Genomic DNA, 72,089 nt, shown 5'->3' on the forward strand with positions numbered 1-72,089 from the left:
GTTGAATGTCTACAGGGTGGATGTCCGTACCTGTGCTAGTCACTGGGTCCATTTTTAAGAAAAGATTGATCTAACCTAATTTAGATATCTATTTCAGGTGTCTAATTCTCTCAGTTTATAAAAAAAAAAGTAGAAAATTAGCTGATATGTAAATATCTACTGAAGTGAAATAAATAAATACATTCAGAATAACAGAGAGTACACTGTATCACTGTCTAAAACCTTCTAGGAATTTTAATTAAGGGTGAGAAATTTTCTAAAAGATTAGCTTCCAGCAGGAGTTGTCACCTTCATACCGAAATTGCCAAAGTACTGTGTTATGCAGATGATGCTTGATGGCCCATTCTGACCTCACCATTTATGGACTTACGACTCCATAATTTAAACAAAATTAATTCATTGCAGCACAAATGCCAAGTGTTACAGAGGCAAAGATTAGAAGCTGATGCCCAAGTGATGGCTGCTGGTTGCGGACTGTAGTAATCAACATGGCTTTACTATGTACTACATCTTTTATATAGTTAGGCAGATGACTTGTTTTTCTAGTGCCTTAATTTTAGCACACCTCTCCAAGTTAACATTTTTAAAGGAGTAACACTAGGCATAATAATAGCAATAATAATAACAATAATAATAATAATAACCACCCAAATTATCTTTCCCCATGCATTGGTGCCATTAAGAATAGATGGACCTACAAAACTTCTATCATTATTGTTATTGTTAGCAATATCAGCACAATTTTGTAGTAATTCTTACATTAGAAATGGGAGTGTATGTTTGTTTTCTTATTGTTGCAGGAATGGGACCTGGAAAATTAGGGTTCCCTTTCTGATAAGAAAATTGTGCAACACTGACAAGCCATTTAGCACTTACCATTACGGTATTTCTATGTTTCTGCAAGACAGCTGTAAAAATGCATTTATCATTGTATAGAAACTGCTGTACGCTGCACACATGGGAGCTGCTGTAAAATATCTGATCCGCTTCAGAAAATGTCTGCTAAAATTTTGCAGCAGTGACATTGATTTTAGAACTAAGTAACTGAATCTTCATCATTGATTATTTATCACCCTTCTTTATAATTAGAAGATGGTTCTTTTGCCTTCTTTGCAAGCTTTTTAACACATATGAACAGTTTAAAAAGTATTCATAGAAACACCCCCACATCATATGATATAAGATAGTTCAGGTTGGAAGGGACCTCAGGATGTCTTTAGTCAAACCTCCTCCTCAAAGTGGGTTCAGCTACAAGGTTAGATCAGGTTGCTCAGGCTTTAATTTATTTATTAGTTTATTTATTAGGTTTTCTGGCTTGAGGAAGAAGGGGTGGTTTGCAAATGCTTGAGAAATATGGGCTTCATTCACATCTCTTTTTGAACTTTTTCCACAGTCTGTCTGTCAGCTGCTGAGGTGTACTGAAAATCATCCTTTGCCTGTAGGCATAGTAATAACTTGAACAGTTAATTATTTAAAATATTTTCTGTTTATTAGAGCAGATTTATTTTTAGTATTAATAACAAGTAATAAGTAATGTTGGGAAAACAAGTGGGTGTATTTATTTCTTGTGGTATTTCTAGAAGGTCCTACAGGCAGGCCAGGAACCTAGGTCAGTAATTTTTAGTTCCAGTTTGCAAACATCCAGTTGAAATAAAATAAAATGGAATCCACTAACAAGCATCCTATGTTGGATTCTTTCTTTATCTGAGCTTATAAATCGGAAGAGTGAAAAAGAAATAATTTACTTTCACATTTTGGTTGTATTTATGAAGTAAAAATACTCAAGGTCAAACTAGAAACTAAAAGCAATTAGTGCTGAAAATAAAATTCTGTTTTCAATAACATCTTGATGGATTTCAGTGGAAAACATTGCTTAGGACATACAGAGCAAAGGATGTCATACATGTAATGTATAAAGTGTTACTTGTAATCCTTATTGTTAAAATGTTTTTTACACACCATACGGTTACCATGAGAGAAAGGGATCATATTAAGTGCATCATGTCTTAACATTACCAGAAACAGATATTCACAACTGCACAAAGGAACTAGTGTTAGTATTTTTTTATTTATTATAATTTTCATTTAAAGGTACATTATTTCATTCAAAACCTCTCCTATTCTTGTTAACCAAACATAAAGTTGTATGCATTTATGTTATTATGCATAAAGGTATAAGTATTTATGGCATTTAATATAGAAAGAACCTTCCATTTGCATATTTATTTGAGTATTTCATGAATTAAATATTGTGCAATACAAAATTCCTCATTTTACTGTATTCTTGTAGTTCATCATGAAGAAGCCAAGTCTTAAGAGTGTATTGTGTGTCATGAAGCTGGTCTTGGGAAGGGGAAGTTTAATCTTGACCTTTTTGTATTTCTTCAAATCATGGGTAAATCAAACTCTTTGTTCTTAATAGCTGTTAAACCAGAATTTCCATTTCTGCTAAATTTACATTAAAAGTGTAAGTCTGGTTTATATAATTTTTTTAGGTTAAAACCTACAAGAAAAACAATGTTCTGATTTATCTACATGTAAATGCTGGTTTTATTAATCACAAAGTATTGAAATTGGGATTGCCTTGTGTAACTTTATAGAATATAAAAGAAACGTCTAAAAAAACATTTTGCATATTCTGTATCAAGGATGATTTTTTGTTGAGAAAGGTAAAAACTTGTTAGATATCTTTTCTCAAATTCCTGTAAATATCATGAGGAGGCACTTGTGCAGAATACTTGTGGGATGGTGCAGTGTAGGTGTTATCAAGACAGAACCACTGGGTTTTCTCCTCTTTCAGTCTCAGTTTTCATTTTAAAAGGTGACTCCTATGAACATACCCCAAGGTAGGTCAAATATCAAATAGGGAATATAGTGAATAAACTTGGTTTGATGAATGTATGAAGGCAACTTTATAAAGGCTGGCACTATTCAGCATATGTTATTATTTGGTGTTATTGTTTTATTCAAGCAAAAAAGATCTTCAGATGTATGGCACTGGTTTACTATTCATTGTACAAAACTAATAATTCCTTGGGTTTTAGGTAATTAAGAGTAAAGTGGGAGACCGCAAAGTGTCAGTTTGTACAAAATAAAGAGGATATAAGTGCAGGTAAAGAAAAATAGCAGACAAAGGAAAGAAAAAGATGGCATAAATTAAAATGAATAAATTTAAAAATATGTATTTGAATTTTGCAAGAGCCAAATATTTGCCTTTATTACAGATTAGAAAAAAATTTAATTTTAATTCAAGATTAAATTTTCTATGAGGGGCAGTTGTTACCACTTCTTGAGGACTGAGGCTACAGTACAAATGTCCATCCTCCATGCAAAAGATAGAGTAGAACAATTGTTCGAACCTCCTTCAGCTTTTTCCTATTCCAAGATTTGTCAGTAACAAGTATTTAGTAGTGTAACTGAACTAACTGTATTTTAGTACTGTAGCTCAACAGATGAAGTTGTTCACTTAACCCTACACTTATATGTAAGATGTGTCCCATAGATGCCACTTTTTTGAAGAGCCACCCACATACAAAAGATGTTCTCTGACAGTTTCTAAAGAGTACATTTATGGCAAATCAGAGAAGGAGCAGGAGGAAAAAAAGTATACAGAGAAGAGAAAAAAGTCAAAGTGAAAGCATAAAGATCAAACACATGTAGAATGTTTTACAAGGCGAGATGGATTTGAGGCAGTTGCCAAGAGTTGGAGTGAAAATACAGGTAACCAGCAACAAAAATAAGAAACAAACAATGGAAGATTCAAATTAGTATCTACTCCAGCTGTTTAGATTTCACTTTCTCATTCCACATTTTGAATGAAGAACAGCAGGACATTTTTCAAAAGTTACATCAATTTACAACAGCTGAATATTCAGGCCCACAAGTCTACTGGGGAGTTACAAAAAAAAATTGGAGGAGCAACTCCCTTAAATTTCTTATATTGTTGACTTTTATGTATAAGTTGTAAAAAGAGGGCAAAATATGATTTTTCACAGAAACATAGAATGGTTTGGGTTGGAAGAGACCTTAAAGATTGTCTAGTTCCAACCCTGCTGCCACGGCCAGGGACACCTTCCTCTAGACCACGTTGCTCAAAGCCCCACTCAACATGGCCTTGAACACCTCCAGGGATGGGGCATCCACAGCTTCTCTGGGCAACCTGTCCCAGTGTCTCAGCACCCTCGCAGTGAAGAATTTCTTCCTAATATCCAATCTGAATCTACCCTCTTTCAGTTTAAAGCCATTGCTCCTTGTCCTACCACTACCTGCCCTTGTAAAATTCCTTCTCCAGCTTTCTCCAGCCCCCTTTAGGTACTGGAAGGCTGCTATAAGGTCTCCCTGGAGAATTCTTTTCTCCAGACTGAATAACCCCAAGTCTCTCAACCTGTCTTCATACCAGAGATGTTCCAGCCCTCTGATCATCTTTGTGGCCCTCCTCTGGACTCACCCAAGCAGGTCTGTGGCCTTCTTGTGCTGGGGAGCCTCAGAGCTGAACACAGTGCTCTAGGTGGGGTCTCATAAGAGTGGAGGAGTAGGAGAATCATCTCCCTTGACCTGCTCGCCATGCTTCTTTTGATATAGTCCACGATATGGCTGGCTTTCTGGGCTGCAAGCACACATTGCTAGGTCATGTTGAACTTCTCAATGACCAATACCCCCAAGTCTTCCTGCTCATGGATGTTCTCAAACCATTCTCCACCCAGCCTGTATTTGTGCTTGGGATTGCCTTGACCCATGTGCAGGACCTTGCACTTGGCCTTGTTGAATTTCATGAGGTTTGCATGGACCCACCTCTCAAGCATATCAAGGTCCCTCTGAATGGCATCTCTTCCTTCCATTGTGTTGCCCATACCACACAGCTTGGTGTCATCAGCAAACTTGCTGCGGGTGCACTCAATCCCAGTGCCCATGTTGCCAACAAAGATGTTGAAGAACACCGGTCCCAATAGCGACCCCTGAGGAATGCCATTCATTACTGGTCTCTACCTGGACATTAAGCCATTGACTGCAACTCTGAGTGTGACTGTGCAGCCAGTTCCTTATCCTCCATCTGTGAAATCCATGTTTCTCCTGTTTAGAGACAAGGATGTCATGCAGGACAATGCCAAATGCTTTCCACAAATCCAGGCAGGTGACGTCAGTTGCTCTTCCCTCATCTGTTAACACTGTAACCCTGTCATAGAAGGCCACCAAATTTGTCAGGCATGATTTGCCCTTAGTGAAGACCTGTTGGCTGTCAGCAGTCATCTCCTTATTTTCCACATGCCTTGGCATGTTTCCAGGAGTATCTGCTCCATGATCTTGCTGGGCACAGAGATAAGACTGACTGGCCAGTAGTTTTCTGGATCTTCCTTATTTCCCTTTTTAAAAATAGGGGTTATGTTTCCCCTTTTCCAGTCAGTGGGAACTTCACCAGACTGCCACAACATCTCAAATATAATGGATAGTGGCTTCACCAATTCATGTGCCACTTCCCTCAGGACCCAAGGGACCTTCAAGTGTTTACTTGAAGGCATTGCCAAGAGAACTGGGTTATTTTCTGCACCAATATCAGAGATCATTGTTCAGCCCTGGTATATTCACCTGTTTTGTATCAATCACTGAGGAATCAGCACTAGCAGTTCCTGTGTTTTGCAGGTGTCCAAGTGTAAGATCTCAGTCCCTTCCATCACCAGTGGAAAATTTCCTCCTGATTTAAGTCAGGCTCATTTTGTACTCATCACTGTTTTTTCAAACAGGCAAAACATAATTTAGTCCTGCAGAGTTAAAATAGTCCAGAAGATTAAACTTTGCAATATGACAATCGGTTTTAAGTGCTATTCACATACACACAATCCTTCTGGTACAGTAAAAATAGCATTTCCTAATTTGTATTTGCATGGGAAATTGCAAGACAAGTGGGAAGAACAATTACAGATCCTTGTTAATTAAAGTTCTAAAAATGAATTATGCAAATAAACCTCAAAAGGCTTTTTATGCTCTTTCCAAGATTTCTTTACAGTTTTTAATGAACATTTTTTAATTACTATCTTTGCATTAAAGGCAGAACTTTAAAATAATTCAGCATATGTATTGTCACACTAACAATAACTCATTTTGCTCCAGCATAGAAAAATAATATATGTTTTGGGAATAGTCGCTCAAGATATTCTTGATTATATGTTTTACACTCTACGTACTAGATAGACAGGTAGAATAAATAAATAAAATCAAACTTAGGAAGTCAAGTTTCATGGTCAGCTAGGAAACATCAACAATAAAGATCAAAAGCATGACAGTTTTAGCCAAACTTTTCGGAAAATACAAAGAAACAAAACCTTTCATGAACTCTTGTAAATCTCAGCAAATATGTTCAATTGAGAAGTAAATTATATTAAATAAAAATATGTTCATATATAGATCGAAGTGTTTTTTCTCTGTATGTTCTGAATATAATACTTTCCCTTTTTGTTTGATGTAATTGACATAATTTATTTTGGTTGAATTTAGAAATTCTTGAAAACTCAAAACCAAAGCAGAAGTTGTGCTACATGGTCCTGAACATTTATGTTCATTGCTTTGCTCAAAAAATTCTGAAAAAAAAATAATTATAATGATTCCAACATATTTTGGTTTGCTTTTTCTATGACATTTCCAAAGAGCTGAAAGCATATTTTCTATGACTGAACATGTCAGAGGTTCAACAGGGTATGTAACACTGTGATGGATTAATAACTTACTTCATAAAGTATTTACCTAAGATCATTGAATTAAAGGTTACTGGTAGCTTTAATTAATTAAGTAGCTCTATCAGCTCGCAGATAAGATGGGCAAGGTGCATCAGGTTGCTCAGTGCTCCTACTATAGCATGTAGACTGAATATGTATTAGAGTTGGAACATATAATGGAATATGGCATCTTCAATGAGACCTGATATTATCAAAGCCTCACCATAATGGTCTTCAGGGCAGTCTGTACAAAGCTGTACAGGAGCTTGGATCCTAGATGGTAGTAGTAATAGAGGGAAGTCCAGAGAGAATCCAGTAGCTTTAGAGTGAGAAGAGTGAGAGTGGAGTTTATAAAAGCTGGAAACTTATTGTTGGGCACCTGTATGTACTCGTAAACTTGTGGGAAGGTACCATGTGTGTGTCTTTATACTTGAGTTCTCCAAAACAAGACAAATAGACCTAAGGAAAAGGGCAATATTTTCACTAAAATGGTTCACAGTGAATAATTATGGAACACAATTAATTTTTCTTCTTTTACTTATGCCTTGGACACTGATAACACATATCAAAAGCATTTATCCACACTGTAGTTAAGCCACGGTACTTGTCCCCAGCATTGCTGACTGCCAGAACTGGGGCCAAGACAGCCCACAAGTGAATGATATGCACTTGGTGCTCATTTGAAAAGCATTCTCCCCAGAAACCAATGACATTGAAGATTAAAGAATGAATAGAGTTATTAAAAGTTTGCAAGGAAAATTTATCTTCTCCTTTGCAGTCTTTACTGTTATTAGGTATAACTTCAATCATTTAATGATAGCAGCAATGACCAAAACCAAGTCAGCTAGGACTTCCTCTGACTCACTGAGTGTCCTGGTCTTGGCTGGGACTGAGTTAATTTTCTTCTTACCAGCTGGTGCAGTGCTGTGTTTTGGATTTAGTGTGAGAACAGTTGATAGCACACTGATGGCTTTGGCTGTTGCTGGGCAATGTTTACACTAAGTCAGGGACTTTTGAGTTTCTCAGGCCCTGCCAGTGAGAGGGCTGGAGAGGCACAAGAAACTGGGAGGAGACACAGCCAGGAGAGCTGACCTGAACCAGCCAAAGGGATGTTCCATACCACTGAATGTCATGCTCAGTATGTAAGCTGGGGGAAGAAGGAAGAAGGGGGAGACATTCAGCATTATTGAGTTTGTCTTCCCAAGTCACCGCAACATGTGGTGGAGCCCTGCTTTCCTAGAGATGGCTGAACACCTGCCTGCCCATGGGAAGTGGTGAATTAATTCCTTGTTTTGCTTTGCTTGCGTGTGCAGCTTTTGCTTTACCTATTAAACTGTCTTTACCACAACCCAAAGTATTCTCACTTTTACTCTTATGGTCCTCTCCCCTATCCCAGTATGGGGGGAGTGAGTGAGCGGCTGCGTGGGTGCTTGGTTGCTGGCTGGGGTTAAACCACAACACCAAGCTGTGTCAGAACCATAGCATCACCTCTCCTCTGCAAACCAGGCCAGTAAACTGGGACTAAGGGTATTACAAGAAACAATTTGTTGCAGTTACTAATTCTTACAAGGCACTACAAACATATGAAATGTTCCCCATATGCTAGTAAGTATAATACTGTAGTAGCTGTGGTGTTGTAGTCAGCATGAATCAAGCATAAAGGAAAAGAGTGCCTTGTTCATTTTTTCTGAAGTACATCAACAGGTTTAACAACAGGTCATATAACCCTACAAAACTTGCATTTCAAATTATACCTGTGGTGAGTTGACCTGGCTGTATGCCCACCAAAGGCGCTCTGTCACTGCCCTCCTCAGCTGGGCAGGGGAGAAAATGCAGTGAGAGGCTCGTGGGTGGGGATAAGGGCAGGGAGAGATCGCTCAGCAATTACAGTCACAGGTAAAAGACCTGACTGGGGAAATTCATTTATTACCAATCAAATCAGAGTACGAGAATGAAAATAAATTAATAATCAGAAATAAAACCAAATCTTAAACCACCTTCCCCCTACCCCTCCTTTCTTCCCGGCCCAACCTCACCCCTGGTTTTCTCTCCCTCCCGGCCGCGGCGCAGGGCGGGCCCGGGGCTGGGTCAGTCCCTCCCGCGCTGTCCCTGCCGCTCCTGCCCCTCCGGGGGAGGCTCCTCACACCCTGCCCTGCCCCAGCGCGGGGCCCTGCCAGGGCAGGGGGCCCTCCACGGGCTGCCCCAGCCTGGGGCCCTGCCGGGCTGCAGTTCCCCACGCCCGGCCCCGCCGGGGGTCCCCCCGCGGGGCGCAGCCCCTCAGGCCCGGCCGGCCCCGGCGCGGGTCCCCGCGGGGGCACCGGCCCTGCCCGCAGCCCGGCCCCGGCCCGGGCTCCTCTCCCCGCGGGGCCACGGGCCCTGCCCGGAGCTGCTCCAGCGCGGGCTGCCCGCGGGTCACAGCCTCCCTCGGGCACCCCCTGCCCCGGCGTGGGGCCCTGCCGGGCTGCGGGGGGGGAGCTGCCCCCCGGGGGCTCCGTGGGCTGGGGGCACAGCCTGCCCCGCCGGGGGCTGCGCCGCGGGCTGGGGGGAGCCTCTGCCGCGGCGCCTGGAGCCCCCCGGCCTCCTCCTGCCCTGCCCTGGGGGCTGCAGGGCTGCGGCTCTCACGTGTTCTCACTTCTCTGTCCTGGCTGCAGTTGCCGTTGCACAGGGTTGGGTTTTTTTTCTCCTTTCCTCTGTTATCCCACAGTTGCTGATGGGCTCAGCTTTGGCCAGTGGTGGGTGCGTATTGGAGCCGGCTGGTGCTGGCTCTGTTAGACATAGTGGATGGTTTTGGCAGCTTCTCACAGAAGCCACCCCTGTAGCCCCCCCACTACCAAAGCTTTGCCATGCAGACCCAATACAATACCTTACTATTGCTAAATATTGTAGAGTGACTTGCTGGAAAAAAAATTACTGTTTAAAGTTCAAAATCTTCCTAAGGAAAAGGCTTGGAAGGGAGGGTCCATCCCTGCAGTAGATGCATTCGGAGTAGGCCATACTTGTAACTGAGATGACAGCGAGAGCCACCCCAGTGCCCTGGAAGCAGCCTGAAGCCTTTTGTCTCCCTGCTACAGACGGCAGCAAGGAAGGCTCTTCCCGTCTGTGAGGAGCAAATCACAAGCTAGAACCTTGGAAATAGATTTAAAGTGCCTGAAACGGACTTAACCAGATTTTTCCTTTGTGATCAGAAAGTATTGTGTCATTTAAGGAACTAAACAAAAACGAACAGCCCTGAAACTTTGGAGGCCAGAAGGGCAGCACCATTTGCAAGGCAGCATCTCAGCAATATCACAGTGGCTTACTAATAGAAACACGATTTTGTACTGTTATTCTGTGTATGATGCTCATCACGTAAAGAAGAACATGGGAATGAGTAAATAACTTGTCTTCAGTTTCTGTCATAAAACTTAAATTATGGAATTAGAGAATTCTTCCTTCCTTCCTAAATGTGCAGTCTCCTAGACCGGTATAATACATACATCACTGGTTTTCTGGTATTTTTTTTTCAAAATGATATTAAATAGGTCAATGTGCAAACAGAATCTGTGCAACATGTAGTCTCGGTAATATATGGCATGAAACATTCACAGTTTCAAGACAAAGCATATATTTTCTACCTTGCCTTTATATTTTGGCTGTAGCAGTCATACAGTACAGATACAAACCAATATAAAATACTTACTGGCACTATTACTCTTGAATTTTCTGTAAATCCTACTGCTGCCTGAAAGAGCTTCATCAGGAACCAAAAAGCAAACCCACAGTAGCCGCTATGAAGTGCTCTATCTATATATATATTTGTCTATCTCCTAGAATTAAAAAAATATTTTTCTTCTTATTGTACCACTTCCTTAAAGAATTGTCTGTTGACAATGCTTTGTTGTAGGTTTGGTCCTCTGGCTTCTGTTTTTTCAGCAATTAGCAGCTGGATACAGAGCAGGTTATGGAAAAGTCCCTCCAAAGTAGCCAGTTAGATGTTACAGAAATTTCCTTATTACTGCATCTGTAATTCTACTTTTAGGATAATCTTCCAACTAGAACATTGCCTAATTTCCAGCAACACAAAAGAAGTTAGTTATTTAGAAGGAAGTAAGTGAAGTCTTCATGAACTAGCCGTTTGGCATTCAAATAAAATGCCAAACCCAATTATGAACAATCAGGTGGTGAGACCATTGGCAGCACAAGTAAATAAAAACGAATACATTTTTAATTAGCTCACAAATTGTCCCATAGCAAAGACCATTACATTCGGGGGGGGGGGGGGGGGGGGAGGGGGGGGGACGGGGGGACGGCATGGAAGCATAATTTGACAAGCTTTCTGCCTTCTTATCTGTGGTGTTTAAAGCACAAAATCACACCCACTCTTGGAGTGGTAAACCAGTAAGAATGGCCTCCACAGAAATGTAATTGTTATTTTAATTCTACATTTACAAGACAATAAAATGCCAAGTCAGCAGTGGCCATTTCCTTTTTTGATCATTACCTGTCAGCTTTTTGTTCCTTTATCACACGGCCTCCAGTTTCATTAAAAACAAAACAAAACAAAACAAAGAAAACCAACAACAAAAAGCCCAAAACAATACACACACAACAACAAGCCTACACATCAACAGCTAAAGGGAAGTCATTCATCCCATAATTGCCCTAGCCTCAAACAAGCCATGAAGTAGTGCACACAATAAAGGCAATCTGTCCTCTTTTAAAGGGAAGTTCAAACAGCTGCCTTGAGTTTTCTATTGCATATTCAAAGTGATAATGTATGAAATTATTAACTTCTGCACTGGGGTTTATAGCATTAAGAACCCCCCATCAAGCAAACAAACTAACTATGTGGCTGGTTTTAAGGATTGCTTTGTTAGAGACTTCTGGGTCAATTGGGCTTTCAAAAAGAGCTTGGATACTTGAAACATTTCGGAAGCTAACTTAATTGAAGATGGATGGTGTCTGACATCAGAAATGCCCATTTTCCTTTCTTTATGTGTCATTCCCCGTGTTGATTTGTAAGGATACCTAAGGGTTGTATGCCAGGCTACCCAGGGGAGAGACTTTTTGGTTGTTTGACAGCTAGTGTAGCTCAGCTATAAGCCAGTGAGCAGCACAATTCATCAGGGGTTTGATCCAAAACTTGCTACAGTTGATGGAGGCGTTTCCTTTGATTTTATTACTTTGGATCAGAACCACTGCGAGTATCACTGCAACCGTATCTTGAACCTGACCAAAGGAGCATGTGTCAGGCTTTCTACAAGACTGCTTAACTTCTGTTTTATTTAATAAACCAATTTCTGCAACTCTTCTTTCCTTTTTAGAATAAATATCACTGTTTACTTTTTTTTGTCTTCCTCTTACCCCCTGCCAGCCCTCATACAAATGTTATCTTATTGCTCAAAGGTGTTGACCTCTTTGCTCCTCCTCCACCCTCACAGTACTTTCCCCAAAGGGTTTGAAATCATTAAAGAGGAAATAAAGGATTTTCCTCTCCCAAATCAAGGTTCACTGGATTTTACTGTCATCCTTTTCTCCCTGTGTGACACAGAACAGAACTTTCTACTGAGATTTCTGATTTCCCAGCACCTGTGTAAAGCTTCATGTAGAAAATGTGGTTTATTCCATTTTTAGTAAACAGTTTCCTTCATCATTCCCATTTTTCACCTTTAGAAAAACTTTGTTTATGCAAAGGCAGCAAGCTGATAAAATATCAGAAAACTGATCAACTGAGTTGCCCCAGTAAAGACAATGTCATCCCAGGAACCAAAATCTAAGTGAGCAGCCCAGCTGCAGTCCCACAAAGGCCCATAAATGCCCAGCACAACTTATGAGATCCACAGTCCAGAATCAAGTGTGGTTGTGCAGAAGCCTCAAATAACGCACAGGGAGACTGCAGCACTTCAGACTGGAGTTCACCAAGAACCAAGCAGGGAGCTGCCCAAGATAATCAGAATGAAATCCTAAGAGGAAAGATGCGTGTCATAAATCCCTCTGCTTTGGGGGCACTCATGTGTCCCTAGTTTCCACTTCTGTTGTAATCTCACCTGTGTCTGAACGTTTAACAAGTTCTATTTTCCACCTGTGAGGTATTCTTTCTCCTAACTTTGAAATGGAATAATTGGGGAGTTTTAATTCCATATAATAACTGAAGCACTTTTCTTTGCTGACCCATGAATGTTATCCATGGCAATTAAATTATTTTTGCCTGTAGTCCTCTGAATACTTCAGGACACATCACTTTCCATTAGGTTATATTTCACTCACATATCTGCAAAAAATTCTTAAGTATTGCTTGAAGGGAAATAGACCATCTACTGTACTCTGGTATTATTATCAATGACATTCTGAAAGAATACACAAATTATTTGCCACATTCAAGTAGCCTGTATTTTAAACAAACATACGCTAAAACTGTAACCTTTGGGGCAGAATGTCTCCTTGATACTAATGCTCACTTATTCTGGCACAACAGCTGCAGGAGTCTGTAACACTAGCCTAATAGAAGCATTACTTAAGGTATATTTAATAGAGAAATAACCCACTTAAATTGCTTAATAAAGATTGTATTGATGAATTAACTTTTATAGTCTCCTTTGCTGGTCCTGACTTCTCTTCAGTGAACAGCTGAAAACAATGCATTACTTTGGTTGACGTAATGTACAGTGTGAAATCTATTCCTGTGAGATTTAAATGATAGGAACTTAAAGGCAACTCGAAAATTTTAAGGCATATTGCTTCAGTCACTTACACTTGCAGCAATATAATGCCCAACGTACACAAGAAGCTGCGGAAGAAGCAACACAATCGTATCGGTACTATTGTGTCCTTGCTCCAGGAATTGTACCACTTCAGCCTGACAAGTGAAAACTCACACGGCTCCCGACATAGAGGCATCTGAGCAAGCACTACACACAGAATGAGCCTAATTGTGTGAAACAGGCAGGGACATTTGCAGATGTAAATTGAACTGTGCTGAAGGTAGTAGTAGAGTTGTAACGTTCTGTAAATTACTTTCGCTGGCCTGGCTCACCACCCCTCACAGAGCTTTCAGCTTGATTCAACAGGGCTCTAAGCAACCAGGGAAGAAAATTTCTTTTAAAGAAATTTAATGCAGCAGAACTGATTAACTGGGGAACAGCCTACAAACAGGCAGCTGAGAGAATGTTCTCGGCAAGCCAAACAGCCCTGTTATGTTGGTTTTATTAATTAACATCTGGCTTCCTGCCTCTAAATTGGGTCCCCTTCTTTACTGCTTTAATGCCATGTTTTCACCACTTTTACTCTGAAATGTACCCCGAGAATGTGAGATTAAATCCTTTGGCTGTTCAGTTTCTGAAACACAAGTCAATCCACTCTAAATAGCATACAGCAACACAGCTCTAGTGGTCTCAGCAAACCTCATTTTCTTGCAGGGACTTGGTGAAGAATGGCAAAAGAGAAGAGACAAAGTCCTGCACCAAGGAGAGAAAAATAATTAGTGGATTATGCAGCGTGTATAGGAGACAGCTTTTAACTGAAGAAACATTCTCCATCATTAGGAGAGCTCGGGTAGGCATACCAGGGCAGCATTAACTCTGTGGTTCGGGCTGGTCCTAAGCAGAAAAAATAGCATACATTTTATGGCTGTGGTTTTGGAAAACAAACAAACAAACAAACAAACAAACAAGCCAAACCTTTACAAATGTTACAAAGCAATGCTGGCCACTGCAAGCCGCTCCTTCAACTTCTGAATATCCTAGTCCAGCCTGCAAAAATGCAGGCTTTGGTTTACTCAAAATAAAGCATATGTCTTAAAAGAGATAGACTATGTAATATAGACTTCTTTTTAGCTGATGGTTTTCAAAACACATAGCAGAAACCATTCATGTCATCAAAGGGAATAACTGAATTTGAACAGGTAAGAAAATTCTGTATTTTATCAGCTTCACAATTGCCAGTGTCTGTTATGCTGTGTTCCCTACGCACTGTTTATAGTACTCACCTTGGCTAATGGCCATGTATTTTATTTGCTAATTACATTATAAGTCTTACAAGCCAAGGCTTATTTTTAAATTGTAATTGCTCATCTTGTGTTTCCTTGCCTGCTTTTCTGTCATTTAGTTTGTCAGAGATGTGTGTGTTTGTTGGGTATTGGAGAAGAATTCTTTGGAAGTGACTCTATTATATTGTATTTATTATTCCTTCTGATGTGCTGCTGCTTTGGGAATTTCTGTTAACTCTTAGGCTGTCTTTAATTTCACAAAATGCTTTCATGTTTCACTCTTCTTATTGTTTCTGGTCTCTCACCACATACAACGCAACTTCTGTTACCCAACAGACTGCAAAATTAGTGACCAAGTTGACAATAAAAAACATCCTTATTTTAAAATAGCTTTCCTTAATATGTGCATCAAGTGATAGAACATGATCATCAATAGGTTCACATAACTTGTCCCCAAGTGGCATGTTTATTTGCTTACTGCTGAGCGACCAGTTCATCTGCTGCAAGATTAGTGGAGGTTTACAGAAAGTAAAATATATCCAGTTAATGCTTCACAAGTTAAGTTTTGTAGTCCAGTGTTACTAAATCAACTGTTTTTACAGTGTTAATGCACAAGTTGAAGCAGCTTATTAAGTGTTGGCAGGCTGTTTTTATTCAGCATGTAACAGTATACTACCCTGATTTCTTCACATACAAGGGTTTACTATGCATTGGTAAGACCTTAGCTGATCCCACTTTTCAAGGAAATGTATGTATACATCATGGGTTTAGTCTGCTTACTGCATTGCCTAAAGAAGCAACTGATGTCATCTCATGAAGAGTGTTCCTGGATTATGCGTTCAAGGTACACTTCACCATGAACAGAGCTGCAACAGTGATAATCTCCTGTATAGCAGATAAGGAATCTATTACTAGCAACTGTACATGAATGCATAAATAAAGGACCAGCACAGGAACTCACGGCAACTGGTAGAAATTCTTCTAGTGATTTTAGTAAGCAATAGAACTAACTAGGAGGAAAACGGTTAAACATTCTCACGAATGTAGCTCCAACATTTTCAGTTTGCAGAATACAAATGGGAAGGACTTATCTCACCTGTCTTTGGCCATCTCAGTGTTAGGTTTATAGCCTAAGTTAGTCTTCATTCCCCCTACAGTCAGTGGGAAGAGGCAGGTAACATAGAGGAAGCCCATTTCCTTCATGGTTTGACAAAACAAGGAACCTAGGAACATAGCTTGTGTTGGCTGCACAAGATTTGGACTGCTGAAGTTGAAATTAATCTCATCTAGTACGTTGATTTCCAGGAGAATGAATGAGACGACGAAGGCCAGTTTTGAGGGATGTCTTCTCCGTTGTTTTCTTTCCTGCTGACTTCCTTTATGGCAGTAAAGTCTATACATTTTCAGACGGCCCTAATTTTGTAACTGACCTCAATGTGGAAGATCTATGCCAGACAGTGGTCCATGTAGCCTCTAAAATTACTCTTTTTCTAATTGATATATGCTGAAAGAAGGCCTGTACATCCAGAACTGTTCCATGTGTGACTATTAATAGCATTTCATAGCTGTACAGAGATTTAATCTGCATGGCAAGTATGTTGGGGGAGCAATATACATTAGCCTATAATATAAGACAATAAACCTTCCTCAGTTGTCTGAAAAACTGTTTCAGATTTGTCAAACAAGCATTGTCACAACATCTGCTGCATAACATAAGCTACAAGCATTCATTTTATTTTCAGTAAATAAAACATTTAAACTGTTCCTGATTTCACTTAAAGTAATGGTAAAACCCATTTTTACCTCAGTGGTGGTCAGGCAAAGTTTTAAAAGTACCTTGCAAGTTTTAAAGTGGAAGGAAGTTATTCTGTGGTTTTGACCAATACTCTCTTTCAAAAGCTTTTCATGGATGTTATTGTTCCTGAATTTGACTGAGCTATCAGAGTTCTCTGAATTTCTAAAAGTTTCTGAGATATTTTATCGTTAAGACATATCATCAAAGAGAGATTATTACCAAATTATATTATATTCAATGTAACTATTTAAAAAGTGTGCTTACTTAATAGTTGATGAAAACAATTTTATTTGATTCTCTGAAAGATTTTACAATAAGATTTAATATTTTTCAGGAATTAAAAATAATTCTCCACTACTTTAAGCAGGGGGATTTAAAGCACTCAACACTGCAATATCTTCAAACAGTACAGGTATATTAAAGGGCTATTTCACCTTATGTAGATGAGGTAAATAATGTTATTTTTCATTGGTTCATGTAAGCTAAGCAAGCTAACATAATTTGAAATATTATTTAGTATTTTGTGTATACAAGACCTCTATAAGGTGATGTTGGCTGGAGGTTTTGTAACTAACATGATGCTCACATTAGACGTAAACCAGTATTATAAATGAGCCTACTGAATTTAGTTCATTCCATATGCTCAGATGCAATGCTCAGGGACTCAGCACTTTCTAGAAATAGACCCAGAACTGGGAAAATAAATGGTTTTGGAGGTTTAATTACCTGCTTAGATTTGTCCAACTTTTTCACAGCTATGGATGGGATGCCAGCTTTGGGGCACTTCCAAAGACTTCCATGCCCTCTGAAGTCACACGATAGCAAGCCCTTAAATACCAAATATGAGCAGCTGCACAAGGAGGAATCCAACAGCTGTTCAGCTTCTCTGTCCTGCCAACTGCAAGCCAACACCACCAAGAAAATGTGCTGGTCTGGAGGGGCTAATCCCAGGGAGTGCAGTTGCTCCATGGTTATCAACCAGCATATGGATAACTTGATTACAGTCATTCAGGGGACCAAGCACTGAACGGGACTAGGAGGGCATCATACTTGTTGGATACAAGTGGTTAAGCCATTTTTCTCCTTTTTCTCTCGCTCTATGTCTGTCGTACATCTTAGATCACAAGCTTTTCAGGGCAAAGTTTTCCCCTGTATTATGTGCCCGGTGCAGAAGAATATCCTCACCTCTGTGACACAACTCACAGTTGAAATTTGTACATCTCCTTGGGAAGCTGAAAGGTCTAACTTTTTCCACTTTGAAAAATCCCTCCTAGGGTCATGCAGCAAGTTCTTAAAGACTGATCCACCTTAATTCATAGATCTTTCATGTATCACTGAGCTCCTTTCCTCTCCTTGTTGGAAAGTGCCCCATGTTCATCAAAATGCTGTATATCTTTCAAATATAAGAAAAATGTTGTTTGGGTTTGATTTATTTTTTTTTTTTAAATGAAAAGCCATATTCTATTGGGGGCTGGGGGCTGGAACAGAAGTTTTGCTTCTTTTTCACCATTCCTACTTCCCTATTTTGAGATTATAAAGGTATTGCCTAATTTCAATATTTAAAGTTTCTTCTTTTGTTACTACATACAGAAAATATACACAGGCTGTTGCTTTCTTTAGTGACAGTTTCAGGCTTTCAACAAACACCATCAGACATCACTGAGCATACTTCCCCTTCTGAAAAGAATTTCCAGCAATAAGCATCAAGTGACTAAAGATATTAACAAAACCAGAAACTCTGGAGAATAACTATGATATCCCTCACTATTCTGGTGATGGACCTGTCCCCCACAGTTGGAAAATATTATCTCTATACAATAAATAAATACCTGGCATTCCTTCTTGGTCTCCACTTTTCTAAGTAAGTTTATTTTTTTCTTAAAATGCTAACATTTTCCTTTCATTTAAAAGAAGAAAATGGAACCATAGATTTTGAATATGGTAAAATGCAATATTCACCGAAGAAGTGAAAACAAATGGGCAAGGAAAAAAAAAATCATATATTTTTTTTTCCTAGGGAAAGGGAAAAATTGTTTGTGCAGAATGGGGTTTCTTTTGAGGGAGGGAAAGGAGAAAAGCGTTGTGATTTTTTGACCCAGCTTGACCTGACCCTCAAGAAAATAAACAAAACCCTTACAAGTATCCCTTTCCCACTACTCCTTATATCAGCCTTCCAGTACTTTCCAGTACCTAAAGGGGGCCTACAAGAAAGCTGGAGAGGGACTTTTTACTTATGAGGGCAGGTAGTGTCCCGACAAGGGATAATGGCTTTAAACTGGAAGAGGGTAGATTTATATTAGATATTAGGAAGAAATTCTTCACTGCGAGGGTGCTGAGACACTGGAACAGGTTGCCCAGAGAAGCTGTGGACACCGCATCCCTGGCAACGGATGTGTTCAAGGCCAGGCTGGATGGGGCTTTGAGCAACCTGGTCTAGAGGAAGGTGTCCCTGGCCATGGCAGGGGGCGTGGAACTAGACAATCTTTAAGGTCTCTTCCAACCCAACGACTCTATGATTCTATGATTCTACTCTTTGACAACTCTTATCTAAGGGGCAAGGTGAATGGCAACAAAGTTGTGGTTCAGAATCTCATTGTTACCCGTTGTGTTCAAAGCTGAAAGTGAGAAAGTGCAGTAAGCAAAAACTGTAATGTTAAACAATGAATCTTTCTTTTATACCAGAATGAAATTGTGGAACTGGAGATCATCTACATCAGTGGGGTGATCCATGGTGTATTTAAATACAGAAAAGCTGCGAGTGTTCAGTGTAAGTGGTTACTGCATATGTCAGCACAGCCCAAGCCATCTACCACGCACCCACAGAGATGCCACTTCAGTTCTGGCATAAAACACAGTAAATTAAAACCTTGTCCTTGAAAAAGATCAAGAACAAGAATATGAATAGTTATCAGTGAATCAGTAGACCTTCTGATACTTCATTAAATCATCATACCTCCCTTTTACCGTCAACCGATTCACAACTTTGATCCTGTAGATCACTGCCAGCAATGAGCAAAGTCTTGCATCTCTTCTACAAGGCTGCTGTTGAATCAGCGCTGAAAAGTGCAACCCAGATTTAAAAACCTGAGATCTCTTTCAAAATACAGTTGTTCAGGACTCATATGAAGTGCTATAAATCACATATCAAACTAGTTAATGGCTACCTTTTTAACAGCCAGATAAGACAAATATTTCTTTCGAGCACCCCCACTGTTGGCACTAACTTAGATCACTGACACCACAGAGAGCTCATCACTGCTTCAAAGGGTAGAGAATCTGTGCCTGAATTATTAAAATATTTTCTTTCTCAAAGAAAAATATTCTTTCTATAAGAAAAGTATACTTATCTTTTAAAGCAGTATATTGCAGCAAAACTGCAAAGATCAAAATGTAGCAGTGAGAGGAAGCAAGAAAAGGACACACATTGCTGTGCCCTGCATAAAAACAGGAGGCTTTTGTGCTTAGAAAGAGGAATTTAAAAATTCATTACACTGGAAGTGATACAGTGGGTTAATTCACTGCCCTTTGGAGACCTGAATGTATTTGTGCAGAGAATGTGTTTTTCCAAATCCCCAAACCACCACCACACAACTTGGCACAGAGGAGAACAGCTGCAATGCTGCAGGTCAGGGGGACGTGCATTGGCAGAGGCCGAGCTGGGGAAGTTTGTTCAGCACCTGCCTGCATCGTGCCTGGCTCTAGCCGGTGCTATCAGTTTCTGACTTGGTTAAAATCATTCAAAACTAGCACATCCACAAATCTTTCTGCAAGATAACTATTGCCAACAGGAGACTGCATTTGCCTTCATGCCTGGAATTTCTTCCACCAGCATGTATTTTCAGTTTTTTAATGAGAAAAGGAGGGAATAGAAACATGTATGTTGTTATGCAATTTACGCAGTAGAAAATGCTTTAAAATAGTAAATTGATACAAGTATTTAAGAACTGAATTACATGCACTACATTAATAAACTAGATCATGCAAATAGTCTCATCAAAGACAAAATCCACTGAATTCTGCTTGGATTGTCAAGGAGTTCCTATTCCAAATGGTTATTTACATGGGATCTGAATGATCAGCCAACCTTAGCTAGCCCCTTGAGCTACTGTGTTTAAAACACAAGACTCCAAGACTACACTTGGGAGGCAGTGAAGTGACTGCTTCTTACTGTCCAAAATTGTTTGACCTGCACAGCATATGTGTCTTTGCAGGGGAACTTGGCTGATCACCTTCATTTCTATGTAACAAAGGGATAAGACATGTGATTAAGGTTCCAGTGGTTCTGTTAGTAAACTGTGTATATAGGATCTGATTGCATGTTTTGCTAAAAAGGAGCCAAAGCCAATGCAAGATTTCTTTTGCAGACATTATGAGATGATCCATGCCCTCCATTAAACCCACCCACTCACTGTTGTGTTTTCTGTAACTATTCTGGCTCTCCTAGTGCACTAGGCACCTGGGAGATGTTATCAGAAAAATATAATTTAGTACCTTTATTATCATTATCCTGTAGACCAATGGTATGGAACTCATTAGCCACCAGAAAAGCAGTATTATCAACCTGCCAACACAATATTCTTATCCATGAGTTCTTTTTTCATAGTAGACTTTATTTGTATGTGAAGCATTTATTTAGGAAACAAGAGACATAGGATTGGCAACAAGATCTGGCAGGACACGATAAAATATTTGGCTGCTAACAGATGTGTGTACAATTTGACGGTCAGTCCTTAGCTATGGGTTATAAGGGCAGTGTTCAGGGAGTAGCTGATTTAAATCTTCTCAGGTCAAGATGATCCTGAATACAGGGGTTTTACTTTCTGGGTAGGTATGTTAGAAAATCAGCTATTGCACTGAACAAAGTAGGAAAACTACTAACCCTGTGGTCTCCAGCAAAAGTTCTTCCACAATGGCAGTGGACATTTAGCTACACATATTTATGTGTGGTGACTTCTGTGTAATGAGTGTGTTCTGAGCAAACATGACAGACTGGACCTCTCTGGAAATTTGGGCAAAGCCTAGGCTGACTCTTAATCACTAAATAGTTAACATGAGTAGCTAATTGGGCAAAAAGGCTAATGTGGGGTTCAAAAATATGAAGGCTGAGTAAATGTGGGCACCCAGAAGTCCAGGCAATGCTCCATCTTACATTTAGAGACCTGCGTTCTGCATTCATCTTGTCTTGAGCAGGAAGCAATGTAGCAGACAACCTGACTCTCCGCCTACGCAATTCAACTGACCAAAAAATTCAGTTAACGCCATTTATCTGTGGCTCAATTCCCTTTTTACTGTGTAAGCGTAATCCCTCTCCATTTCACCAGAATCTTTTGAATGACTGTACACAGATTGTGGTAAGAATCAAATATATATATTTTGGCTTCTTAAGTCTTCTGTTGGCTAACCTTCAACTCAGCTCAGAGCAGGTATTGGTCTACATATCACAGAAGGTGAGAAAATCGCAGGAAAGAATGGCAGGTTGTCTAAGGGCTAACTGAAGGTCAGTGAAGCCAGAAGTTTTTCACATACAAAGCATCATTAGAGGAGCATTAGAACCAGTGTTATATTTCATACACTGGTACAAGAAATGGGGTATACCTGCTAAATTAATTAATGCCAAAGCAGCCAAAATAGACTTCATATGTAAAAGCAAAAAATAATAATAATTATCTTGAACAGGACAATGTTTTCATAAGTTTAACATGTGTAATGGAAATTTTATATGAATTTTACATACATGGAACTTACCTATATGGAACTTACATAATGCAACAACAAGCTGTAAAAGTGGTCAAATTACTGTGTTCATTCCATAGTATTTTTACAAGCCATAATCCACAACTGCTGCACTTGTACATGCCACTTTTCTCAGCTGCACTAAAAGGAGTAAAGTAATCATTATGCATTTTAAGTGCTTATTTGGCCCACTGTTTCTGGTTAAAACCAGGACTTTGCAAATGTTAATTTCATACTTGTGCCATTCATTCTCTGTGTCATACTACATATATTTAATGGGAAGAAAGTTATTGTCATTTGGCTGGTGTAGTCAGTACTTCTGTACACTTTACAGGATAAATATTGTTTTCTTTTCCCTCTTCGGAGCAGATTCTAATAACCTTACTCATATCCACCTGTATATTGCCATATAACTAATTCCAATTAAGTCTATATAATTGCTTTTAAAGTGTTATTCACTGAAAATGGATCAAGATTTTATCCTTTGTTTAGATCTTACAAATCACTAAAACTTCAGCCTGCAATACTTATATAATTTAGCACGACTATAAATTTAGTGACATAACCACCAACTTTTACTGAAGTAATGAAAGACTTTTTTATCAACATCAAAGGGAATGGGGCTGTACCTTATGCCAACCTAGTCATAGTCCGTAATCTTCATAAGTACTCAGCCTTCTTCCTAACCCTGCTCTAAATTATGTCAAAGGAAAAAATCCCAGTAATTTCAAAGGAAACACCTATAACTAACAAGACATGGTTTTGAAAATCTTACATACAGTTAATATTTCAAATTGAGCATCTGAACTACACCTCACTACATATACTCACAGGAAAAATATATTGAGATCAGAGCTGTTTCTGTTAATGATCTTTCAGATGGTTTTTGATACAAATGCTAATGCAAAAGAGTAGGAAGAAGAGTAGAATAGCCTTGCTGCATTTGTTTGAAAGAAGGCATAAAAGAAGAAAAGTGATATACTGCTCCTAGTTAAATCAGTGGTACAATTACTGTTGACTTCAGTAACTCAAGGATCTAGGAAGATGTATTTCAAGTTACTTAAAATCTTCAGAATATTCCTTCAATGAAGTAGCTCAAAAAAGAGTAAAATCCCATTTAGATATTGATAGATCAATCACTGTTGCAGAAATATCATATGCAACAAAAATGTAGCAAAAATTTACCCCTTGCTTGAATGCACATTTTCTCAAAAACATGTTAGAAATGTATTTCTGACAGCTAATTAAAGCTATCCCATTCTATCGGTCATGTTTGTGTGAGGTCCAATAACATCTAAAATGAAATGCATTATGAAAGCTACACTTTAACAGTCGAATTCATTTTTTCTGGTATATCGAGAAGTTAAATCTTGGTTTCAGTGACTACAATGGAAATTTTGCAATTAATTTTAAAGAGCTAGGACTTTACCAGGCTGCAGACATTGTTCAACTTCCCTTTTTTCTAAAGTCATAGTTATTAGCAGGGTAGTCTGGGAAAATTCTAGATGCCCTTAGGCAAACAGGTTTTGACTATATAACCTTTTAGTCTTAGCTGAATCTCTTACACAGATGAAAATGTTATCCCAATTCCCAACCAAAACAATTTCTTCCTTAAACAAAGCAGATTATTTCTGAGAAGGCTGTTGTTGCACAAACATCCCAATGTTCTTACTTTCAAGTCTATGCTTGAGTTTTCTGTTTGAGAGCAGTTCCATTCATACAGCTGTATCCCAAACCCGTATCACCTGCAGAATAAAAGGGATAAACCATCTCCCCGTGAAGCCCTAGGCACAATCTGTCTGCAGGTATGTGGAATTAAACTTATCAGTATCTGAGTCTGTCCCCCTAAGAGGAACAATTGTTTCACTCTGGCAGCATGGTCTGTAACTGTCATTAGTTCTCTGCAATCCACTTGTATTTTTTCATAGAATCTTCACTTTCCAAGACTCTCCATGTTTCTTTTTTTTTTAGTGGATCTGCATGATGTAGAAACCTTTCAGACCTTTGAATTTGTTTCTTTTCACAAATAGTTGTTAAAAAAAATGTTTGTATAAATACCTGGAGAATGAGGTTGTCCTGCAAACACAATGTGGTTGCATGACCAAGAAGTAAAAAGTCAAAGAAAAATATTCCAGCAAAGAAGTTAATAGAATTCAACAGCAGATGTATCTACATGTAAGCCTGTAGGACCAACACAGAAACATAAAGATTGTTTTAAAATGCAGTAAGCTAGCCATGTACTTTAACTTCAGCTTTAAAACAGTTAAATTAAATGGACGTAGCAAAATGGACAGTTAGAAAACGCCTACTGTATAACCAAGCCATAAAATTCCAAAATATTAAAGTATATTTATGAAGCATAAGAAGTTAAAGAAGTAATAAGTAATTTAAATGCTGCATTAATTTTTTTAATTTTTTTAAAATGTGAAATAGTGTTAATACAGGCCTCAAAAGAACTGCTTCTTCCATATAACAGGATTATACTGTTAGATTCATATTTTGCAGAGAATCTGTCAAACAAACACAGACATTTACCTTACCTTACCTACCAACAAATGCGTACTTGTGCACTCCTGTGGTGCTGTAAGAAATCATCCTAACTTCTGACCCATGCACTGCTCTTGATCCTGACAGTTGTGGGGTATCACTGGCTCAGTGAAACAGAGGATGAACTGTTCTCATGAGTCTTTGTAGGTGGTGCATGATTATTTGAGAATGCATAGAAGAATTCATAATAGTATAAAAAGTGGACACAAAGAATACCTTTACCAATTGCATTACGAAGAGGCTTAAAATTAAATGCAGTTCACCTATTTTGCACTTTGGCTAGAATACAGTAGTTTTAATCAGACAAGTTAAAGAATAAGCATAAGAAGTCAATATTTCCTTCAGAAAAAAAAAAATTGTTGACGTCAACAAAACTTGTATAGCAGAAATCAGCTATGTTAAATTTTTGCTTTAACCACTAAATTTAATTATTTTTTATTTATTAGTATATTCCTTAAATAATTAAAAGTTTCAAGTATCAAATATCAGGTATTCAATGTGATATACTGTGATGTATTTTAGCAACAGTAAAGACTTGGATCAGTTAAATGTTTATTAAAACTGAATGCTAGCCAGTGACACCAGAGATGGCTTCCCTTTTTATGAATTGACACACAGACCTCATCTGAGAACAGAGGCTCTCTGTGGCTGAAAGAAAAAAAAGGAAAACAGTTGTGGTACAGAGTCTTCCCTTGATCACTGTCTAAATCAACGAAAACTCTTGCATGACTGCTAATTCTTCTTGCATCAACTGACAGTGCATGCTCACTAAATCCATACATGTGATAAGATTCTTTCAGAGCATATGAAAGGATATTCCTATTAGCCTTTTCTTTTTGACAGTTCCCTGACAGATGTGCCATTTGGATTAAAATATTTCTTTTAATTGCAAGAAAGAAGAATAGGTAGCATCACTGGAGGTAGCTGTGCCATAGGACCACCATAAAATGACTGCTATTTGTTAATGTCATTTACAAACTGCTAAAGTAACATTAGTAAGTGAAAGCACTTGATGCTAAGGGATTTAACCATACAGTATAGAAACTTTATAGACAGATCATTAATCTCTGACTGCAAAGAGTTAGACTTGATTTTATGCCAAATGTTTGACTCTTTAGAGTCTGCCAAATGCTAAATGGCAAAAGCTAAATTATAGAAGAAATACATATTAAAATAATACCATTTAAATTTTACATCTACTGTGAGAATAGGCAAACACCATCACATTTTTAACATAATCTCAAAATGCAATTCCTAATCCAATAAAAACATCTAATAAAAATTGGCATAAAGTTGTAATAAAATTAATTAATGAGTTGTGTACCACATTATGTTTTCATTTCCTGCTTGTTAAAACAGCAGGTTTCACCACTCTTTCTCATGTGTTACATTTCTCTCACTTTTCTCAGTATTTGTGTGTGGGCACAAGAAAGTACCAGCCTGTAGCTGAAAAATATACATGTTCTGCTACCAACAACACCTGACAATAAAAAAATATTTCATCACAGTATTTCAAGAAGGAAAAAGATTTTTTTCACTCTGTACATGGATTGAGAGAGGCAGAGGGCTCTTTTCAGACCATCTAGTTTAGCTATTTAAAAGGATATGAAAAGTTTGACAGACGACTGAACAGTTCATGTTGCCCACTCTCTGCCTGGCCCTAGTTCCCTGCACAGTTAAAATGGGGAGAAATCGTCATGTTTCCCAAGAGATGTCTGCAGTGGCTGAAACATGGGCTTTGGCATCCCTTGGAAGAGAGCTGTGATGTGCAGAGGATCCAGAAGCAGCCCAGACTCCTATCAGCACAGAAGTGGGGCACAGACGAGTGCGCTCCAGGGCCGGGGCAGGAAAGCTGACTCATGGGGCAATCTAGCTAAATTGTCCATGTCTAAACTCATGAGTTGAAAGAGCTGGGCTGGGAGTCACCTCTCATCCTAGGAGGGACACGTGTGGTGACCTGCATCCATAGAACTTCATCACCTGCAGCTGCAGCTGATGCTTTTGAGACCAGTTTGTAGGCTTTGCTATGCCCCAAACTGCGCCTGGCAATTGTAGGAGAGAGTACTACTGGGCACGGGCCAACATTGTGAGGAAGGCCCTGCCACAAATCAGCACTGCCTAGCCCCATGCTTTCACAGGGGTTAGGGAAGTGTAGCAAGACATAACCTGTAAGTCCTCAGCTTCCCAAGAAGATGGGAAGTGATCGCACTCAGGGATCCAGTAAGAATTATTTCCCAATCGCCTGTCTGAGGATGCCAAACGACTCACAGTATCAGCACACTGAACCTTGTGTGACACTATATGCATACAGTAGTGTTCCCAAAGCTAAGTAAAGCAAGTTAATCAGCTAACATGAAGAGCACGGTGCTCTTAAAACAGATGCAAGGATTACAGCAGAAAGAGGAAATCTCCAGTTTCTAGTTCTGCTTCTTGTAAATTACTTTGGCTGATACTAAAAATGTTACAGAAAACAATTCTTTAGCATTCCTAAATTAAGATTATTAGGTGGCAGGTATATGACTGGCATTTACAACTCAGAGTGAATTCAAAAAAAGAAACTCACTTCAATGTAATTAGATTATTTACAGGTGGTTGCTTTCATTTTATTACAAATAACTTGCATGTGTAATATCTATTTAGAAGAACAGCTATGCTAAAACAGTTACATATTTCTGATGAGGAACAAGAAAATAGGTCCATTTCCACAAAATATGCATTATTAAAAAGTCTTATAAGGATTGTACTTTATCTCAGAAGCTTAACAGAAACCTACATTAAAACTAATTTATTTTTTTTTCTGTCCATTTGTCAAAGCACTTCATAAAACTATTGTAGGAAGCATATTTACTTGGCTTTTTCTGATAAGAAAAGCATACTTAAGATATGTTCTTAGACTTGTAATACCTCTGAAAAAACGTATAATTTCTTACCCTTTATTTTTTTCCACTTATACCATGACCTCCACTGTTCTATATGCTGTTCAAACACAGTAAAGAAGACAGCAGCTTCCCTGGCAAGCTTCTCCTTTAAGAGGCTTCATCCTGGGACACAGAATGGATCTGACAAAGTTGTAATTGTAATCCATGTCTTCTGATTCTTGCTTCAAGAAAAATTCCTGACGGACTATGATGACTTAGCTATGCTTGATATTGTAATCACTTGGATTAGCCTTGCTATGGGTTTATAATGGATTTTCACTGAATTAATCGAGGTAGTATACTTCAGGAAATTTCTTTGTGTTAAAGCTAATTCTTTTAGGTACCTGGGGATATATTCAGCTGGCAACACACAGCCATGCAGTGCCATTGAAACACGTGGGGCATCTGAGAGATACAACACAGGGACCATTGCTGCATTCAATTGGAAACACAGGTGAGGTACCATATGCTGTACTGATGGGTCCTCATCAGCTATGTGTGAGCCCTTGGGTGAGAGGTCTCAGTCTCAAACAGAGTTCCAGCCTGACTGCTTTGCCATTTTAAATAAAAATCCATCCAACACCGTGCTGGATTGAGACCCTGTATCAAAACTCAAAATGGGTTAGGCAACTTGGTTCCAAAGTGCACGCAGAGTATAGAGGAGACTTGGGCAAGCACCAACATGGTACTGGAAGTTCCTTATTTTTTCATGCCATTTGCCTTTAAAGAACCCAAAGGTTTTAGAAATTATAAGAAGGATCTTAAACATGCAGACTTTACACCAGTGCACAGAAATTTGGGGTTGAATGCTTCCTTCAGAAGCCATAAAGATGTGCAGTGCCTCTAAAGATAAGGTCTGCTGACAGGGTGGCCCTTTATCAAAAGGAAGTTGTCTACAGTATAGATGGGAGTGTACAGAAAAAGGGCTGGCATATCTTCATAAAGAATTGTGTAATAAACTCTAATTTTCTGTAAAGCTTTCTATGAGGAAACAAGGGCCAGTGCAAGGAGGTGTGCTCATGCCCCAGAGGGACTTGGGATAAAATGTTAAAATAAAATGAATCTCTCATTCAAAAATAGTAAGTCGACCTGCCAAAGTCAAAACCTGAGGTTAGAAGTCAGGATTTTTGAACTTCAAGGGTTTGAGTTTGCAGTGAGAATTCACTGAGATCACATTATCAAGTTTTTCCTGAAACACAGAAAGAGAGATTATTCTTCCCTGGAAATTATCTGTCTGGAGGGGGCTGGAGTCCTAAGTATTAAATGAAGTAAGATGCAGCACTTGAGAATGGAAATGAGGGAGGGAATGCAGGCAGGATGGGAGCATAAAACTGAGAAAACAGCTGAAAGCTTTAGGGAGGGATAAGTGAAAGAAATAAAACCATGAAGGATCGTATAAAGTAGAAGTGAAAGCCCTCAGGGTTAATCCAGAACCACAAAGTAGCCAAAGTAGCCTTGCTGTTATTAAATACCATGTTTTGTATAACTATCACTTAAACCATCTCTATAATGGGATACGGCAGCCGCATGCCAGGGCACAGTGACACTTAACAAACAGCTGAGGAGAGGAAGGATATAATACTTTCTACAGGATGAACTTCATGAGTTTATGATATAATGAGCTGAGTCAGAATCTGGCTAGGGTGCTGCAGTTAAGCCTTTTAATCTTGCAAAAAAAAGTACTATTAGTTATTTAACAACCCTGATATTACTTTTACATCTCACCTGGGAAAAATCCTGTGCCCTCTACCACCTAACAGCTCTAGCAGTAACTTGGACCTCAGTTCAGTAATGTCTCTAAGTTAAAAAAAAAAAAAAAGACCCACTGACATTGTTTCCTCCTGTTGTTTTTTTCTTGGTATTCTTCCAAGTAGAACTGATCTCAAGGAACGCTACCAACTCTGCAAGGTATGACAGGGTTCCATCCAAGGTGGTTCATCTCCCAGAAACATCTGGCTAGGACCGAATATAAAAAAGCCTTCTACTCTCAGGTCTTTGAACTTGTACAAGCCAAAACAGTGTGGGAATGCGTTTCCATGCTTTTGACCTTGTGCTCTAAATTGTTGGCTCTCATCCGATTTCGGATGAAAGTTCACATTATTTCCCTCAGGAATAGACAGCAGTATTTGCCCTCAGTTATATTTTCCCTAATTTACTCAGTTTGTCTTAATTGTATTTACGAGGAAGCTGGGAGGACATATTAAAAAAATAGACATTTTTATTTAAATAAATACTAGTGACTACTGTGACTGTAAGTACTGTGACTACCGTGATGACTACATTTGGTCAAGAGGCATCCTAAGTTCAATTTTTAGCCTAATTTAAAATTGCTTTGTAAGAACTTATCTACAGTAAAAAAAATGACAATAATTCAACTCAGTTTGTTCAATTAAAAGATGCAGACTTCACATGTAGACTTACATCAGTTTAAAACACATAAAGCAGCACTGGCTTGCATCCATGCTAATGTGCCATTTCTTTCATCCCAGAAATGAAATTTTGTTAGGGCTCAGTGATGGTCTTGCAGCAGCACTGCTAAGTATTTTCTCCAGTGTTTCAGTTGGCACAAACACATGATGTTACACCCTGCAGAGATATTCCACTGCATTCCTGACATATTTTTGGTCAAAGGCTTTTGGGTTTTAACTATCTGTGCTTTAAATAATTTTGTTTCTTTGTAGGGATCAGAAGTAAAACCAGGGTTCCATATTGAGCAACTTGCAATTTCCAGTAGGAAAAATCTCCATTCCCTGGCCACCCCTTGCTGGACCGCTGACACAAATAGTAAATTCTGTGCGATATTACTTTGGGTGCAACCACTACAGATAAAATAAAATTACTTAATGAAATAAACTGCAAAGAATAAATCTGAAAGGCTTTTCTTTTCAGAGAATTGTAAAATCAGGTTGGACCACTGCTATGCCTGGCAGATGACCTAATCTTACATCCTGTACACCTAAGGTACCTAAACTCAGCTCTAGGTGCCTAAATTAAGTCACTTTCATAACAAGCCCAGGTAAGGTGTTCTTGACTAAAACATAAAGGCCAGGTCAGTTTTGATCTGAAAACACCTTCAAGCAGAATTTTTTCCCAAACTTATTGCTCAGATATTCAAATTGAGTTATTCCATGTTCAACTCCCAACCTTAGTTCCTTATGCTTTTTGTACCACTATTTTCTCTGAAGAAAGAATATATGCAGTGCCCCTTCATTGGTATACGAAAAAGGCTGAGATCCACAAGACTTGTTAATGGTATTATTCAAAGCTTTAAAGTAGGCAGAGACGGCTACCCATGTATCTGGCAGCAGCACAGAGCTTGCTGTGCCTGTGACTCAAGTACCTGTCCAAAGACCTGCATAGGTGTTAAGCATCCCAATAGTGCTGTGATTTTACAGTGCACTTTTAATGACGTTATGACTACACTATTATCAGTGAGAAATGCTAGCTTAAAGCCAGGCTATTTGTACAAGCTGTTTAGATTACCAGGTAAAACACACATTAATTTTCTCTCTTTGCCAAGTATTTTTTCCCATCCACAAAGGATTTTTGTGATTTTCCTTTTTTTTTACTTAAGAAAAATAAAATTGAGATGGAAGTCAAAATTAGATTTTATTCATTTGTAAAACATTTGTTTTGCATCTCCCTGAACTACTGCCCACACTGGAGCCACTTTAATTTCAAAATTTATTCTAGCTTGAAAAATAACACCATGTATTAAGCAGAATAGGAGACAACAGACAGTTTTACTTATCTCTCACATCATACAAATGAAACTCAGGTTTTTGTCACATCAGCAGGCAATGATTTTCCTATCTTTATAAAAAGGCAGAAGTAAATCTCTGTTATACAGTGAGCTTGACTTGCAATGTCAGCATCATCAAGCTAGAGTTACTTTTCCCAAACAAACATTAATATACATTTTTACATATATACATTTTTATTCATGTATATAACAAATGGAGACATTTCTACCCACAGTTCCATGACTGTTATAGTGATCCTCATTCTCCACCATCATTTTGACCTTAATTCACAAAAGAAACAGACTTAGGGTTCTGTGTCTAGAAATACCTTATAAGCAACCACACCTTTCTGAGAAGTTTCTGTATTGAAAAGCTACCTCTTAAATTTCCTTTAGTTCTCCACTGTCATTGAATAATGATGTCCAAACACGAGTAGTGTACATAGAACAGTATGTTTTTAGCTACGTTTGGGAACAGGGGGAAAAGGATTAAGAGATGCCCCTTTTAAAACCTTTTACTTTCTATTTCTGTGAAACTTACTTCTAGTTCAATGATATCCAGTGTTGTAATACAATGGGTCAATTAACATTTTCTTCATACAGCAGTGGGTCAAATGTGTTTTTATAACTCACACAACTTTTATTGTGCTATAACTTCATCTATTCCAAAAGAGTCATCTCTGAGATAGACAAGCATCAAGAAAGCAAACAGACCCATTTTATGGAGACTCGTTGAATTTGGTTCCTCTTCAATATGCAGCTGTTTACAACGTTGCTCCTTATCAGAAATTCTAAGAATTCAAATAAATATTGTAAAATTTTAAACAAATGTTTTTGGACTAGATGACCTTTAAAGGTCCCTTCTAATCCAAACCTTTCTATGATTCTGTGATTTTCTTTATTCTTGGAAACAAAGAAACTATCAGAAGCTATCAGAACCCACCTGCAGCCTTCAGGTACTTATCTGCCTGTTTTAGTGAGTAGTCTGTCTAGTTTTTTGTTTTCACAGACTTCCTAATACTTGAATTAATGTTTTAATTAAATGTTAAGAAGGTTCTCAACTACTATTGAAATCTTTTTTCCTTATTAATATTTTACATCCAGGAAATGAGAAGGCATGGGTAGAAGAGGAAAGGTCAGCACAGACAAACGCTGAATCCATCTTTAGGTTTTACAGCCTGCCTGGCTGTATAACATTCTGGACATTGTGAGAATTTAGACGTGCCTCACAGATGAAAATTTTAAGGCATGAGATCATTCATGGATAAAAGTACATTTTAAAACAAACATGTTTTCCTGACAAATATTTTTATGAGGCAATTAGCAGCCCTTCCCTTTACAGTTCCGTTAGAAAATAAGCAGACAACGATTCACTTCCAAGCTGCTGATGAAAAAATAAGGACTCAGAGGAAAACAAAGCAGACAGGGACAATACTGTTGATATAAATGAGTGAATACATTCCATTGACAATTCAGTTTGTCAATGAGACTCTAAATAGCCAAAAGAACAGACTCGTAGGGAAAGTAAATTTCCTGCTGAACTCTGGTATGTGGTATAGAATCAAGATTAACATCTGAAAATATTTTTTTCAGAACCTAAAATTACTAAAATATATTGGTTTATAAATTGCAAAGGGACTTTATGAAATATTTTGGTTTTGATGATGTTGAAATAAACTATTTTTAAATTATTAAAGTGTTGCAGTCTAATATTACATTTTAGATGTGCAAAACAAAATGTAGTAAAATATAAAATATTACATATGAATTAAAGTGATTAAATACCCTTCCTAAAATCTAACCAAAAAGGTACTGTAATTATGATCTTTGATTAAAAATAAAATGCCCATAAAATCCTATATGCTAGTCTATAAGTTAATATGACAGCAGTTTGAAGTGATTCCATTAGAAGTACATATTGACACAATCACTAAAAACATTCTAATTTTGACAGAATAGCATTTCACCTCAAAAAGTGTTGACTAACTCTCTGAAATACTTTTGGTCTCTTATGTTAAGATAATGGCCTAATGCTGGGTTGTGCATCATGATAACTCATAAATCCATGGGAAATTGCATTTTATACACACTGCATACAGCTTAGGACTCTGTTCTGCCTTTGGAAGTGACTCACTGTGACACACACAGAGACACATCTGGTATTTATAGTTTCTTTTGTCCCAGCTTTGGATGCCTTTGCTTTCATATCAAGTCATAAAGATCCTAGGGCAATGTAGAATTTCCTGAAAATAGTTTAATTGCTCACTGACATTATCTTGAGTGGAATCTAATTTAAAATGAAGACTTTGCAGGTCTTGCCAACTTGTGAAACATGCAACACTACATTTATTACTGAGTAAGAGAATATCTGTCATGGCATTTAATCCACTCAACATGAAACAAAAGGATGGTATTCTTCATTTCCAGCTCTAACCATATAAAAGTTAGATGTCTCAGTCTAAGCTATTGACCTTAAGCTGCTTCTGTGGTCAGCAGAGAGAAATAGCCATTTCACATGACAGTTCATCTGACCTTTCTTAGGTACATATTTTAAGATGAGATGAACAGTCCTCTAGGGAGTTAAAATAAAATAAACTGTCATCTAGAAATCTGATATCTATATCTAACCTAATCACCTGAGGCTTCCTCTGCAGTCAATGGAGAGAAATAGGCTTCCTTGCATGACCTTCATTGTCCCCAAGGAATCTAACCTCCTGCAACATGCCTCAGCCAGGCTGCAGGAGTCTGGTAGGAGGCTAAAAGCACTGAATCCCTGCATGCAGCAAAACTCTGTAACCCTTCTGTCAAAGAGTGGAGCTCCCCATCAATCATCTCAAATGCTCTCGCTGTTCAGGCCTGACACCTTACTCCCTAATTTCACCAGGGCATCACAGTGCCTACCCATGCTATTCCAAATGCTCACACACGTACTGCAGCAATGATACAGCAAAGATCATCAAAAAAACCCTGGTAAATAAGGAGCTGGGAAACATCCCATCTGTATTTTGTACTGGATTAAAACTTAATGTTACAGTGATGTAGTTCGGAATTAATCACATCAACTTCAGTGCAGTTATCATGGCTGGGAGCCAGTAGGAGAGGACAAAAGCAGTGTTTGTGAGTCTTTCTTCAGCTTATGGCAGCTGTTTAGCTCATCTTTGATCATACTTATTTTTTTGCAGTTAAGCTTTTTGGTCACACTATCTTTGCTGTTCCAAACAGAGATAGCTGTTCCAAACAATACCCATGTTCACATGCTAGCAAAGGTATTTGTGCATGTGGATTAGCTGCGTTTTGCTTGTCATGCACTTACTCGCTTTTGTGTTGTTTTTGTTTTGTTTACAAAAAGATATTCAGCTACTCAAGGAACATAAGCAACAGCATATGACATAGCAGAGCAGCTGTACACGAGAGTTAACATTGGCAGTGTTCAATTGTAGCGAATAGGAAAAGCTATGCCATCTTAGGTCAAGACAAGAGGCTGGTAGCTAATTTAATACAACAATGAGCAGCAGATGCTCTTAGGAATGAGTATCAGGACAGGGCATGCCTGTGGCAATGCATCCCTAGAATACACTTCCAGTTTTCAGTACTTTGTGTTTCAAAGACTTCCTGAGCTGGTGTGAGTGTCTTTGCATTTAACAGCCCTGAAAGGATTTTCTTCCATGTTGTCATGGTTTAACCCTGGCCAGCAACCAAGCACCACGCAGCCACTTGCTCCCTTTCCATCACCCAGAGGGATGGGGAAGAGAATCGGAAAGGAATGTAAAACTCAAGGGTTGAGATAAGAACAATTTAATAGGTAAAGCAAAAGCCAGCTGAGCACACAAGCAAAGCAAAGCAAGAAATTCATTCACCACTTCCCACCGGCAGGCAGGTGTTCAGCCATGCGCAGGAAAGCCGGGCTCTGTGACCCGTAACAGTTACTCGGGAAGACAAACGCCATAATGCCAAATGTCCCCCCCCCTTCCTTCTTCTTCCCCCAGTTTATATATGACGCCATATGGTATGGAATATCCCTTTGGCTAGTTTGGGTCACCTGTCCTGGCTGTGTCCCCTCCCAGTTTCCAGTGCTCAAGGAACTGAAAAGTCCTTGATTTAGTATAAACATCACCCAGCAACAACTAAAACCATCAGTGTGCTATCGACATTGCTCTCACATCAGAGCCAAAATACAGCACTGTGCTAACTACTAAGAAAAAAATTGACTCTATCCCAGCTGAAACCAGGACACATGTGAACTTACCACTTTTTTAATCCATATAAACTTTCATCATTGCAAGCATCCAACAGCACAAAGTCCCCTGGCTCAATTATACACTGCATGAAGAATCCCCTCCCTGTTTTCAGTCACCAGTTGTTAGTTTTATTTGATACTGCCTGGGTTTTATGGTCAAAGAGATACAAAATGATTGTTCCTTATTAACCTTCTCCAGCTCTTACATGATTTTGTAGACCTGCACCATGTGCCCTCTCATTCATCTGTTCACAAGGCTTGAGTGCCAGCCGAGCCATTTCTCATTTTGAAAGGTTCCATATCATTGATCTTCTTGTTCTTTTTGTGTGTTTTCCTGTTCTACTAAAACATTTGTAAGCAAAAAGGAACCAAGAGACATAAAAGTTTATCAGGGTGAAGGATAAATAGAAAAGTATGTATTTTTAAGAAGAGTATATTTTGGGGACATACATTAAGGATAAATTGAAGCCTAACTATGATTTTTTTTTCCCAGGGGAAGGTGGTAGCAGCAGTTAAAACAGCTCAAAAAACTCTTTTTCCTCAAATATTTCCATCTTTTTTGGATAAAATCTATACAGGCATACTTCTCATAAGTGATAATAAAACACTTCCATAGAAAATTAAGAAATTATTACTCAGCAAGTATGACTTTTAACCTTCTCCAAATGACATTTCAATAATATGCACAAGAGTTTCAAATGTGCTACCTAAGGCTGCCTTGGATCTTTTTTGATGTTTTTCCATAGAAGTTCCAGGAGGTAAGGAAAATAAAATGCTATGCAAATATTTGAAAAGGATAGCGAGAAGTCTGTTGTAATGATAAGCTGTCAGGTTGACACTGAACTCAGGCAAAACAAGCATTGAGTCCAGCTGATACAGGACTCGGCAAAGAGCTAAAGGAAGGAAATAAAATTGATGTCAATCTAAGAAAATATACAGAAAATAAATTCTGTCAAACTAGCCATAGATTTTTAATGGGATTATGGGTTGATTGATGAAGAAAATTGTATTTCCCTGTCTTTCCCCTCAAACTTTCTACTTTAAATTACCTTACGTTTAATTAGATGATGCTACATTAATGTGGCTCACTAAAATTTAACGGGGCATAGACCTATGGATTAAAAATGGATAACAGACATCCATCAAAATATTGTTATAAAATGAGACAGTCTCTATGGAATTGCTCTTGACTGTATTTTACTTAACATTTTATGAAAAATCTGGAACAAATCACAAAACAATCACAGTTAAAGTTTGAAAGTGATCACTGTAAGAGTCATAAATCATGAGGAGTTCAGGTCAGTGGTACACAGCTGGGAAGACTGCATGCAAATCTCAATGTGGTCAAGCGTGAATAGTCACGTTGACCAAAGCTCCCTTGTGTTGATGTTTCCACAAGGGCTAATACAATCTTTCCATGTAGAAAGCATCTTGAGTAGGTGCTCAAGGTTCATGTTATCTCAGCATTTGACCTTCATGTAACTGCTCCTGTAATATTTTGTTTCATTCTTGTGTCACTCTTTAAAAGGATAGTGTTGTTCACAGAAACTAGGGTTATTTCAGAAATAATTCAGAAACAGAAAAAAGAATAATCGTTCTTTAATAATTCATTATTTCATAAATCATTTTGCTCTACTATGAATTTACCTTTTTTTGGTCACTGGAAGCTGAAAAATGCCCACTGAATATAGCTGAGAGTTGAGTAAAACAAGAAAAACAGAAAATTGTACAGTGTGTTTTTAAAGTTATTTTTACATGATTTCTGGATTTTTCATTTTGAGTGTCACATGATTTTTCCTAATCAATATCAAAGCCAAACTGTCTAGGTATAGATGACATATATGAATGTAAAGAGGTTTTCTGTCTCTTTCGAAGTTATGTCTTTGTACCCTCTTGAAAACTTTTGTATTTGAAGCTCTCTGTTGATGCCTTACTAAAAAGATGGTGTAGATGAGTTTGGGTTTTTCTAACGCAGAAAGATTACTTTCTCTGTTTTCCTATTCAGACAATTTTTCATTAATGTTATGTCTTGGTTTAAATGAGACCCATCTCCTTTATGGCACAAAGGAACAAATGATGTTTTTTCAAACTTTAGATAAACGGCAATCCTTACATAATGGTGAGCATTTCCTCTTTGGAGATCATCACTGAATCAGGACATTCAAACAAACTCACCGCTAAGCTGTTCCCTGGGGCTAGGCTCAGTTTGTCCAAAGCTATGCTTATTACATGTGCTTTGGTCAGCAGATATGCAATCTTAGACAATAGCTTCTTTCTGCAAACAATAGCCAGTATTAAGAATGTCATCAGATACAATGGCTACGAGTGGGACAATTCTGCTTTCTTATGAAAGCTTTCATAATGGGGCGGTCAAAGTGTGTGTGTGTGTGTGTGTGTGTGTGTGTGTGTGTGTGTCTGCATGTGCGTCTGTGTATCTATATGTCTGTGTGTGTTTTAAGAAAGATCCACCAGCATGCTGCAGAAGCAGCCTGCTGGTCTCAGAAGAGCTGGTTCATGAAAGGTGCCATTTATAGTGCTTTCACAGTACCATAGAATGGAAACATTAGGTAATAGTAAAATCCCAGAGCTAGACTTACTAAATTCTGAAAACTTACTCACATTACCATGCTTTATAGGACTTTGGGGACTTCATAACAACAATCTGTGCAACTGCAGACTTTGTTTAATGAAAAAATAAATAGAAATAGTTACCCAAAAATTAGCCTAAAGACTGGTATTCCCTTGTTGGTGCCCTTTAATAATTTTCACTATGCCTCCATTTGCACTCTGTCTAGAAAATAAAAGGCTTATTCATGCACAAAAACACAGATCTGCCTTCTCAGTGAGAAATTTTGTAACATTTCTGTAGTAGAATCAACTGTAGCAGCTCAAGGTCTTTTTCTGAAAGAGGAAAAACGGTTAGCTGGATATTGCATTACTTTCAGGAGATTTCTTCACTGTTGTGTAATTTATCTGACAGTTGCCACAGGGCTTACATGCCACTTCAGTTACCCTTCTGATTTTTAAGGGATGGATATGGATGTAGAAATTAGGGGACCATTCATTTTTCCCCCTAATTTCATCAAATTACATGCACTGTGATTTTAGATGAAACACACTAATACACTGTTTCCCTTTCCACATTTACAGAGACTTGTGAGTTCACTTTGTTTGCCTTTAAGCAGTTACTATTTGCATCAGCATCCCAACCCATTGGATTAGTCCGTGTCCTCTAAATGGTGTCCTCTCACAGCTCTCCTTAATGCTCTGTCATGAATTTGTTTGGGTTTTTCTTATCAGGAGGTATCAGAGCCAAAGCTCCAGAACGTCTCACTTTCCATACAAGGCTTCCTGTGTATTTTAAATGAAACAGATATAACAAAGAAAGCAATGTGAATTTATGCAGCTCCAGTGTGGGGGAAACAAAGAAGTTGGTTGAAAGGACAGACAGAAATATATCAGCCTTGCAATCTCAAGCGACCCTCAGGCAGGTACAGCACATATGCCTTCTGGCTTTAGTGCAGACAGAATTCAAAAGATCAGCCTTTTGCTGACCCCAGATATGAGCGTCTGGCAAAGACCAGCATCCTTCACAATTTTGGCAGTTTGCAAAGACACAGACTGGCCTGGATTACAAATAGGAAGCAGTCATCACAGCTGAAAGTGTATTTTTTGCCACTGGGATAGTAGAAAACTGAGAGAGACAGACACACAGTTGGGGGAGGAGGCGGCATGGTAAGGCTGCTTTTTCTCCACTCTTGAAACCTATGATGCAAATATTTATGCATGAGGTTGAGAGGAATTCTTGGGTCATCCTTCTACCCTGTCTAAAAACATACTCATGTCTAAAAGGAGAGCTCACAACAGTGCCTAAGTTTGAAAACGTGCTGATGTCAGAGTTTTGCTCTATTTACATGCCTTAGGAGAAGAGCAGCCAACTACCTGCTTATCGTAAATCTTTCCTCTCCTCTCCCTCCCTTCATCCTCTCTACTGAAACCCCTACAATTTTCAGTACAGAACACCAATGCACAAGTAGGTTATTCTGTGTATGAAAGCAGTGCTTGTGAAAGATGTTGAATGCACAGTCCCGGAGACCCACATCCTCTGCAGTATAGCAAAGGGAAAAAAAGATACATCATGGATAGCAGCACTGTCAGCTTCCTTGCTCTGACTTACCAGCTCTACTGATCTTGAAGAAACACCCACTGGGGTGAAAGGATCATTCATCCTTTATAGCCAAATTGTCCTAACTGCTAAAATTGCCATATAGGCTGCTAATTAGAGCCAGTTACGGTTTGGCTTTTCCAATGCTGACAGATGTGAATGGTTCACCCAAAGCCTGAAAGTTGTGCTGCTTATAAAAGCTATCAAATGTAACGATCTGCTAAACTATAGTAGATTTATACCTGCCTGAAGATGGAATCAGAGAGAATAGAGCTGAAAAACCCCTCCAGAGATCATTTGATCCATCTCCCTACACCAGAAGATCATGTCTACTTTTTGGGGAGCTGTTCGCTTAACCTGCTTTCATAGGCTTCCTCTAACAGGGACTGCAGAGCCTTGACATGCAACTTATTCCAGTGCTTTGTAAGAACTTCCAAAAGAAGGGGACTATCTCCATACTTCTATTTGCCATATTCCTTTCCTCTTTGTAGGGTCCAGCCATGTACCAGGTAACCATTTCTCCAGTTTTTTCTTAGTTTATAATTCTTTCTATCTTTTTTCAAGTGTGACTGGATCATTCTTTGATCATTTTGTTATTCTTTGGACTCTGTTCAGCTGGGTTATACCTTTCCTGCAACATGTGGCTTGAACCAGATTGGATGCTGTTAGAGTTGAGATTTTATAAACCTGAAGAACGCAGGAGAGTAATTGCAACATCTTACAGGTGATGTTCTGCCTATACATCCCAGACAATGTTTAGGGGAATGAAGAAGCAAGGTGCAGCTCACTCTTGTGCACCATATGAGTCAAATGACTCATTGCTGTCATGATGTTTCTTTTCCTTTGTCTGACTCCTCCTCCCCCACAAAAAGGGGATACTCTGGCCACACTCCAAAATCTCTGCAGAAGCACTGAGAAGCTTGAGATGACCTTCGATGGTGATGTTAATAACAGCAATAAACAAAAGACAAGAAGAAACCTTCATAAGACTGCTACTTCTCACCAGTACCACTGGGTGAGAGGTGGGTAGATCTCCCTTTAGCAATATGTTTACCAGCATAGGAATAATATTGGGTGCTTTCATTTTGCTATCTAATTCTTGCCTTGGTGCTATGATAGAAAAACTACATGTCATCCAGAAAGGGACTGTGTTATTTAAAACAGTACATAAGAGTAGAAATATCCATAGGTTTGGGGCCTGCTTGTTTTTCTTAAACCTGATCTCTGAATACAGACAACACTCAAACTGCATTAAAACTCCCATTTTCATGACAGCAAATATCTCTGAGCTCATGTATTAATCTGGAACTTTCGTGTACCACAATGCCCCAAACACACAGCTGTCAAACAGATTATTTCTGTGATTGATATAAGATGTATGGATATGACGTCGAGAAAAGGCTGCATTGTAGGACAAATGTCCCTGAGCTTTTGGTACTATAATTCCTAGAGAACTGGTATATGTTTGAATTGCTTTATTGTGGCATAATGCTGAATTTCAGTAGAAGCCGTATTCGCTCCCTTACAAGAAAACTACAAAAATACCTCAACATAATATTTACAAATCACATACTTTAGTTTTTGGGGTTTTTTTAATTCTCTGTATAAATAAATATGCACACAAACACAAATACATATGGAGAGAGGCACAGAATTATGTCTTAGCCATAGTATAGCAGTTAATCATATCCCATGCATTTTACTTGGAGCAAAGGGTTTTATAAAAAATTAAAACGTGGATATGTATGCCCTTTGGGAATTTCCCTGTTTAAATATTTGCACCTAGTAAGAAAATGTTGAAGAAATTTAAAAATAAGCATTACATTTGATGAGGTTCCTGTATTTAAAACAAAAACATAACAAAACCTATTGTGCATATTGTTCACATTCCCATGTAAAAAGTAGGCTATAATAGCTTAGATTCTCCTTTAGAATGAGAAGTACACTTGTAACATTGTCAAAGGATGTTAGCTTTATATCATATTCACATCAGATTCCTGATGAAATAAAGGACGATACTTTGCCACCAGTGCTGAGCAGTATTCTTCCTCACAATTTGTTCCACTGAAATGAATAGTTACTTTGCTGGAAAGTGCTTTAGGTTAACATAGTCTGGTTCTGTGGAAAGGAACAGTTTACCTTTCTGTTGCTTCCTTCATGATGTTATTTCTAAACTTACATGATACTAGGTGTATAAAATTAAGCATATACAATTTTAGATTATGAATTTACTTGCTACTTTCCACAAGATTCCTCCGTAATTTCACATTTTTTATGGCATTATAGCTTAAAATAGTACAAAGATACATGGCAGTTATGGCTCAGAAAGACCTTTGGCCTTTGACCTTAAAAGATCTTTATGTGGAGGCCCATGGTAGATTGATTTTTGACAGTACAGTGGCAGAGCCATACAAAAAAGGTATTCATATTGAACAAGTCAGTGGATATTTCAGGTCAAAATGTCAGCAGTTGTCTTTTTCAGCTGACATCCTCATCTGAGAAAGTTGGATTTAAGGTTTTCTTGACTCTCATATTTTGATTTCTTGCCATATATGACTGTGTCATTAGCTCCCTGGAATGCCTTTCAGTTTCTTCCTCAAGAAATGCTAAATAAGTTCTCACTTTACCTACTGACTGAATAAGAATACAAAAACAACGGACAGCTGTGAGGCATCTGCGTGTCACACAAACACTGTTGGCACAGTTCCTGCATTCAAGAGATCAGCAAGAGCCTAGTAAATAAGCTTTCTTCACTAAAGACCACTTTTGTCCATGATCATTGGAGCTGTGCTTTACTCATACATCCTCTGAATTCCTCTTTTCTTCAGTAATCACACATGCCTAGGATGATGGCTGAGTCTATTCTACAGTCCTGGGCCATGTAATTATGTGAGTAATTGGCAGACAAGATGTTGTGAATACCTGAATCCCAGGTTAATTGAAACTAACACCTGCCTGAACTGTGCTGTTGTAATGGATGCAATAATACAACAAGATCAGGTCCTATTGAGTTGCATAATCTTTTCAAGACAGGGTTTTTCATCTCCCTTCTTTGATTTGAAGGAGGTGGTAAACTGAAGTATTATGCCTTTGTTGAAGCTTATAAAAGATGAATCTATGGCTGAAAATGAAGATCCTTCCAGTTAATCTGTATTGAGAAAAATCAGTGAGCACACATCTTTTGCATTTTTCAGTTAGAAAGGAAACAACACAACTGCAGTTAGTAACAACATTACAGTTCACCCTAGAGTAACCCAAGTCATTACCCAAGTAGCACAACCTGCAAACTTTGGAGTCATGCAGCTCAGCATGGCCAAAATTCCCACTAGCATCATCAGACATCCCAAACTGGGCAAGCATTATGGCGTTATGCAGGAGAGGTTATTCTAGTATTCTTGGGTCGAGGTTGATCTTCTGTTGCCTTGTCCTTTGCACTGTCATAGCTCACAGGCAATTTGTTTTGGTGTTTCCTGTGTTACTTTCTCAGTGACACAACAGAGATAACGGTGTGCCCCTACAGCAGAGACAGACAAGCAGACAAGCAGACCTTCTCTCAGAAGAGCAGAGGGAAGTATTAAGACAAAGAGTTCCAAGTCATAGAATGACCTTAAGAACAACTATGCTTTACGTGATAAAACCTCTCAAGCAAACCATAGCTGTTCTTGTTCTTTTACTGAAACTATGGCAAGCTTACTTCTTTTAAATCAAATCATATAGACTATTTTAAACATAGCTTTTATCTGACACAATTAGATTCTTGGAAGTATTTCAGTACAAACAGAGCTCTAATGCAAGAGAATATGGATCAGAGCAGAAAAATGAAGGCTTGACAATGGAACCTGATATATTTAGGAACAAAGTAATATTGTACAGTTGCTAGTAAGAGCAGAAGACAGGACTTGATGACCAGAAGGTCCTATTTTTCTAAGTTAAACAAGACATGATATTTCTATTTTAGAATAAATGTTGGTTTTACTTGTAATGGTGCAAACTGTATAAAGCTACTATACTCTTTGTAAAGGGAAAACAAATAGAAAAAATACTAAAAAGACAAAAAGTAGCCAGAATACTTGGGATTTTCAAAAGCCTACAGTCCTCAGATTACTTACACAAGTAATCTTATTATAGACTTCTCTGGGAACTCCTTGACCACCCCAGTTGCCTCTGAAAATCACAATCAATTTGTTTGTCTCAGGACTAATGGGGGGAAAAAGATTTCAGGAATGGAAAGATTTTACTATAATGACCTAAAGCAAATGGGAGAACAAACCACCTGCTTTAGAAGTCATGATAAGCGTAATCACAACAATTAAGGGCAAGAAAGAGAAGTGAGGAGGAGGGATTTGTGAAAGCCCATTTCGAAATTTCAGCAGTTACTTGGTTTAAATGTTATATGTCTGCAAAAGAAAGGCAGTGTACTGTGGCTGATACCTTTTCAGAGATATTTTGACTTGAAAAACCTGATAGTCTTTTAAACAGGGACAGGTAACCTAAAGTAGGATGTTGTATCTCTCTCTGAGAATCACACATCTATAGAAAGGCTATATAATAAAAGTAATAAAAGTAATAAGAATATTTCATGATAGAAGATCAGTGTAGTTTTAGCAGCTGAACAGCAAGCCTGAACATGTTTACCATCCCAGTGTTTTCATGATCTATTTCAGTAAAAGACTGTGTCCTCTATATACCATATTGTTTTTTGTTTTGGCTTTTTTTTTTGCCTAACAGCACATGATTTTTTTTCAAGCTGAGCACTGTCTGAATAGCTTCCCTAACGTCTTTGTTTAGATCTGGCCTATAGATACCACCTTACTCCTACTGATGTTAGTAGGAAACTCTCTTAGCAGACATCCTGTGGGATGACAATACCTAATTCTGTCTTTGTTTCCAGCATCTCACATCCATCCCATCAGAAGTTGTGAATAATTCTTATATCCGCTTATACATTCTTATTTGTGAGCATAAGGTCTAGAAAATACATTCTTAGTACCTTTTAAAAGTGTTTTTCTGCTGCAATATCACCAAAGCAGAATGTCTACTCCAGTGTTAAACTGGTGGATATGAAACACAGCAAAGAAACAGAAAATTAGATGATGATGTGTATGAACGTAGGGTTAATCTGACTCAGCTGCCTCACAGTAAAAATGGCAGGTATCCTGTCCAGGTAGGATTTCACAGAGAAATTTCTATGGTGCATAAATGCTGCCTTATCAAGTGTGCCACCCTCTCACATCAACACCTTTCCTATAGTAAAGACAGAAGTACGGTCATCCTTTCCATCATAACTTTTCTGACGGAAAACAGGGAGCAGGGGAAGTTAAGTGTTGTAGTATATATTTGGCTAAGCTGCTAACAAAACCCTAAGGTAATTCCCTGAAAGACTGCAAATGCTGAGGTGACAGGCAGGAGGGCTGAGGCAGGGATAGAGAGAGAAAGACTGCACTGCTGGGAGAGAGCCATAGCTATGTTTCAGTCAAATCTGACCTACTTTAATGAAATCAGGTCATCTGTGAGCTCTTCATTACCCTCAGACTAAACAGCTCAAAACACAGCAGCCAATGTCTCTGTCTTTTCAGAGTACCGCTAATTCTCATTACAACATTGTTATGTATTCCTTAATATATATTGACTTAGTCATCTCGGCACACCAAAGCTGGTAAACAGTGCTGGGGAAGGAAGTAAAGTAAACACGATTACTGACTTTAAAAAAAAAAAAAATAAAAAATTGCAGGGTAAACACAGCCATGCCTCCAGAATATGTCCTCAAGGGAATAAGGAAACAAAAAAAGTAACAACTGTCTCACAACATTAACCATGATGGATGGAGCTCACCTATCACACCAGCAAACTCAACTGTTACCAGCCACATTAGCAGACACAACGGAGGCTGGAGTCAAACGGAAGCTGGTACTGTAGGCTTATGCTCAAATTCTGCTCAGTGTTCAGTCTTCTATAAACTGAGAAGGTGACAGCCCCGTGACAAAAAATATATACTGGCAAAGCTTTAACATGATGCCCATAGCTGCATTCTCTTCATACAGAGACAGACTGTAGGTATGTCTGTGCAGGCATGGATGTGTCCCCACGCATGTATTTTATTATGTAGATGTGTATATCCACTTGTTCGTACACCAATGTGTCTGTGTTTAACAGTAACGTACACTGAGATGTATGCACTGCTTTTAGACCCAGAAATATATATATATATATGTGTATCTCTAGCTGTATATGCATATATATCTAAAGGTGCATATATATATATATTTATATGTATGCATAAAAGCATACTCAGCAACAGACATGTCCTTGTGAGCATTATATTAAACCCACACTATTTACAGGATGTGCATGTCTCTACAGTGAATATACATATGAAAGGCTACTGTGTACCAAAGAGAAACAGTCCTCTCTTATTCAAAGAATTAATATGTTTTATTCCTATAGTTTACCACATAAATGTAATCTTTCTGTTCAACATTGGTTAGAAGAGTATCTATGTTCATTTTGTTTTGGAGACCAAAGACTCCACTCCTTTGTCTACATAGGGGCATCTGGTGTCATGTGAGGTCGGGCATCTGGTGCCGCAAGGAGTAACACCCAGCCTCCTGCTGCTACTCCAATAAGCCATCATAGGTCCTGTGCCATACCTGCAGCCTTGTGTGGACATCTCTGACACCTTAGCTCTTCTCAAAAGGCACTATACACTCCTGTAGTGGCAACTGCATCAGTCCTTTGCATTCCTTCACCTGTAGACAGCTATCACTGAAACATTTTCACTGCATCGTGCCAATTTTTTGTTTTTTTCTAACCCATGTTTAATTGGGAATTCTATGTGGTACTTACTACAGAACTATCTTTCTTCCTTTGTGTCCTCATTTTGGCTGGGACTGAGTTAATTTTCTTCTTACCAGCTGGTGCAGTGCTGTGTTTTGGATTTGGTGTGAGAACAGTTGATAGCACACTGATGGCTTTGGTTGTTGCTGGGTGATATTTGTACAAAGTCAGTGACAAAGTTTCTCAGGCCCTGCCAGTGAGAGGGCTGGAGAGGCACAAGAAATTGGGAGGAGACACGGCCACGACAGCTGACCAGAACTAGCCAAAGGGATGTTCCATACCATACAACATCATGGTGAGCATATAAGCTGTGGGAAGAAGAAGGAAGGGGGCAGGGGGGACATTCGGTGTTATGGCATTTGTCTTCCCAAGTAACCGTTATGCGTGACAGAGCCCTGCTGTCCTGGGGATGGCTGAACCCCTGCCTGCCGGTGGGAAGTGGTGAATGAATTCCTTGCTTTGCTTTGCTTGCATGCCTGGCTTTTGCTTTACCTGTTAAACTGTCTTTGTCTCAACCCATGAGTTTTCTCACTTTTACTCTTCTGATCATCTCCCCCATCCCGCTGTGGGGGGAGTGAGTGAGTGGCTGCGTGGGGCTTGGTTGCTGGCTGGGGTTAAACCACAACACCTACTATTTCATTGTCCAAATTACTTCTCAATCTGTCTGTCTTCTATTTGTGGGTGGCTGTGTGTTCTCCACCTGGCTCAGTGCAGGGGTCTAGAGTGTAGGAATCCACGTGTCATGCTTCAGACTGAAGTATTTATGGGAAATAAAGGCTTACAGAGATGACAACCTAGACAGCACAGCTCTGAGGCCATGCCAAACTTTCTTTGGAAGTGCCAAGTTAAGATAATTTAGATGGTTCTTGCCACTTTCATCTCTACCCATTTGTTCCTGTTCCTATTCCATCCTCTGCCTTGTATTGGGAGAAATGATTGCACAGCTCTGTGGGGAGCCAGTGGTCCAGGTCTTGGCTGAGTGTCTCCTTCCCACTGAAACCAGTATTGCATATAGAAATACCCCTCAAGTTCTGAACCTCCATGGTATATAGAGTCATTGTATTTTTAAAACATTACTTTGATGATGGGAACAAGAAGGAGGGGCAGCTCGCAGGAGTCCAGCTGGCTGTGATAGACTTAATGCTTACTGACTATGGTAAAATACAGTAGCCATATTTTTATTTCTTTCAACATCTGGAGAGTTACTGCCTTCTATTTTCTTACAGCCTCTACTACTACCCAAACTGTTCATTTTTTCTCATTCTAGCCAACTGAAACTTCTATGTCATCCATACAGTGGCTTTAATTTGCCAGATAAATTGGATTGAGAGAGGCAAGAGAAGGACGAAACATACAGGAACAGGTAATATCCTATACACTTTTAATAGAAGACATATGACAGTGGCTAAAATACTGCAGAAATATACCTCATTTAGGAAATCTGAAAATTCTTGAATAAGCGTAACTAACAACTGTGTCCAAACAAAGGTCTTTAGTCTCCTTTCTAAAAGAGCTGGTGATAGGAACTGCTGAGTCTCCTTTATAGGCTCCTTCTCTGAAGGAGGCGGGGGGAGGGCAGGAGAGGAGGTGGGATAGGACAGTAATTAGTATCTGTAAAACCCAGCTTTAAGCAGCATACTTAACGGTGGGATTTTGACAGACAAATATTGACAGCGCACTAATGTTGCTAAGCTAGCAGTGCCCTGCTGAAGGGCTGGAATGTGCGAGCGGCACAAAACCCTGCCTATGAAACAACACAGAGCACCACTGCGCTAGCAGCACCTCTGGGTGCTACCACATGCATCAAAGGAGAGAGCTTTCTTGCAAAATTTGCTCCTCCCAGTGGGATAAGTCTCACCTCGGTTTTGGTTGTGGTTGCTGCTGTTTTTCCTGTGGAAAGAGCCAAAGAACAGGGCCGAGATAATGATTTCCCCCTTGGAGGAAGCAAAGGCTGAGCAGCATTCTTCTTTGACACAGAGGATATGCCTAACACGCTGTTAATCCCTGCAGAAGCAGATCACACACTGGTCTCTGCATATGCTGCAGCTCCAACAGAGCTGTGTCTGGATCCACATTGTACCCAGACTCATATTCCACCTTGGTGTCACCTCATTTACAGGGGAATTTTACTCCTGCAGCCTCCAACTCTAAATGTATATCACTGAGGTCGTTAGCAGAGTTTTGTCTTGTTACCATTGGAAATCTGTGAGAAAAAAACACCTGTTGGTGTCTGAATATTAGATCTGAAACTCCACCTGGTAACTCAGTATATGCGATGATCTGCTTTGACTCGCCATGGCTGGAACCTGAGATATGTTTTTCCATGCATTGTGACTGACGTCAAACACAGCTCAGAGTTAGACTACTTATGTCTATATTTTTCCAGTAGAGGTTTCTCAAAACAGCATTTTCTCAAAATAAATATTTTTACCTTTATTTCAGTTTCTAAATTAATGTGAAGTTCTCTGATTGAGAAAATAAGGATTTTAACACTGAGCAAAATCGTTTTTGCTTTTTCTGAAAAGCTTTTTACATTCCAGTATGGTATTTACATCAACTACAGGCTGCTTTGGACCACAGAAAGTTGATCCAACACTGAAAAGTGAATATAAAAGCTGCCATCAATTTCCAATAGTTTGGCCTATGTTTATACCAATGGTTAGAATTGGTAGCTAGCTCTGATTTTCTTAAAATCTTTCAGGAAAATGTTATTGTGAAGCTTCATATCCTCCCTCACAGTTCAGTAGTCCATCCAGCATAGTTCAGGGTGTCTCCACAGAATGCAATTCAGGCCATGTAATGCTGCTTGAAGCTGCAGAAAGGAAGATACAATAGTCTTCAGACATATCCTCTGTCAAATTAATCATGGACTGTTGATTCAGAAATACCAAATGTCAGAGATCTTATTTTTCATTTCACCATGACCCAGGTACATGCATGCATTTCTGTAAAAGCTAGTGATATTTTTTTCTCCTCTAGTATATCACTAAGAATTAGACAATGCTGTATGTACAGCTCTATTCACAGCAAAAGATAGTTAAATTAGAACCACTTATAGCTAGGCAGATGTTCATGATCTTAATTTTATTATCTCCAAATAACAGTGTTCGATTCAATACATGAAGAACAATAAATCAGGAAATGTCATGACACATGAAACAGTAAAAAAACCCCATGGCAATAATCTGGGGAAAAAAATAATATCTGATTTAGATTATCTGTGGCTATCCTGGCTTGTGCCTCAGAGGTGTTCAGGCTGTAGTATGGCATGAGCTAGGTTTTAATAGCTATATTATATTATTGAGCACATCAGTGTATTAGCTAGCTGGGAAGAAGAAAGAGTGGTCAGAATGGTACAGTCTGGCAGTTTTCTGAAGGCAACCAGCAGTGAATACCATTTAATTTCAGACTGACCACACCAGGTAGAAAATTTAATCATATATGAAAGCATCAAACCATACATAAAGGTGCTTGATCCAGTCTTTTTCATTTTTTCATAAATTATTTTACTGCTTTGAATGAGTGTGAAGAAATTACACATTTGCTGAACTAAGCTAAGGGCAAAGAAGAACCACATCACATCATTTTTTCTTTGTTGTTCTAGCACCTATCTGACATATTTATAGCTTTATATCCACATTATTTAAAAACTTTCATGGGATTTTGGTTTAACTTATTATATATGCTAGCAACAATACTAAGCATATGCATGGAATTCATGTATATTCACAGCATTTACAGCATGTATAATACTCAGCAGTAATTTGTAAACTGTTTCACGTATCAGCACTGTAGACTATGTTTGCAATCCATCCAACAATTTCCATTAAATTCCTTGTGTGTAGCTTCTGTAGCCAACAAGAGAGAAGACTGTAACATATTGTGGAATGATGCGCTGGCTGATGTGATTCCCTCCAGGAGAATGAAGGCAGAGGCTGGGAGGGAAGAAATACCAAACCCCGTGCAGACACAGGCAGATGTTATTTACAGTGATAATTTTTGCCCAAGAAGACAAGTCTGCTTGAGCTCTAGAAACAACGGAGAAAGCCTCAAGAGTTCCAGATGTAGCTCAGAGCATGAACCATAGATGCTACTAATTGCTTCCAAAGGGTACTTTCTATATTGACCCCATGCTACAGTTAGCTTCTGCCAACATGTTTCACAGTTTATACAGAACTACCTTGAAACAAAACACTTCGATCTTGTTCAACAAACAAAAAAAATATATTGGCCTGGATAGATCTGACCCCAAACCAAATATTTCGTTTTGATTTTGCTGACATAAATATTTGATTTTCAGACAGAAGGGTTTTTTTCCAGGTTGAAAATGGCAATAAAAATTCAACATAGGTATCTCTTCAATGAAAATACATGTTTTTCTTCTAAAATTTTTCCAGATTTTTTTCTGTCTAGATATTTCTGATAAATACACAGCAACAGTATATACATATATTCATATATACACAAGAGTATATCTGTTAGATGCATGCACATAGTCTCATATTTATTCACTCTTTGGAAAGATATCAACATTCTGCTAGCTGATAGGTCCAGATTCCCCATTTCAGCCAGCTGAAAAAGATGTTAAAATATGGGAAAGTTGGAAAAAAAATCATAGAAACAAGCATGAGAAAGACCTCTTGCTTTCCTGGTATGTAAAGAAAAAGCTAAATAAACAATTTGTGAACCCAGTAATGAAAGTCAACACTTAAATATGTGTGAGTTCTCCCTATGTCTATTTATTTTTCTGTCTCCAAATATTAAATGCAAACTTCAATACAAAGTCAAGAATTAGGTTCCGTACATGGAAATGCCTTGGTGATTGTGAAAAATAATGCTGTGGTATCTCTAGTTGGGAGGTTTGGAAGAAAGGGAACTAAAAAAAAAAAAGAAGAAAAAAAAAAGAAAAAAAAAGAAACTGTTCCACTTCATCTAGCAGTGCTGCAATACATCACTCCAATTAAATCCCAGCCAATAAGCAAAGGGACGTGTTAAGTAAAATTCATGAGCTTTGAATGCATGTGAATGAATATGCCAATCAGAATCAATGCCACCCATTCATCTGGTGTAACACCATGGTGATGACAATGAGCTTGAAACCAGTCTTTGTTGTCATCAGCTGTGCAGTAGTTGCCACAGCCCCAGCCTGGATCAAATGTGTGGGACATTTAAATCTTCAGCATGGCACCAACACACAGAACATCTTATTCATGCCAAAAAAGGAGCTATAATCAGCCTCCGAGTAAATAATTCAGGATCAGTTCCTTAAGGGGTACAAACTGCCTTCTTTTAAAATGACCAAAAGGCTGTTCGTCTCCTTGCTTGACTTTACTGTACAGAGGCAAGCACAGCTTTTTGAAACCGTGTAATATATTTGTCACTTTAGAAAATCTGTTGCTGTATTATTGTCTCTGTCTGAGGCTTCTGTGGGCCTTAACTGATATTGCAATAGGAGTATCTTTGCAGAGACCCTGCATCTCAGCCCTTTTGAGTGCTGCAGTGGCAGATGGCTAGCTCTCACTGCTTTTACAATAACCATTTCATTTGTGATGCTTGACCTGAATTCCATTCCTTGTTTAAAAGTGTGTCTCAGTTCTTAAATGGTATTTCACAGAATTGCCATTTCCATAGTGTTTCCACATGCTGTTCACCAAATAACATATTTGCCCATAAAACAGGGTGGAAGAGAAGAATATGGAACTAAGTGTCACAAATGAAAATGTTTAATCTAAGAATATGTATCCAAATACTGATGACAGCTTCATTTTCATTGGATTTAAATTATACCACTGATATTTTCTTATATGTCAGTTTATATCACTTACAGATCACATCATATTTTTAGTGCTTTGTGCTATGAGTTACAGTTCTCTTTCTTCCATTGTCTTCTCAGTAGTTATAACATTGTAAATGTGAAACGCTATGCTAGAAAAACATCCCTGTGAATGGTGACATACACTCAACTTCTTTGAATAAATTAAGCATGCATGCTTTCAGTAATAGATCCACCCATTAATCAGCGTGTTTAAAAAGATGTGACAACCACTCCGTAGAACTGATATTCTCCCAATTTACCAGCCGATATTACTCCCTGCTGAATACTTTCTCTGCACATTTCTTATGTTATTTCTCAGTCCCTGGGTAGGAAATTAATCTTAAGAGGGAGAACAAGTGATCTAATAGAACTTTATTTGGAAGGATGTTCTTTCCGAGGTTTGTTTTGCAGCCAGTTAAAATCTCAAGCAGAGGGAGCTGAAGACATCATTCAAGCACACATTCGATAAAGAAATATTAAACATGAAGCCTAGATTTGCCAAGAAAAACAGGCATCCTTTGGCCATTCTCTCTCATTCTCTGGAACTGAGTCCACAAGGAGTAAGTTAAACTTAATGGGGGGAATAAATGTGAGGGCCACAAAGAGCTAGCTGAAACAATGCTGCAGAAACCATGCTGGCTGCCCATTAAGATTATCTACAACCCTGTACTGTGATCCTTCTGTTAGTGACCTAGCCTTTTCCTACTGGAAGTAACCTACTCTTTTCACACTCCAAGTGACCTGGTCTTTTCCTACTGGAATTCCGCAATGCATTTCTTTTAAAAATAAATAAATAAATAAATTGCTGTGCCTGAGCTCTTTGCAGCACCTTAAAGTGATCCACAACAGTTTGATGCAAGTTCATACAACAGGCCAAAGTATGAGAGAACTATGAGATGCACCGCAAAGATACATTCCACCTTACAGCAAAAGGTCTAATCTTTAGACTCTAACTGAATGGCAGATTATTTCCATTTGTAACTAACCCCATACTTTATGGTATTGTGCAGTCAATAATAACTCAAATTTGAACAAATTATGTATCTCTGAACATATATCCATTTAGTTATTTTTTTAAAGCGTGCTAAATGGTTGGTTTTGTAATTTGAGACAGAAACATCGTACTTGATCAGCAATAACATGAGAGCATGAGAGCATCCTTTGTTGATACACCAGTCCTTTAGGTTTTTTTACCTAAGTGTGTTGACTTTCAAAACCCAGAAAGCTCTCTGTTGACTCAGTGAACATAAGGTAAAAAGAGTCCCAGAATCATGGTCTTTTTCTCAGGTTTATCCTCAGGCAGCCACTAAAGACAACAATGCAAGTGTTAACAAGAAGTAACAGACATATTTCTCCAGCTGTTCTTCACGATACACAACCATGCCATTGCCACCAAGAGAAAACCAGTTCATTAATGTTTTAAACTGATTGAAGAGAATGCAGGTACTTATCCCTATGGTAAGGAAGTTTCTGAAGTTCATTGCCATGTGGAACTTACGGTTAAGAGTACACATCCACAGTTCATAAATTTGGAAAGCTCTTGGAAAGGTTCCTGGTCTCCTTGGAACAAGTTACCACATGTATCTCAGCCCCAAGCTGGCCATACCATTCTTACACTCCCAGCTGACAGCAGCGCAGTTGGCAGGAAGCTCTCACCTCAGAACAAACTCCAGACACCTGGACCCCTGCATTGCTCTCCGCTCCCTATCACAAGTTATCACAGGCTCCTTAGATCTGTCATCTATTTTATCCCATCAAATAAATCTCAAGGTTTTGCTTCTTATCTTCAAGACAGCATTGGGTTCACACTAGGTAAATGATTATATGAAGTGTCTGGTCAACAGCTTTTCCATGGTGAAATGGTATATGAAAACTTTTTTGTAATCTGGGAAGCTTTGTGGAAACTAATTTTTTTTATGCAATTCTGTCTAGGTTTTGCAATAATAGACTCTGGCCTGAAAGACAACTACTTTCTTTTATACTTCAGTAGACCAATGGGAAATAAGTCACAAACTTTGTTGCTTCTTGTCTATTGCTGTGGTTTAAATGTCCATCCAATAAACTAAGCACCTTCTTGTATTTATATGGTTAATTATATAGAAAATTAGATGCATTATCTCTTTCTACAAACATACACAAAAAATGTACAGATTCATATAGAAGACTAACAGGTTTAAATGTCACTGTTTTCAGACTTTACTTCCTGACAGGTGGTCAAAGAAATTTCATTGTATTTATTAAAACAGGTTTCACACAAAACCTAATCAGAAGTTGCTTAACGTATATGCAGAGGCAAATTAAAATCAAACCAAAACAAACAAAAAAACCGCCAATAAAACAAAAAGTCTACCACTCTGACAGCCCTCAGTAGCTATTCAAACTTGTCATAATTATATGAATAACTTTCTTCAGCAACTCCCAAAACCAAGGTGAAGTTATAGTTCCATCTTCTGACCCATTCAGCCTTGGACTGACAGAAGAAGAAAATTTTGTAGAAAACAGTTAACCAGGGTGGTATTTTCTGCATGTTATTGGAATACCTGTCTGTTGGTTTTAACAAGAAAGCCCAAACTCCTCTCTGTTTGCCTGCTAATTAGCCACAATTCTGATTATTAATGACTAAAGCTGGTGTTTTCAGAAAGTTTCTAAAGGAAAACTATAGATTTATACCAAGTTTTTAAAGCTGAGCTCCTCTTGCTGCTTTGGGGATTTTGAAAAGAGACTGAATCTGAAGCTGCAAGTGAAAGATGCTGAATTTATTTTTAATATAGACTCTGTTTGAACATTAGATTGAATATGGTAAATCTTATAAATGAAGAGCTACTGTTGGAATATTTCTTCTACAGATAAATCAATCACAAAATGTGTTCATAATCCATTTGCAGTGTCTTCCTTAAGATCAGATACTTTATTAGATTAGAAGATTTAGAATCAATGTTACTTACAACCACGATAGCATGCATATACAAAGAAGTACAAAATAAAATTACATCATTTAAAAAATACATGTCACCAATTACTTCGGATTTAGGGGACTGCTTATAAGCTAACTTGAGATATAAGCAAATAAGTGCCAATTAATTAGAATCTGTGACAGTGTTCAGTACCACCTCTTTGATCCTTCACTAGTAGCCGACAACAAAGCGCACATACTCACAATGCTTTAGTTTCAGTCAAGTGATCAGCAAAACATGTTCAGCTCATTTAAATAACAGAAGCTGGTAAAGTACAGCTATCTTTTATAGCGTTAAGCAAAGATTTGAGTTCAGATGGCAGCATCTGGCACTTACAGAACAGAAAACTTGGAGCCATTTGCATCAGATGGATAACTTGAGTTAAACTTAAAAATGGATGAAGCCACAAGCCAGAGGTTAGAATAAATTCCACAATAACTCCCCTGATCAGACACTGGTATTCTAGCTATTTAAGCACAGATATAACATTGCTTTGTTAACAGTGTCACACAAACATCTGGGCAGAAAGACACGCTGCAGCTAGTTCACAAACAGAAGATGCATTTGTTTCAATGATACCAAAATTGAGAGGAAGCACAGAGCAACAAAACTGTGATGTGTACAGGCCAGAATCTAGACTTCTGTGTATACAGCTATCACACCTTTTTGAGCTGGGGTGGTAGCATTTTTTCTGTACATGTGTATATGTTTTTGAGACTTATTAAAGGGAATAGCTCTTTGTCTGTGAAAATGGGAAATGTTTGAAATATAATCAACAAAATATGCAGGACATGAACAGTGTTAAAAATTTAAGCTTTTTAATATGATTTTAGAATGACATTGTTATATACATATATATATATTAAAAAAATATTTTCCCAACATTGCTATATTTTAACCTACAAAGATGAGGCACTGCCTTGCTTGTATATTTTCTTCTTTATTGCTCCAAGTATTTTGGCCTAGTGGGATATGTGGTTCTCTTCTAGGAGGCAAACTGTTGGGAGGAAGCAGAAATTTAACTATATTGATGCTTTAGTTCAATGGAGCGCCTGCCCAGCTATGGAGTTAAATCCCACCTGTAATTAACAACTTAAGTTGAAGCCACGCCTAAGAGCTCTGTGGGGTCAAGACGGAGAGAAGACAACTGCGGATCAGACAGACACTTTGGTTTTCTCTGGTGACGTGGGTCAGGGAATGGGGAGGACCACGGTGGCGCTGCTCCCTGCTGCCAGGTGCTGCAGCGGCAGTGGCCTCCAGCTCCTGCTGACTCCCAGGCTGTTCCATGGGTTTCCCTCTGTGCCAGAGGGAGTTAGCTGACTTGACAGCAGAGATTAGCAAGCCCCCGTGCTTGGGCCTGATCACTGGCACTGTTTAATGTGCTAGTATAGACTTAGCTTGTGTGTATTCACATGCCCTGCATGAAAAGGTCTTGAAACTGGAAGGTATTTTTTGGCACCCAAAAGTTTAAAGAACCTTGAAGTTAAATAATGTCTAATTATTTGTGTTTCTCCTACTTCCAGGGAACGAGCATGTTCTCCAGAATAAAAAAGCTTCAGGAAGCTCTGAGATTTGGCTGGGTAGAGATACAGAAAGGTGTTTTGCTTTTCTGCTTAATTGTATGCTGCTTCTTTCTTTTTTTTATTTTCATAATTCCGCATGTCCCTCTAATGTCCCTGAAACAAACACACTCCTTTTCTTAGATAGTATCCTGTAACTTGTAGGCCATGAGATGTCTCTACAACCCAGATTTTGGTTTGTGAACTGGTTAATACTCTGCACTGAATACATGATTTATCACATCCTCCCTCACTCTGACTGTGAGAGCTCCAAGGACAGGAGACAGCTGCTCCTGGGGACAGCCACCAACGTCCCCCCGATGTAACAGGACAGACGGCATCACTCCTGTGTGGTGCCTCCCCCTGCCATGGCTGTCGTCACCCTCGAAAGCCCTCCTATGACTGTGTGCAGCACATGTCATGCAGGGCATATGTACAGGAGAAACTCCGGGTGTACAAGGACTGCCAGGACAGTAAGCTGAGCTCATGCAGTGTTCAGAAATAAGTGCCACCTCCATGGCATGGGGCGAGGGTTCTGAGCACCAGCACTTAGCTGGCCACTTGAGGACAGGCACTGAGAGGCAAGAACTTTTGGAGAAGTGATGACAGCACTTAAGCTCTCTGAGAAAGAGCTGGAAGAAGCCTAAGAGGAGGCTCCCCTCCATGCAGTCCTGCTGAGGAGCCTCCGGGCTCTCCCCTTTCCCTCAGGAACAGCTTTTGGACAAGGCTCTGCCTGCACCTTGCCTGAGCCACCCGCCTCATTCCAACCCCATCACCCTGGCCATCCACCCCCAGGCTGTCTGATCCCTGCTCCCCCCACCAGGTCTGATCCTGCCCGCTGCCCACCGGCCCACGACCCACCCAGCCTTGGCCCATGCCCTGCCCCAGGGAGGTGCCCAACGCCCATGTGCCCCCACAGGCGATCCATCGGTCAGTAATCAGCAATGCTTCAGCAGCGGCTCCAGAGCACACTTAGGCTGAAACTGCCTCTGCCTCTCTTCAGGAAATCTGTTTCTTCATGTTTCCCTCCCACTTGGGTTCAACCAAGCTGAGACAATTTTTGTAAAGGGATGGTTCATTTCAAGAAAAATAATTTTCCTGCACACTCTCCTGTGGCCTGGGAAGTGAAGCCCGAAGGTCATCTTTTCTTTGTAGAGCATAAGAGTGGCCATGTCACATCAAATCAAAAGTTCATCTCGCCACTCATCCTGTTCCCATCAGAGGCCAACAGCGATGCCATGGAAAGACACGGCAGTGCAAAGTATGTGCTTTTTCCTACAGCAAAAGCTTCCAACCTTTAGTGGTTCAGTGGCTCTTTGAGACCCGACATACGTGAAATGGTCAGGCTGTGACTTGCAGGGAGGTTACAAAATCACTTCATGTATTTACCCTAGATGTGGCTCAGGATGTTATCACTTCCATGTAGGTGCAGAAGAATGGGAAAGGGGACAGGGGCAGGTAAAGGGATCTGTGGCACATTTTTGCACAAACACAGCACCCAGTTTTATTCAGCTTCTCCGGTTAAAATCATGCATTTTGACACCTGTTTCAATTATTTTGTATTAGCTTAGCCCTGTTCCAAACTGACTAAAATATTGTAAGCTTAGCCTAAGCAAAAGGAATTCAGACTTTTTTTAAAATGTGAGTCTTTTCACATTAACCAAATGAGTTGAAAATTACAATTTAACTTAAAACATTGTAGCATTGTAAATGTAGATAAAGCAAACATGTAACTGAGAGAACATGGCCTCAGGCATATGTTAAAATATCCAATTAATCACAGTATTAAGATGACTAGCCCAGCTCTCAGCCATAACATGAATTAGTCTATCAGCTCTCATACTTAATCAAGTCAAAGCATCACACTATTTTTTCAGCCACAGAATATAACACACAGCCTCAAACGACCCATCAGCAATAGGCCAAGGAAACAAATACCCTTCTTAGCTTGTTCTGAAAACATTGAAACCATCCACTTGAACAAATATGTCAAAGTTAAACAAATCCTACCAGCGCAGGTAAATTTTTCCTTTCCTTAAAATGATATATTTATTAGAGTACAAAAAAAAAACCAAAACCAACCAAAAAAACCCAGATAGAATCTGTCAGTAGGAAGACTGCAGTTTATTGCAGCAGTCCTGTACCACACTTCAGTCTTCCCCACAAAAACTCTTTTGTTTACTGTTAACACATGTAACAATTCACATGGATACACCAACATAGATGGAAACAGCACAGGCTAATTCCCACTTTAGAGACCTGCCACATCAATTAAGAGATGGCTTATGCTTTCATTCTGAAACTCGAAATGCCATGCTGAAAAACTAAGCATTCTCATAATTACATTAACATTCAGTTCAGCCTTTCCTGGCTCTTTTGACATGCCTTAAGGTCATTTACAGCAGTAATAATAATAATGCTAGACACTCAGCCAAGCCAATGCTCAGCTAAATCTACTCTACAGAATCCACTGTTCTGTAGGACCACAAGCAGTACAGGTTTCTCTGTCTGGAAAAGGCCAAATCACTTTGAGAAATTGGTTTGATACTCAGGAATCAGCATTAAAATTGTACTACTGGGCTTCTAGTGAAGCACCTAAAGAAGTTACTTTAATTTTTCAGTTATGATAAAATCATTCTCACTTTCCCTGCCAGTTACTAAATTTAAGTATGTAGGTGTTAAGTGTTAAGTGATTTAAATTCCTTAATCTCAAGGATTTTAGTTCAAAGCAAATATTGTAAAATATTACTTTTAAAATTAATTTGAAGTTTAAAGACATTTGGTTTTTATGAGTTCATGCATATTTTGTGTTTTGTTTCTGTGAACATTCAAATGAATGGCTTGACAGGCAATAATATAAAGAATTTAAAGAAATTACATTTTTAAAAGCAAGACTTTTTTGGAAACTTAGGTTTAGAAGTTATGTTCACTCCATAAGGAAAAGCATCACACATTCACACTTTCATTCATATAAAATAAATACAGTTCTAAATGCTGACACTGAAAATTTTAAACAACTTTCTAAAAATGGACCTGCTACATGAAAATTGTTCTTAGAATTTTGGGTGTTAGTTCTATCAAGTCCTCCTGAAAAAATTGCAAGATTTTTTTTTTAAAAAATTGTCAATAGAAAAAGGATTTGGGTAGAGGGTTTTTTAAAGGGTTGGGGTTTTTTCCTGATATATTCATAATTCTTCAAATTAATTGCCTTTTTTACTTTGCCTGTGCTTATATAGCATAGCATAGCATTTTTGATTATTTTTAATAACTTTTATCATTGGTATAGCTCACCTGTTAATTAAGGAAGCACTTCTTAAAAAATATTTGACCCTATCAAAAATAAGTTGGACCTCATAGAACAGGTCTGTGCTGCAGTAGGAACAACTGCAGATCTCTTGGTCCTGGTCCAAAACCAAGGTACAAACCCATCTTTCCACTCAGAACCGGACACAAGCAAGGATCCATCCCTGTCCCACAGTGCTTACACACTGTAATCCAAATTGGATAAAGGAAAGGAGGATGGGAAAGACAAAGTGAACAGCATATTCAGTGTTATTTACTTATAAGCAGGGAAAATAACTGAACTGATACTTCAAAAATGCCTCTCACTAAACACGGTTATGTGCAATACATACCTGAGCTCTTCTCTCCAGGTTGCTTTCATAGTCAGTGAAGGGCTGGTCATTACAGACCATGTAGCAGACAGTGTAATTCAGTTCATCTTAAAGTAAGTGGCTGCATCATGGGCTGTACTCAGTAGATCTCCACCAACAAGAAAACCCAAAGGTGATTAGCTGAGAAGTGTGTACTACTCTTCCAGAGACTGCAAATTAAGTGAAATGAATCTTACCCAGTGTGGTGTTCAGTCTACTTTTAATCCACATTGTCTTTCAAATACAGAGATCTGTAGTAGACACACTACAAGAGCAACGTGCTGACACAGCTGGAGATTTCTTTTATCAGCTGGGAAATATGGGCACTTCTGCACAACATGTGGGTAGTGAATCTCTTATCTCTAGGCAACAAGATGCATGTCCTGGGTACACCAGGCTTAATACCAATAGATAACAGAATAGGCTCAACAGACAGTTAACTAGGACTTCTGGAGTCTTTCATGGAACTAGCAAGACAAATATTTTCTGTACAGAAGCAGACAATATGACCAGGAGAATCCTGATAAATGATAGCCCCAAATGCGGCCAGTGAGGTTGTGTTTCTAAGCGGGGTTTAAAAAGGCAGCTGTTCCTCCATAACATACCTTCTGGCAAAGCTTGACTCAGTGCTGCTGCCTCCGTCTAGTCTCTTCCCAAAAACCCTAGTGAGAAAAATGAGACATATTCAAGTCTTGTGAATGGTTCACTCAAGATTGTCCAAGTTAGTTTTTAGAACAGGGAACATTAGAGTCACCTCACAGAAGGAATCCCTAGCAATCTGGGTGGAGAGAGGGGCACTTCCCATTTGGTTTTGTATTTCGTGCTTCTTGAAAAGCTAGCTGTTGAGCAGCTGAGGCTGAAGGTAAGCTAAGCAGCTGCTAACAGCTTTGCTGTAGTCATGAAAAATCAACAGCTTATCACATCAGTAATTGTGTGTCATACTCTTAATGCTCCATTTGCATTTCCTGTTAATGATGTACTATGTCCATTACTTTCATATCACATTAGTTCATTAACATAGCACTGGTCAAATATAGCTGTTCACACTGATACAGCTATCTGTGCTACATAATACTGTGAAGCATCCCCTAGTACACTATATAATCGTACTTTCGCTGAAATTATACCCCTTTCATGAAACAGAAGATGAAAAAGGAAGAAAACCCACTGTACATAACAAGGAACAGACAGAGCAGATTCTGGAAACAGGACAGTTTAGTAGACAAGTTGGCTACATGAAAGAATGATTAAATGGGCTAAAGCCCTTCCACCTGAAAAAGAGAGAACTAAACAGGGAACATGATGGAGTCCTGAAAGTCCAGAGTAGTTGTAGAAGGTCAGAGTTTTTCTACTCTGTTCCTTCCAAAAGAACAACTAGATGTCCCAACAACCAAAATGAAATATTTCTTAAAGTGGTCCATAAATGTTTGTGTCTCCTTTGAACAGGGTGCAATGGATGTTAAAAAAATCACATGATGTTTTAAAATAGAATTGAATGGAAAAAAACAACTTTCAGGGATGATCACCACACACACACACACACACATACAGAATCCCCATATTTTTGCCTTCAGAAGCTCCTATCAAAGTGATGAAGGGTGGAAGAATATCCTGAGGAAATATCACTATCTGCTTATTTAACGTTTTCCAAGACAGCCCTTTCTGGTCTCTGTAGAAGAAAAGAGGGCTTTAGACTGATCTAGAATAACCAATGTTTATGAAAGTACACTTCAGTAAGAAACAACAGCTGTAAGTCCCAGTTTCTGGCTCTCTTACATGTCTTCTGTGTAATCTGGCAAAACTTTCAGCAGATCCATTCACTGGCACAAAGGATGTCTTTTTTCATGTTGAAGTCTCTGGGAATGAAATGGCTGGATGCTACTTGTAAACCTGAAAATCAGTCACCATTGCCTCACTTACAAGTTTTGCAATAAAATACTTCTTTACCTCCCTGACATATTGGTGAAATACAGTCTGCAAAGTTCTCGGACACACTCAGAGTTCAGACCTTGGACAGAAAAACACAAGCCTTAAAAAACAGGCTTATTGTGTTCTGCTTCATCCCATCCCATGCTCTGTGTGCCTAACCCACAAAGGGGTAAGCTGTGAGTGCTCTGAGTGATGCTGGATCACTTGGCATTTGTTTAACAAGGGGATTAGAAGTCTGTGTTCAGGTGGCAATATCCTGGGATAGAACATTCTATTTTCACTCTTGACAGTATTCATGTGATATGACTGGCAAAAGATAAAATTATTAACTTCAGCAAGTTAACCTGATTCTGTGAGGATTTTGCCATATCAGATGTTGAGTATTTTGGTCCTGCTCAGGACAAGTTTTGAAGGATACGCTTTAAACATTAAAGATATTCAGTCACAGAGGTTGTAAGTGGCAAACTATAAGTAGAGAAACACATGGTAAACAGTCCTTTAGTTTCAAATGATTGGTAGCCTGACTTTCACCACAAGGGTAATTACTTATCCATGTCTTTGGCTACAAAAGCTTTTAGGCAACTCTTGATCTTTTTGTACACTCTTAGTCTTCAGAAGATCTAAATCTCTTGCCTCCCAGCAGCTTCCTTGAATTATCTGTAATGAACAAATCAGTTTTGTATTTCTGAGTCAGGAAAGACCAGCTCTTCTTCAAAGGTTACAGTTACAGTGACTACTTCCATTTCCCCTAGGCTCTGACTACACGAAAAATGTTTTACACCTTTTAGCTCTATCAAACACCAGTGCTATCAGGTCTTGCATTGACGAAAATGAGAGACATGCTAAAGACTTTGTAAATTGCTGGGGAAACGTCTGTGAGTTAAACATGTTTGAAATCCAGACACTAAGCATTACACAATGATATAGCTTAAGAATCAGAATTGGAGTAGTTTATTGTAAAGTACACGTGCAACACACAATACCCATACCCTGTTCACAAAACCACTTGAGTTAATATACACATTCATTTCAGCATATTGTATACCCTATAGAAATGGCCATTCCTACTTACTACCACAGCTGCAGTAGACAGTGTTTTGCCTGCGAGCACCAAAGAAATAAGGACCTATGATGCTAATTATGCCAAGGGATACTAAGCCATTAAAGTATTTCTGGTAAACCTAGCCTATACTATTCACTGCAATTATGTAAAACAGTGAAATGGTAATTAGTGACAAAGCTTGGTACATGTGAGCCTTACAACATGACTCACATATCTGGAGATAAGATTTCATTAGTCTGTAATTGACCATTAAAGCATGAAATTCTTGCAACACTTTCACCTTACTGAGATTACTCTTGCCACTTCTCGATCAAAAGTCAGTCTCTGAAGCTGTAATGCTATAATACTATGTCAGAAAAGCTGCACTCAACCAGACCAAGCTTAAGGTTAAAACGATATATAGTGATATTAGATACTTCCATTCAAAAATACATTTTTATGCAATTGTATGGAATCAGTGTGGATGGGGATGTTTTAAACAAAACATAAAACCAACAAACAGTTGGAAACCAGATAGTTTGAGAAAAGAAACAGATGAATGAAAGAAGAATAGAGAAAGAGGGGAGGGAGGAAGAAAAGGGGGAAAGGAAGGGGGGAGAAAAGAAAAGAAGGAAGATGGGGGGAGGGAGGGAAGGAAGGCAGAAAGGAAGGAAGGCAGGCAGGCAGGAAGGAAGGAAGGCAGAAAGGAAGGCAGGCAGGAAGGAAGGCAGGAAGGAAGGAAGGCAGAAAGGAAGGCAGGCAGGAAGGAAGGAAGGAAGGCAGGCAGGAAGGCAGGCAGGCAGGCAGGCAGGCAGGCAGGCAGGCAGGCAGGAAGGAAGGCAGGCAGGCAGGCAGGCAGGCAGGCAGGCAGGCAGGCAGGCAGGAAGGAAGGAAGGAAGGAAGGAAGGAAGGAAGGAAGGAAGGAAGGAAGGAAGGAAGGAAGGAAGGAAGGAAGGAAGGAAGGAAGGAAGGAAGGAAGGAAGGAAGGAAGGAAGGAAGGAAGGGGTTTATTCATTTCTGTATCTGTATGGCAGGTCAGAAGACCAAAGTCCTGAACTAATTCAGTGTTCTCAAGCAATGAACACTGTAATACCATGACATTAACAAAACTGACCAATTTTGTTCCATGTGTGATAAAGGGGAAAAAAATCAAAAGACACTGCACTGATTGTATATAACATCTTAGTACAGTGTATATGTTACAAACATAGTTTAAATAAAACCAAAAATGATTTGACAAAAATTCAGAGAAGCTTTGATCATAACCATGTGCAAAGGATGCCCACCTGGCTATTTGTGTGCATGTAGTTGTGGAGGCAAGTAGCTCACACCAGTGTATTTTAGAACTGTTCTTCTTACAGCTTTTAGGCAGAAATTTTAATCTGATGTATAAAACTGGATTTTACCACACTTCTTCACACTGAGTAGTGCCTTGTCCTCTTCAAATTAAAAGCAGTAAATCAGTGGTAATGTTTTAATGGTTTTGAATGGGCTTTGGGTATGTCTCTTTACAAAAGTCTCACTAATATCAATGTGATTTTTTTACATAAAAAGTTTTACTCAGTACAAAAGATATTGAAACTGATCATTATTGTACATTATTCTTATCCTATTTTAAGCACACTTTTAGCCTGACAAGACTAAGGTAACATGGATATGTGCTAATCTTAATGGGACTTCATCCCTCTGCCTCTGCATCTTGGCTGTATCCTTCCTACATAATATAATGTCTGGTTTAAATGAGCTGCTGCTGTCATTCAGTGTGTGTTGTACTTCACACTGACTTACAATTCTGTACCTGTGTAAAAGCCCTAGAACTGAGAGACCTGTGGTTTGAAGCTGCCATCCATAATAAAAAGGTGAGGGAGGCTAGAAATAGCCTCAAGAAGGAAGGGAATCTTTCCTTGGATGAGTGACTGCCTGAGAGGCAGCATGCTGTGGTACTTACCTTTTTCTGACCCCGGCCAATGACTAGTTGAGTGTAGTGTCAAAGTCCTTCTAACATACATTTTTGTAGATGAAAATGGAAATAAGAAATGGCCCTGTGAGACAATTTGACAATTCTTCCCAAATGGCTTACCCAGTATTGCATGTGCACAGGTTTTGTCCCAAGACATGTGGATCCCACAATGCAGAGATGGAGATACACTTCCTTTGTTCCTTCTAAGCCTGTTCTGTACAGCTCAACCAGTACCACTGAAATTTAATGGGTTGACTTCCACAACCCAAGCAGAACTTTGCTTCATATCTAATATCAGAGACATCAGTTGGATCCAGGTTTAGATTTGCTTCAACCTACACATCAGCAGCAGCATCTGGTCCAGCTTTCTGCTTCGCTCAGAGCACCTATGCTGCAAACTACAGACAAACCAAATCACAGTAGGATCAGTGATTTGTTTTGCTTGTGTTCTTGCCTAAAGTGGTATTTTTATTGAAAAACATAAATTTATTTTAAAACTGACTTGAATGTACAGGGGAGAGAAAGGTATTCTAAAGAATCAAGAGATATTTATTAAGAAATGGTGCTATAAATATGTTTATAATTAACATAGGGTTTTTCCCACTATGATTAATTTGGTTTTCAGAATAGACAAAATAGTCTTTCAGTGATGCTCTTTTAAAGAATAGATAGACAAACCTGTATTTGTACAGGTGAAAGAAGTATACATATATGTAGAAAAAAAAAAAAAAGAAGCAGATTTCCTTGGTGCTTTTGAAACAAAACTGTGCAATATATAATATGATTCATGTGTGCAACTAAAAAGAAAATTATAAATTACAGCCAATTGAAGGAAGCTTTTTAGTGACACCTGGCAAGGACTGGCCTTAGCTACCATGTCATTAAAATCTTCATTAATGCTCTCAAACAAAAAAAAAACAACCCAGCATGTTCATAAATTCATGATTGATTTCACATTAGGAGGTACATGTTAGCACAGAGGAATGATGCACAAGTCCTACAAAGACTAGCAAAAATAAATGACTTTGATAAATACATGTTAGCACTTCTCAGATAAAATAATCAGAAATAAAAAATATTCAGTGGGAACAGAAAACTGGAAAATAATGCTGTCATCAAGCTAGTGAATGGCAATTATATGTGAAATTTCATTACAAAAAGTCATGAAAATGCTGCAGTTTGGCACAGCATGCACACACGTCTGATCACAGAATACCGCACTTCCACATGGCTCCTATCCAACCATATCTACACTTCTGTATTATACCCTCGTCACACCATAACTAATGAAAAGTTCAGTTCTTTTGAGTTTTCCACTAACAAAAGGAAATTTGGGACACTGTGAAGTGTTTCTTTAATGCAGTCCTGGGTTTTAGCACCAATGTGCAGAGCCTTCTTTCCTTGAGCACCAAGGAATCAAACTACAAACTGCTTATCAAATTTCAAAGCCCAAATTGTGGCCAGCACCTGTTTGAGACCTAACTGAAATTTTCTGTGGGCCATTGACTGTGCTCACCAGCTGTGCCTGCGCTAGCGAATTTAGCAAGACCAGGGTGTAGGTCTGCAGCAGCCTATATCACAGCCATAACCCTGTCTCTATAGTTTAGATTGTGACAACTAGCACTCTGCCAGCCAACTCTGAGGCACAGTTCAGGTGGTAGCATGGCCCAGGGACCATTTCCAATAGGGAACTTTGATACAATCAACATATTTTGTGAGGGTACGAGAGTTTAGCTGTATGGATAAGAGCCGAGATTATCCTCCGGGTTGGATCAGTTCATGGACTGTTTTATTATTTAATATATCTAGGCATGTGTTCAAAGGTTTTCTGCTTCAGGTTGCTGGCATTTTCCTCTACTTCTTGCTTGCAAGCAAACTTATTCAGCTGTACACTTTCTCTCTCTGTCCCTACCTTCTCTTCTACTCAGCTCTGCCACGCAGGTTTTGCTTAGGTTACAACAGTTATGTCAGATCTTTGTAAACAATCATCTATTCACTTGTTCCTTCCCTTAACTTGAACTGACTTTATGCCCACAAATTTCTAGCATCCCTACCCCCCTTGACACAAATCCACCATTATCAAAACCAATGAAATTCCAAATAATGATCTCTCAAACTCTCTTTCAGACAGAAAGAAAAGGGTAATTGTAAATTGTACATGTGTACAGAAAATGTCTTTTTTTCCCAGGTATTTCCAGTCACCAAATCAAACCAAATCCTATCCCAATTCGTTTAGAGCTGTTCTTGTCCATGTCCCACTGTTTTCTAACTGTTAGGAGGGGTGGGCATTGGGAGTTTCTTCCTATGAGCCCCTAGAGAATTCCTGCTGTTTTCTGCAGAATTTCTTGGCTGTGATAAACAAGTCCAGAATAATTGGGTTTCCCTCTGCAATGCCTTGCAGAATTACTTTGTCTGGAAAAGTATATTAAACTTTAGCACCATGGTTTATAGATTATCTTTTTGCATAAATGTAATCATATTCATATGGCAAATCTTAGAAACAGCTTCATTGGCAAGGGGCTATTATTATGGAGGATATATTTCAAAATTAAACAAGTTCTGAACACTTAACTTACCTTGTGCAAGACAGCCTTAGCAAGCTAAATTTTCAGTTTTAAAAATTTCTAGTTTCACATCACAGAGACATTTTCATTTTAGAGGAGGAGGTTATACCAATTTTCTTTAATAAAATACGGCTTTTTTCCAGTTTCAGTTAAAATAATCGAATTCTGCTCCCTTTTAGCAGTACCACTGGTGACGTTGCTGCAAGTTTTGAGCTTTTTCCCAAGAAGAACTAATACTGAGTATTGTTTTATACCCTTTCTAACTGACATTCTAAACCCATCAAAAGAAATGCATTTTTTTTTCTTTGAGACAATAAGTGGCTCTCAATATCATAGGTGCTTGTCACAGAGCTGTTCCACAGAGCTGAATCTTTGAAATCCTACCATCCTGCCATCCAGGGGCTATGTTGGCCTTCCCAGTCTGGACAAAGCAACTTTAAAACCTCACAAGCTTTGTCAAAATGTTTTATGCGTCATCACTGAGAATCTCACCTCCTCTCTACAGATTTGGTATATGCAACCTTTTAAATCCAAAAGCACTTTAAATAATCTCACACCATTGCTATATGAATTTATTATTGTGTTTGAAAATAGTATGACGTCAAACAGTACTAAGATATTAATGACAAAACCAAATCGCAGTCACTCTGGGAAGGAAGCTGTGTTTATCTGCACATTTCCAGGATATCTAGCAGAGGTAGGTCCTGTACTTGCCTGACTCAGGCATACCACCACACTGCAAACTTTAAATCATTACAGCGATTTATTAGTGATAGTAGCAAAAAGCTCCAAAAGAGCCTTTGAATAACAACCTGTGGTACCTTTCTGTATCTAACAGTAATTGAATGCCATTGAGAAGATTTTAGAAATTGATTTCAAGCTGATGCTTCCAAAGGGAAGCAAATGTCATAGTGGAACCATGGTTTTAGTGAACAGCAATTGTCTGATTTTCTTACTGAAACAGACTTACAAACTTGTTCTTCCATGTTCTGTAGCATGGTTCATATATTATTTGATTCCTCTGCACTTCAGACTGATGTTCCTTGCTGAGGTACTTACCATAAGAAGCAGAATATGCAGAAGCTTTTATTTCAGTCCATCTGAAACTATTAAGCTGTTATATTCTGCTATTAGCAGCCACAGCTAAGGGTTAAGATTCTGGACCACAGCTTGTTATTATTAATTCAAGCTTTAGAGTCACCATTAAAGTAGACAAAAGATTTACAATACGTTTACCAGAAAGGTATTAGGTAGATGGTTGTACAGGGCTATTGGCCAACAAATGTTAAAAATTAAAAAATGGATCTCTTTTAAAAATGTATTTTGAAAAGAACATTGAGGTCCCTCAGGTCATAAATCCTTTGGTCCCCCCTGTGTGGTCCTCCAGCATAAATTAATCACTTCTTATAAAAGCATCTATGAATTAAAGCAATTTTAAGCATAAATCATAGGTTTGATTACCAGTTCTCAATATCTTAGTCACAGCACCAATGCAGGTTACATTGACAGTGTTGGTAATATTTTCTGGGACTAATTAAAGTCATGAATTATTTAACTGTCTAACAAATAAACAGGTCACATTAGCTTTCTCTTATTATTACAACTTGTATCTATTGTAAAACCTTTCCTCTCAAAAGCATAATAACTGAGCAAAGCTTTTTCCAGTGGAAGTTAATGTCAATATAACTTTTGATCAGAAAGTAGGAAACGAGGTACCTTACAAAAACCTGAAACACATGGGTAGCTCTTGTATTGTTGATTTCTGGAGATTTCTTCTACAAAAAACCCCAGACACCTGCATTATAATATGCAAAAGATGGGTAATCATTTCAGCTTGTCATTTCTCCAGTGGAATTAGTTATTATCTAGAAATATAGATTTTTATTTTAATTGAGGCAGCATTAATTTATGAATTTTTATGAGCTACTAAGGAGCTTCATAGGAATTGTAAGTCCTGCTCCTTTATGTCACTAAACGACTTTCTGGATCATGCACTTTAGATAAAATAACTATCTAGGCAAGACATTCCAGTGACTCATGCACATGAAGCCTAGCAGTTGAATCTTTTTCTGAGACAAATTATTTTTTGTTTTTTAAACATCATCCTGCCTTATTAAAAAAATAAGATTTGGACTAGAAGCATACATCTGTTGCTTTACTGAAATAAAAGTACTTTCCTTGTGATCAACAGGTTCTGCTTTGCTAAATGCCAAAGGTATTTGATAATTCTGCAATGCCCTAGTTAGTTCTCACATTGCCACTTTTTAAAGGTATGTTTCCACTTCAAGAAGAAAAGGTACAGTAAAAAATGGCACATCATCTAGGACCACTTTCCCAACCTGACCTGCAAGGGGAATTTTTTCTAAACAGAAAACTATGCTACAAGGACAAAAAGGACAAATGTGTTTGACTTTAGGAGAGGGACCTTCACTTCTACCAGGAATTCATTTATTCTTACTCAGACTACCATACTGCGATCCGAGTTCATGCCTTTGGAAGAAAGAAGCCTGTACAAAATTGTGAGATATGATGACCTTTCTACAGAACTGCTGCAGCCTAGGAAGAACTAAAAATCTAGCTTGGAAAAAGTCAACTGCAGGGGAAAAAAGCTCGGTTTTAAACAGTATTATTGGTTTTAAACAGTAATATTTGGAAAGTAATTTCCTTTTCCATGCATCCCAAATAGCAAAATACATCATCCTATAGTAATTTTTAAATGTTTGTGATTGTTCATGTTATCTTACTAATTAAGAGCCAGCCTACAGGCACACTGTGGTGCAGATTTGTATTGTCTTTTATGAGGCTTTTCCTACCTGATACATTCAAGAGCTACACGCCACAGGTCCTTGTTCTCTTGTTCTAATCCACTACCACCAGAAAAATCTCCTCTAAGTATTCACTACTCTTCCAGTTAACTTGCGGAGGCTACAAAGTGCAGAGGGGAGGGGAGCAGAGCTGCCCACTTCTACCACAAATTCTCTAGTTTCTGGAGGCCGCTGGGGATACTGCATCTGGCTCTTCTCATCCTTCTTACCCTGGGAAAACACTGCTTAAATGCATGAACCCTCATGAGAGGCTTTATAAAATTAGGGTGTCATTTCTGAAAGCACTGAAGGATTTGGCTCAGTTCTGCTCCTACCGAAATGAACGCTAAAACTCTCACTGACATCAAGGGGAAATAATTACTCCTTCAGCAGGGCCTAACGTGCAGCATGTTTCAAAAACCCAGCTCCCCACAAGTTATGCACATTACTGTAAAACTAAAGATTTGAGGCATTTCTTTCAACACATTCATATCCTTCCATTCTCAGTTATGTCTTGCAAATGGGAATACAGTCACTTATGCTTGTAGCTAGAATAGTGCCTATTTTGTCAGCTCAGCAGCTGAAGAGTGGGGCAATAACAGGTAAGATCAAAGGGCTTAAATAGTCTCTGTGGTCAGAATGACAAAATGCTTACAGCCTTGAATAGGATGTAGTCATTAGACTGGGGAAATGAACGATTTTGCTGAATGGGCACAATGGTAACTGATTTAGAGTGAAACAATGGGCCTTCACCTCACTGTAAGATCAGGAAGATTTGCTAGGTACACAGGAACACTGCAGCTTCGTTTTGAAGTTAATATGGGATGAATAAAACAATGGGAGAAATGATCCAAGCAGGGCAACATTAGAGCAAGAACATTGATGGGGTCAGGGTATTTTGACCTTTAGGGTTAACCAGATCAAAGGGTTTGCTGATTAGCAAAGTTGCTTTTTTTCTTTTTTTAATTACCCTAAAATTGGCCTCTCCATGGTTATTCTTTTAGTTACCTTTGCAGGTAGACATTGTCTATATGAAGCAGAAAAAATAATTTATGACAAGCTCTTTGTAATTTGAGAAAAGAAGGTGCATCCACTACAGGAAAACAAATCTGTGGAATGTGTTTTCTTAAGGATGATACTAATGCCTCATATAACATAAACGCTTGAT

The sequence above is a fragment of the Falco peregrinus genome, chromosome 7 (genome assembly GCF_023634155.1).
Source record: "Falco peregrinus isolate bFalPer1 chromosome 7, bFalPer1.pri, whole genome shotgun sequence".
Classification (NCBI taxonomy): domain Eukaryota; kingdom Metazoa; phylum Chordata; class Aves; order Falconiformes; family Falconidae; genus Falco; species Falco peregrinus.